Genomic DNA, 72,089 nt, shown 5'->3' with positions numbered 1-72,089 from the left:
GCATTTGTTTTGCATTCACGTTTAATTTTTCAGTTTGCATTTGTTGTTTATTTTCATAAAAATCAAAAATCCAAAAAAATAGAAAATTCCAAAAATTCAAAAAATTTCACGTTTATTTTTGCATTTAGGTTGAGTCGGAACGGTAGATTCCCATGATGATAATGCACTATAACTTGTCAATTTACTTGAGCCTTGCACTTTTATTGATAGTTTTTAGCCTTGTCATACGCATAATCTACGAATTTCTGTTCAAATAATAGCTGACTGTTTAGACTTGACCTATAAACTGGCAAACTACTTAAAAATTCTGAGTTTTAGAGCCATAACTGGTGACATTCATGACCATTTCATTAGGAATTTTGAGAGTAGTACTCCTTGCATAGCATGTTTGTCTCATTTGCACATTTATGACATTCAATTTCTCGTCAAATGCACATATTCGGGTTTGTGGTTGGTGTCACATGCAGGGATGGTCTTGCAATTTCCCCTTTCTTCTTATCTTTCACCCATTTAGCTCCACTTTAGCCAAAACTTGCCTTTTTGACCCATTAGCTACATTCCAAACTATGCCTGCCTAGTCAAGCTAGTTAGTTTGTCCTTTTGTGGTATGTTTTCCACTGCAGTTTGGCCTGTCGTTCCTGTTGGGAGTTGGTGTTTGTATTAAGAAGGAGGAGGAAAGAAAAAAAAAGGAAAAGAAAAGAAGAAAAAAAAAAAAGAAAAACAGAAAAAAAAAAAAAAAAGCTGTGATGAAAAAAAAAAGAAAGAAATAGAGATTGTGAAAAAAGTTGTCCCCTCTTGTCAGAGTTGAGAAGATGTTCGAAGATGTACAATCGACAAGAGGGTTGGTTGTTTCATTAGTTGTTTCGATTTATGTGTTTTAAAAGGAAAGTTTGTGACCGTCGACTCCTCCGTTCTATCCTATATTTTTTTGAGGAGATTGTGCTTTGAGTCTAGTGAGTTTTGTGCCAAGTGAAGGGCACTAGTACTTAGTTTTTCACCCGTCGGTTTGAGATCCTGGATGGTTTATTATGGTCCTGTTAGGAACTAGCTTGACGCTTTTACCTCCACATTTCCATAACTTGTTTTGCCTTTTCTCACCCGAACCTCACTATTCCCATATTATTTGCAAACCCTCGACTGTGACGGACATTATTGGTTGGAGTGTGTGCATTAGTACTTGAATTGCCTTTCATTTTTGTTGCATGCATGCTATGTAGGTCGCAGTTAGGTGAGTGACTGTCTTTTCTTCTCTCTTTTACATATAACATATGCCCTTTGCTTCATGAGAGAAGAGTGACCACGTGAGAGTCCGATTTTGTTGGTCTTGCAAGGTCGATAGGCCAGCTTTATTTCGAATGACTTATAATTCGTTTATGCGTATTGATCGCCTAGCTTTAATCAAGTTGATTTCTTTGCATTAAATCGGTTCAAGTAGACAAGTTGAGCTAGCTCTGAGTTATCATTTCCGTTCCATTAGTTTAGTTTTGAGTTTACTCGAGGGCGAGTAAAGGTTTGGTTTGGGGAGATTTGATACGTGCCTAATGTATAGTCTTTTTGGCCTATTTCAAAGACGTATTTCTATGCATTTCTATCTTTGTTTTTATAGTATTTTGCCCCGAATTGGCTACTTTGGTGTATTTGGTCCTTTTTGTAGGAATGATCGCGGAAGTAGCGGAACCATACTCCTTTTCGTCCTTTTTGCATGCATTTAGAGGAGACGGGATCGTCCCAGAGTAAGATATTGCACTTGGAAGTGTCGTTGCACGCACTACGAGGCATTTGGGTGAAGACGTGAGCTGAATTGAAGATACAAGTGCTCGATCGAGTTGTTTGCTGGTCGATCGAGTGGTTTCTAGGCTCCCTGAGGCTCGATCGAGCTACCCTTCAGTCGATCGAGTAAGCTGCATTTGACCAAGTCCTCGATCGAGTAAGCGGTTGGTCGATCGAGGAGCTTCTCACGAGATATTGGTCGATCGAGTGGTTTAACCCACTCGATCGAGAGGCTTTCGACATCATGGGCTTTAATCAGTCCATGTTTACTTATTTCCGCAAAGACTCTTAGTTGTTTTATCTATTTAACCTATGTTTTACTAGGTTATTAGGTATTCTTTTATCATCTCTTTTATTATCTGTCACATTGGAAAATTACTGCTACTTCCTACGTTACTCTTGCTCCTTCAATCACTTTTTTATTTTGGGATTATTTCACTCGGACTCGGTTGTTCTTTACGCCTAATCGCTTAGATTGTAATCTCCTTTCTTCCCTTAATAATAATTAATCTTCTTGTTGCTTTTAATTCTTGTTTATGTTATCATTCTTTCTTGCCCTAATTTCTGTTATTGCGTTTTATTATTATTTCGTTATGTCTTCTGCTGGAAACTTGTTTGCTGTTAGATTAATTACGAATATGAGTAGCTAAACCCCTTCATGTTGGGATTAGGGGATCTACGGTAGGAATATGACGACGTAGTAAATGAATTAGACGGATTAATCGCGAGACTCTGTCACTATAGCAATTTAACTGTAATTCCCGACCTAGTTGAGTGCACGCTTCTATGTCACCCATTAATCTGGCTAAATTTAATCCTGGATCGAAAGATTGGACTAAACAGGCCTGCTATAAACAGTAGACTACCCTAATGAGGACGAAAGTTAAGTTAGTGGTATTTTAGGATAGAAAGTGGACCGAAAGGACCTTTTAACATCCGTCTCACACCTAGTTCGTCTGAATCATTTACAGTTGAGTTGCAGGACTACCGTAGTGAACCGAATTCCCGACATGTCCCTCTCTTATTGATAGTTTTAAATCATTTTCCTGCTTACTGCTCTCTACTTTATTTCTCTTTCCTTTCAAATCCGTAGTTTAGGAACCAAAATTCAATTCAACACCAATTGTTACCATAGGATTAGAAATAGATAGCTGTAGTTGCATTACCTCCCTGTGGATTCGATACTCGACTGCCTCTGCTACATTTTTAGTTGAGACCGTTAGGTTTTATTTTTGACAGGTACGCGACAGACGTGTCAGTTATTATTGTTAATTCCAAGAACATGAGTAGCTAATTTCCTTTATGTTAGGATTAGGGGATCCATGGTAGAATTGTGACGATGTAGCGAATAGATTAGATAATTGAGAATCCGTCCCAATAGCAATATAACTGTAACACCTATTAAGTTGAGCGCACGCTTCTAAATTACATTAATTTGGTTAACTTTGTTCCTGGATCGGAAGATTGGAATAAACAGACCTGCTATGAACAGTAGACTACCCTAATGAGGACGGAAGTTAAGTTAGTGGAATTCTAGGGTGGATAGCGGACCGGAAGGACCTTTCCCATGCCCTTCTCACAGTAGATTGTCTAGGCTATTTGTAACTGAGTCGATAGACTGCTATGGTGAACCGAAATCCTGACATACTCTCTCTTATTTGATCACTTTTATCACATTTTCTCGCTTTACTGCTCTTACCTTATTTCTCTTGCCCTTAAACCTTCACTAGTTTAGAAAATCAAATACAAAACCCCCCATTTGTGACTTAGATAGACGGACTACAGATAGATATCTTGCCTCCCTCTGGAGATCGACCCTACTTATCACTAGCTTCCGTTAGTATATTTAGGTATTTATTTTTAGTACAGAAACGACCGTATCAAATTTTAGCGCCGCTGCCAGGGAGGCAATAGCCCTGTTTGTCTGTTGTATTTCGTTTATCTCTATCCGTCTCAGGGAATTTTTATTCCTTGAGACAGTTCTCACTTATTTCTTTCAGTGTTGTGTATGCCCAGGTCTAACAGGTTAGAATTAGTTCCTACTAATCCTGAGCCAGAGAGATCCTTTCGGCATAAACTCCGACTGCAAAGAAAGATTCAAAAGGAAGACTTGAGTACTTTTGAACCTGAGCTACAACACTTTCTATTTGCAGAAGATCCGTCTTGTGAAGAAGACAACTCTATTTCTGCTATCAAGCCAGTAAAGATGCCTAATATTGCGAGTCACTCAAAGCCCACAGCTGCCTCGATTCCCAAAGGTTTCAAACTTGCGATAGAGGATGGTAATACTTTCGATATTAGACCGTCCTACATTAATTTAGTCGAACGGAATCTATATCGGGGTGTGGCGGGTGAAGATCCTCGAAAACATATGGAAGTCTTTACTGACTACTGCTCTACCATTCCCGCCACTAAGGGAGTGACCCAGGATAAGATAAATGAAGTCCTGTTTCCTTTCTCTTTGACCGACGGAGCCAGGGAGTGGCTCACTGATCTTGATCGTACTGCAGCCGGTATCACCAACTGGGAGACCCTTGCCCTTGCCATTTATAAAAGGTACTTTCCTCCACAACGTATTAATCAGCTGAGGGGAAAGATTACAAGTTTCAAGCAGGCACCTGATGAGAATTTTTACGAAGCTTGGTGTCGTTTCAAGAAGTTGGTGCAGTCTCTTCCTCACAATGGTTTTGATCAGTGGTTTTTATGCAACCAGTTCTACAATGGGTTGTATGATGACCACCGTGATATACTTGATACCTCATCTAATGGGCGATTCCAGAAGAACAATGATGATGATAAGGGATGTGGTATTATTGAGGAGATGGCTACCCATTGTGCTGAGTATGGGAACCCAAGAGATGGCATTCAGACAGTTCATTCAATTGATAATGCAGTTGTGGCTCAGCTGGAAGCCATGAATGCCCGTTTTGATAAGTTGGAATTGCAAACTGCTGGTGATCAACAAACAGTTCACTTGTTGACTAGACAAGAGGTCGTTACTTGTGAGAGACGTGGGAGTAATGACGGTCACACTACTGTTGACTGTCTGACAGAGAAGGAACAAGTCCTTGCCTTTCAGCAATATAGGCAAGGAGGGGGTTCCTATTACAATAATCAAAGTGGAATCCATCCTAATTTGAGGTGGACCAGTCAGAATGTGCTCAATCCTACTCCTCCGCAGCAACAGCAAGCCTATGTTCCTCCTCATAAGGCTCAACAAGGCTTTTAAAAGCCTCCATCCTTTCCACCGCCACATCAAGGAACTTCCTCTAGTGGAGTTAGCGAGTTAGCTGAGTTGAAGTCGATGATTCAATCATTGACTAAGCAGATGCAGATGAGTGACCAACAAAAAGAAGCATCAATTAAATCACTCGAGACCCAAGTTGCTCGACTCGCTGGTAGCCAATTCACGAGAAAGCCGGGTCATTTACCGTCTCAATCTGAGAAGAATCCACATGAGACGATAAATTTGATTAACTTGCGCAGTGGTCTTTCTTATGAAGGACCCAAATTGTCAACTATTGAGGACATATCAGACCCGAGGAGTGTCGTTACTGATGATGAACAGGCGTTAATTGCTGAAAATATGCTCAATCCGAAGAATATACTCGATCGAGTGATTTCTGGAGGTCGATCGAGTAGAAATGCTGATGATATTACTCGATCGAGTGGTTCTGAGGGTCGATCGAGTAAAGTGGATAATCAGAGTTTCGATCGAGAGGCTGAAACTACTCGATCGAGTGAAATGCCTGAGAAAAGTGTTCGATCGAGCAATATTCTGCCTCGATCGAACAATGCTGATTATGAGGAACTCGATCGAGAGGCTGAGAATGCTCGATCGAGTGAAATGGCTGCTGAAAGACCTCGATCGAGAGGTAAAAAGGATCGATCGAGTAAGAATGACTTTGAACCCGTCGAGACATTGGAAGAAAGGAATAAAGGGCTAGAAATTCCTATCACTGTGCCCTTTCCAAGGCGACTACAGAACAACAAGGCTAACCAACAGTTCGGGAAATTTGCTGACCTCCTGAAAAGCCTTCACGTCAACGTTCTGTTCGCCGAATTGCTCGCCCAGGTACCCTCTTATATGAAATTCATGAAAGAAATTTTATCGCGTAAGAGGCATATAAATGACCACGAGACGATAGCTTTGACTGAAGTAGGGACTGCCTTAGTTCAGAATAAGTTGCCACCCAAACAAACAGACCCGGGTAGCTTTTCAATTCCTTGTCATATAGGAACCCATTTGATTGATAACGCGCTATGCGATCTAGGTGCTAGCGTGAGTGTCTTACCTTTGTCTCTCGCTAAGAGACTCGGTTTGACCAAATTTAACTGCACTAATATGACCGTTCAGATGGCCGCCCGTAGTATATCACGGCCACTAGGAGTTATAGAGGACATACCTGTCAAAATCGGGAGATTCTTTATTCCCGTAGACTTTGTGGTTCTTGACATCCCCGAGGACACTCACACCCCTATCATTTTAGGGCGACCATTTTTATTCACTGCTCGTGTAGTGATTGACGTCGGGGGAAAGACCCTTACATTTCAGGTAGGAGACGAGGAGCTGATATTTCATCAGTCCAAATCTCTTAGGGCTCCCATGCAAGTTCAACCTTGCAATGCCCTATCCTCTGTTGACTCAGATACAGACACTCCAGCTGAGAAGATTGAATATTGTGCTGCAATTATAACCCCTCCGCCTCAGACTGAGAGCGAAAAGGAGGAACATTCTTCTGTTTTCCTTGCTGCAGGTACAGATGGAGTGGATGCTGGAGATGCTATTGATCAAAGTACAGTTAAAGTCAATCAAAGTGATGGAAATGCCAATGTTGATGAGAATGTCAAGAGGAAGAAGCAAGTTCGGGTGTATGTGGATGCCAACTACTCTCCTTCCGTCAGTTCAAATTCAAATTCGTGGCGATCAAAGAGGACGGTCTGAGATGCTGAAGGGACCTCCTCAAGTCAGAAGCCCTCATGTGGGCTACTAAAGTGTTTTGGTCGATAAGCGGGGAATGCCCCGTTGTAATAACTTGTAATTTTGAATTTCCGTTATGACTTTTTAATTGCGTTTTAGACTTTTAGACAATATCTTAGTTAATTTTTAGCAAAAACCGACTATAGACTACATGTTTTTGTGATTTGGTATTTTTGGGAATTGTTTTTGCGTGTTTCTATGCACGTTTGGGGAAGACAGGTCGCATTGGGATGTGTTCCACGAGAAAACAACTCGATCGAGTACTTTTTGAAGTCAATCGAGAGGACTTCCCAGCAAAAGAACTCGATCGAGTGGTTTCAGACACTCGATCGAAATGTCAAAAATGAAGAATACTCGATCAAGAGGAATTTTGTTCGATCAAGCAGATTGGATGCCAAAGTCCTCGATCGAGTTATTTCAAATCACTCAATCGAATGAATATGCTTATTACACGCAGGAAGTTAATCCTTTTAACTTCTAATTTTCATTCTATTTTCATTCTTCATTTGTTCTTCCCTTTTATGCGATATTTTGTGCGACAAAACCCCAATTTCTCCCTTTAATCTTCCCTATTGCCAAATCAAACACCCACACTATTTTACTTGTGCCTATTTCGACATTTGCCCTCACTTTTCCCTCTCTATTTTGTCTTTGTTGCGTTCAATTTGGGGAATTAGGGTTTTTCGGGTTTTTTGCTTGAAATCCGTCTTTTGCTGCGTTTTTTGTCGACTTATTGCTTAGTCTTGTGAGTCAATCATCAAGTAAGTATTTCCCCTCATTCCTTTCTTGTTTAATTGTTGTTTTCAACATTATTGATGGAATAGGGTTTAGGGTTTTTCGATTTTTTTCGAAAATCCGAGTTTAATTAGGGGATTTTGTATTTTTTTTGTTTAAATTGATTAATTTCCCCCTTACTTGATTGATTAGGATGGATAGTAGCACTCTCCCCTCGACTAGTTCGACTGTTGCCCCATTCTTGACTGAGACGGTGGTCCCTGCTGTTACCACCGTCACTTCGACTGTTAGTATTGTTGTCCCTACTGCTGTTTCTGTTAGTACTATTTTTTTTTTTTCTTTGTTAGCTCTTCCGTTCCCGCCGCCATCATCGCTTTGCCTCTCTTGTACGATTCTTTGCTACTTTTGTTACTTCGTACCGTGTTCCTTTACGGTGATTTACCCCTGTTGCGTCGTCACCACCACTGTCATCAAGTTGCTTCCGAGCCGCCTAGTACCTCGCCCGCTCTCGATGGGCTTCTTCTTCGTGTCTCGGAGGGCGTGGACGGGGTCGAGGACGAGGCACACCCGCTGCTGGTCGTGTTACATTCCGTGCCGATGACTCTCTCGACCCGCATCCTGACTACCCCGAGGTACATTTCGTTAATGTTATGCATCGTACCCGTTTTTATGCTTTAGAGCGCTGTGACTTTGCTTCGACTAAATTTTTGTGTCGAAAATCACTTGAGAAGTTGGGTATTGACGAGCCTGTAGTTGAGATATTAAACGAGACGGGGATGTCTGGACTGATTACCATGAGTGCCCTGACCTATAAGGAGCTGACCCTCGAGATTTTCAGCTACTTCACTTTTTCTGCTGGTGCCTACGCCACTGACCAGGGTAGCTCTTGTGTTTCCTTCCGGTTGTTTAACCGGACTACGACCTGGACTCTAGCTGAGTTTGGTAGTAGGTTAGGTCTGTCCTCCCACGGTGACTCGGACCCTCCTAGGAAGGTCCTACGTATCCTTTGGCGGACCTTGGCACAAACTCGTTTTGAGGAGCGCAGACTCGCTCATGTCCACCTTCCCTGGGCCCGTTACTTTTTGCGTCTCATTAGTGGGACAATTTTTGGCCGTAAAGAGCCCAACAATATCAACAATGTCGAGTTGTCTATTCTTGGGGGCTATCTAAACATTGATAGCGAGGGCCCCTTTATGCTTAACATTGCCTATTTGACTGCTCAGTATTTTCATACTGTGGGGCAGAAGACAGCGGGCACCATTGTCTTTGGTGGCATAGCCACCTTTCTCGCCCGTTCTATCTTCCCCGACTTCCCTCGTGACTTAGCACATCTTGACAGGGATAGGTACCTCGACATTTCTACTATGCTGTCTATGTTTTGGCTCGCTTCTGAACAACGGACTTGGAAGATTTGTGGTTCCTTGTCCGAGCCCTTACCTTGCACCACCCTACCCCGTCTTGTCCCTTTGCCTACTGTTAGGGGTAGGATACCTCCACCTTTGCCCTTCTACCACTTGCCACTTGCTCCACCTCCTACCATTTCCGCTTCTAAGAAGCGGAAGAGACCTGAGACCGGAGAGGGATCCACACAGACCATTGAGGCTGGGCGGTCTTCCACGCCTACGCCTCAGCCGATCCCTATTCCCACTCCCGACACTACACAGCCGGTCTATCCGGCTAATTTTATTCCTCCTCCACCTTTTGAGGCGTCTACGGTCCTTGACCAAGGGCGCCGTGACAGTTTGCTTCTTGAGCTTCTTACCAGGCTGGCTCGTATGGGGCGGAACATGGCTCTTGCTATGTTTCCTCTATACGAGTATCATATGAGGAGAGGACATCCTATTCCTGAGGGCTGGCTGCACCCGTCTTTCTACCGGTACCCGACGGAGGGGTACCCACAGCCAGCCAGCGAGGCAGACACCGCTGAGGAAGAGGAGAGAGTACGAGCTGAGGAGGGGAGGAGGAGGGAGCAGGAGCGTGATCCCGACTGCACGGTGGTAGAGGAGGAGGAGGAGACTGCTGACGAGTAGCTACTGGTCTACTCACTTCCCCAATTTTCTGGCTGTTTTGGGGAAGTTCGTCATTTTGTATGTACTTTTTTTGCTCTTTTATTTATTTTCGTCTCCTTATTTATTTATTGTTTTTCATTTATTTATCGGTTGTATTTATCCCTTTCCCATTATATATCTGCTAGTGTATGCTGGAGGACAACGAGGGCGTTGTCCGTTTTGGTTTGGGGAGGGTAATGCATCATTTGAGTCTGCATTTTGCATTATTTTTGCATTCACGTTTACTTTTTTATTTGCATTTGTCTTTTATTTCAATAAATTCATGAAAAATCCAAAAAAAATTAGAAAATTTCAAAAAATTCAAAAATATTCACGTTTCATTTTGCATATAGGTTGAGTCGGAACGGTAGATTTCCATGATGAAACTGCACTTTAACTTGTCATCTTTACTTGAACCTTGCGTCTAATTGACAGTTGATAGTTTAATCTTGTGCATATCTACGAATTAATGTCAAAAATATAGCTGATTGTGTAGACTTGACCTGATAAATTGGCAACCTACTTTACAATTTTTGAGTTTTAGAGCCATATAACTGGTGACATTCATGACCGGTTCATGTAGGAATTGAGAGTAGTACTCCTTGCATAACATGTTTATCACTTTTGCACATTTATGAAATTCGATTTCTTGTCAATTGCATACATTCGGTTTGTGGTCGGTGTCACATGCAGGGAGGTGCTTACAATTTCTCTTTCTTTCATTTTCACCCATTTAGCTCCACTGTAGCCAAATATAGCCTTTTTGTCCCATTAGCTACACCCAAATTTAGCCTACCGGTTAAGCTAGTTTAGTGTGACTTTTGTGGTATTTTTGTCATTATTGCGAGTTTGGCTCGTTTTCATTGTGCGGAGTTGGTAGAAAAAGAAAGAATGAGGAAAAGAAAAGAAAAAAAAAAGAGACGTGAAAAGAAAAAAATGAAAAAAATGAAAGAAAAAAAAAATGGAAAATCACGTGAAAACAGAAGAAGAAAAAGAAAGAAAGAAAAAAGAGTTAGTTGTTTGGAAATAGAAATGAGACCGTATTAAAAAAGGGAAGTTTGTGACGGTCTTACTCCTCTGTCTTTATTCATATCTTTTTGCGGAGATAGTGTTTTGGGTAGTGACATGTGTGCCAATGAAGGGCAATTGAGCTTTATTTTCTGGACAGCTGAGATTCGGATGGTTTCATATGGTCCTGTTTAAGAGCTAGCTTGAAGCTTACCTCCACATTTCCATAATCTATTTTGCCTTTCTCACCTGTAACCTCACTTTCCCATATTATTTGTAAGCCCTCGGCTGTGACGGACATTGTTGGTTGGAATGTATGTATGGTACTTGAATCGTCTATCATTTTTGTTGCATGCATGTTATGTAGGTCGCAGTTTAGGTGAGTGACTGTTTTCTCTTTCTCTCTTACACATTTATATTCACCTTTTGCTTCATGAGAGAAGAGTGACCCGTGAGAGTCCGATTTTGTTGGTCTTGCAAGGTCAATAGGTCAGCTTTATTTGTGGACATCCTACAACTCGTTTGCGTACTTGACTGTTGTAGCTATAATTGTTAATTTTTGATTGCATTAAATTGGTTCAAGTAGACAAGTTATAGCTAGCTCTGAGTTTTCATATCCGTTCCATTAGTTTGCATTTAGTTTACTCGAGGACGAGTAAAGGTTCGGTTTGGGGAGATTTGATACGTGCAATTTATATAGACTTTTTATCCTCTTATTGCACGCATTTCTAAGTCTTTTTGTATCGCTTTGTATTGCAAAATGCCCCGAATTGGCTATTTTGGTTTGTTTTGTCTTAATTGCAGAAATGGACCCGAAAGTAGCAGAATCGACCATTATACGTATATATATATATATATATATATATATATATATATATATATATATATATACGTATCTCTCTATATACTCAAACAAAACACTTTTCCTTTCGTATTTATAACATGCCACATTATAAATCAAACATCATGCTTTCATGCTTTCAATCAATCAACATACAACCACATCATCACCATTTTTCAATTCATACCTCCTATCCTCCACATGCATGCATCCACCGATTCATACCACACATTACTATATAGATACACAAAGCACAAAACAAGCACATAACGATCCCGACACCCCCCCCCTCCCCCCCATAGTGACCGGTTCAAAATTGTAGGGCGAGTTCGCGACTTTAGGACGTCTCCCAAGTCTTTGCATTAGCTCCTACAACTCCCACCCGGGTTCATTTTAATTTGACTCCCTATGTTCATTAGGTTCATTGGTTACAGGTTTCAAGATCGTCGCTCTAATACCACTTTATGACACCCCCATACTCCAAGTGCCTTACCATGACCACTTAAGATATGAGAACGTCACCATCTCGGTTACCCGAGGCAACGATAATCAAATGACAATAAGGAAACATACTTAAATAGTAATAAGTTTAGGTGTTACAAGACAAACTCCAAAACTGATGAAAGTAAAGTACAACTGTTCTCAAAAACCAAAAGTACTAAAACAGCTAATCCAGACACAGCGGAAGACTTTAAGACCGGTGGTGACTCCTTCCCAGCTATCCCTCGCAAACGCCATCATACCTGCTCAATAACTGCTCACCATCTTCCAAATGGATCACCACAGTTTTTAAAACAATTAACGGGGTCAGTACTGATTACATAAAAAGAACAACAGCCACAATGAGACAGAAACACAAACAGCTCAAACGGCTCAAGCAAATCTCCAGTCTCCATCTCCAATCTCCACACAACTCACTACACACTAAAGTGTGTAACCCTGCCAGAGTACCCATCGCAACAAGTACTCCACGCCGCCAGTGGGGGACCGCAGCCGTACCCACCAAATCCCCGCTCATCGAGCGATAAACCCAAGTTCATTAATGTGCACATCCACCTTGTGACGGGAACCGCAAGGGGCGAATCAAGGGCGTGAAGCCACTCCCGCAAGTGACTCCACTTAGCCAGGGACGCACCCCGAAGATCACAGATAGATACACAACCAATCAATAATATATAATTAACAACCACCAAAAATCAAACCAACAACATGATTAACCAACAATCACCACCACGAACACCACACAATATGTAGCCAATACTGAGTAGGGAAACCCTACCTGGAAAGCAAACACCAACAGATGATCAAGCAGCTAAGTCAGAATCTCTCCTCAACAAATCCTCCTCCTATACATACATACATACAATCACAACCATATTCACATAAATCACCCAAAACCCCCAAATCACCCAATTAGGGTTTAACCAACTTTAACAAAACATTATAAAATTTATATAAAAAGCTTACCCTCGACACAAGGATCACAACGGCGTAAAGAACAATGCAATCTGACACTCCAAGCCTTGGGATTTGTTAACAATGCGATGACAATCAAGGTACGTAACTCCCCTTCTTCTCAATTAGGTTCTAGAATTGTTAAAAGAGATTAAGAAAAGTGACGGACATCCTTTTATACTAATATCGCATCATTAACAAAACCCGTCAAACTCAGCCCGTAAACTCACTTACTCGATCGAGTCACTTACTCAATCGAGTACCCTACAGGCAGTCTACTGTTTTGCGTTAAAAACTACTTACTCGACAGAGTAAGCCCCACTCGATAGAGTACCCTTAGACACTTAAAACCGTAGTATTACAGTAAATTCATCGACCGAGAGTTCTAATTGTAGAATCGGTTAAAAGGGTTAACCCACCAAATTGTATTAGTAAAGGTTGTAGAGGGACCGTTGTCCCACAATCGAGCTAGTATGGATTTGGATCTCGGAATCATTTATTATAGTTGGGTAAAAGTCACTATATAAATGCAATACTTGTATTAAAATTTACGAGTATTATAACGATAAATGTTAATTGTTTCCTTCATCGCCATTTTTTTTTTAGTTATTTTTCCGCAATGGATTCATCTAATACTCTTACACCGATCACCATTAATTCATGGCTCCAATCATTCAATGAAAAATGCTCCTTGTATGACAATGATACGACTAGAGAATTATGCTTTGGCACTGGTGAGGATGGAAATCTTTGCTACCTTACCACTTCCACACCTCTCACTCCCATATTCATGCCTACCTCCTTAGTAAGAGAATCTTGTGAAGAAAATATCACTAATTCCAAGGCATCCTTGTTTGTAGAAGCAAGGAGAAATATTATATTGAGTGGGAGTTCTAGCAAGAATGTCCTTGCAACTGAAAGGAGTATTGGTATTATTAAAGGAAAGGCAAAGAAGGGTAAGAAACCCAAACCCGATAGTAAATTGGAAGTAGATAGTGAGACTAACACAACCAAAACCAAGAAGGGTGCCCAATCCTACGATGAATGTCATTATTGTAATGTCATGGGCCATTGGAAGCGAAATTGCCCCAATTATTTGGAAGATATCAATGTTGGACTTGTCACTCCACTTGGGACTTGGAAGTGTGGAAAAGCTAAACAAGGGTGATGTAGATCTCCGACTAGGAAATGGAGCTAGGGTAGCCGCCACTTCAAAAGAGACTTATGTACTTGTCTTAGCTAAGTGATTTTAAGTTGCATCTACATAATTGTTATTATGTACCCACTTTGTCTAAAATATTATTTCCATTTCTATGTTAGACATGGAAGGATTTTTCTTTCGCCATAAAAAACAATCGTTGTATTTTGTTTAAAATTGACTTGGTCGGGAGCCAAGTCACTTCTCTTAATGGTATTCATGTTTTAGACACTTCCATCTCAAGCAAAGATATCTACGTCATATGATCCAAAAGACTCATAACAAGTGATCCAAATGATTTGTACATTTGGCTTTTTCAATTAGGTCACATAAATGAGAAACGCATTAAAAGGCTAGTGTCGACTAGATTTATTGGACCATTTGATTTTCAATCATATGGAATATGCGAATCTTGTCTCCTTCGCAAAATGATTCGTACTCCCTTTAGTGGTAAAGGGACACGAGCAAGTGATTTGTTGGAACTAATACATGCCAATGTATGTGGTCCAATGAGCTTCACCGCAAGAGGAAATTATGACTACTTCGTCACTTTTACCAATGATTTAAGTAGATATGAATATGTTTACTTAATCAAATATAAAGTGAGCATTTGAGAAATTTAAAGAATTTTTAAATGACGAAGAAAACCAATTGAACAAAAGTATTAAAGCTTTACGATCCGATTGTTGTGGCAAAGATCTAAGTAATGAATTTGATTTATTATATATGGATTATGACCTTGTGTCACTACTCATAAGATCAAATAATATGAGTTGGATTGAGTTGTCGAACTCACTTTTGGGGATTTGCAATCCAAAAAGGACACATTATTTTAAATGAAGGGTCAACCTGGAGATACCTAAAATAGCAAGTCTATTTAACATATGACATGGATCAGACACGCATATTACATGAATCAAGCTGCCATAATAGAGCTGGTCTTTTATGAGCTAACACGTCAGTCTAGACAAACTTCTATTACTTCACCATATATGTTTGTAACTCACAAAGCTATCTCTTAAGAAGATAGAAGTATTTCTAAGAGATAGAGTGGGAGTAGATCGTTACAAACATGTCTTATAGTTAATGTGTTACTTTTTGAAAGTAATTGAACTATAATCTATTGAGATAGAGTGGGAGTAAAGAACACATGTCTTATTGTTAATATGTTACTTTTCGAAAGTAAAGGTATTATGACCTATTGAATGATCAATTGCACTTTGTTGCATTAAAGCCATAGTATTACAATCCAAAAATTTTATACTCAAGAGTATATTTACTTTAAGGCGATGGTCTTTTTAAAGTAAATAGAGCTTTAGAGTATCTAAAAAGCATAGATAAACATGAAGATGTTAATCAAGATAAATCATGTTAGGAATTGCCACATATCATTTTGATGAAGAATGGCAAATGATATTAAAAATTCGCTTTTCTAAAATGGGAATTTAGAGAAGGATGTGTATGGAACACAAAACCTTAGATAAAGATCTAAGAATCCTAACATACTATGCAAAGCTTACTTAAGCGATCCTTAAATGGTCTTAAGCAAGCATCAAAGGATTGTAATAATCATACGTTTCGTTCATGTAATAATTGAGAATGATTTCATTCACATTGTTAAAAAATCATGTTTATACATGAAGTTAAGTGGGAGCCAGAATTATTTTTCCATGTCTTATATGTTGATAACATATTACTTATTGAGTATAATGTGCCAATACTCTCCTTTGTTGAACAGTGATTGGGAGACTAGAAAAAGGTGTAATGTATTCTAGATTTCTGAATCTATGTGTTAAATTTGAGAGAATATTGGCATAGAGTCGAGAGCCTTATGATGATAAGTTCTTTCATATCTGTTTAAAATCAACAAGGTCAAATAGGTTGTTCATATCGATGAAAGTGGAATTACTATGATAGAGTCATAGTCATTCACTGAACCTAAATAAGTTGTTGATCACATGAAATCGATTTCTAATTTTTTCGCCATTAGAACGATTATGTATGCCATTAAATGCACACGCCGTGATGAATCATTTGCTTGGAGCATAATAAGTCAATAACAAGTTAATTCGAATGAGGGTCTTTTGAAAGCCTTAAGGAACATCCCTTAAAATTCTTGAGGAGAATTGGGATTCGTTCTTATGTTTGAATGATATACTAAGTTGTGTGTTGAAGGGTTACACAAACTCTAGTTTCCAAACCTATAAGGATTTATCGAAATCCTAGGCTGATTTTATTGACTTAGGAGTAAGAGACTAGAGAAATGTTTTAGTTTCAACCATTGCAAGTTCTACAAACAGAATCTAAGTACATTGTGATATGATAGTCAACATATGGAGTAAGAGTAGATCCCTCTACCAAAGACTTTATCACAAGTTATATGATAACAGTGGGAGTATCTTCCAAGTATAAGAGCCCAAGTCTAGTAAGAAGACTAGACATATACTTAGATAAATTCATGTTATTAGAAATAACATTGAATAAAAGGAAATAGCAATTCATAAAGTTGGAATATATGGATACATACTATATCCACATACCAAGCTTTTATTGCATTTTAACTAGTGTAAAAGGTACACTATAGATTATAAGATATGAAGTAGTAATAGAGTATTGACTATTCATATATGATAATCGCATTTATCGTTTGAGTTTCTTTAAACTCATCCATTACCATGTTATATCCAAATGGGTTGTTGAGACAATATTGAACCCCATTGAAGTGAACTGGATTGACATAGTATGCGCCCCTGGTTACTTATAAGAGGTGACGTCTCGAAGTGACTAGAGTGTGATGCGATTGATGGCAAGTTCAGGTGATATAGGGTCATATGGGATGACTAGTCGATCATATAGACAGACTGTATGAGACACTCTGTTGGGCAGTGACCGCTTATAGAGTTCTGGAAATTCATAAAGCCTGGTCGTGGCGAGAGCTACTATAGTATTCTTATGAGTCGATTCTTTTGACTAGAGACTATTCGCCCAAGTTGGCACAAGTTTCTGATTGGCTTTGATTTATACTCTACGACTGTCGTAACTGAAGTCAAATGAGTATATTTTGGGCTATGATATAAGGGTGGCTATACAAAGCGAATAGTGCGATAAGAATTGTCCACCCCTTTGTCAGGATTGTTTAAAATGCGTGGCCACGCTCGGAAGGTATCTACGGTAGATAATTCCGGTCAGACAGTTACTCTCCAGATCGAGGAAACCACTCAAGATATGATCAAATGCAAGTACAACATGCAAGACACCTTGCGTTGAGTGGGATATTTTAATAGGACAAGAGAATTGGTGACGCACACTTGTCTCGGACAAGTGGGAGATTGTTGGAGTATGTGTCCTCAACAATAGTACGATCACATGTTTAAATCTCAAAATAAGAATACGTAAGGGATGATTCATTTATATTATCAACTGATCAACATTAATTAGTAATGATTGACTGACTAGAGTTTGACGTTACTGTCGTGTTGACGGTGGTTATCAGTTGATCCCTTAAGGTCACACCTATAGGATGAGACCCAAACAAATAATTAATTAATTGTATTCGATACAGATTAATTGATCCCTTATATGTATGAGTTGGATTTTGTATCTTATTGTAATGTGATTAAATAAGATTCGATTTAGTGGATTAATTTATTAATTTACTAAATTATATTGAGGTTTTATAAATATTTCGAGGTAGAGGTAATTAGTTATTTATATTTACAAGAAGTTGTAAATTTAACTAACTAACTACTATGGGACTCATTATATGTTGATATAATGATAAAATATTACTCAATAAGTTGAGTGAATATATGTTTATTAATTTGTCACATAATTGTTGTATGATCAAATTAATATTTAATTATGTAAGATAATTAAACAAAAGACTTATAAGCATTTATGGGACAAATATTATAAGAAAAAAATGGACCATAATAAGAACAAAGGCACCGATTTTTGGAGATGGTAGGACACTTGTCCTAAGTCTTCTATTTTGTCTAAAAAGCTTATGACACAAGCACCACTTGTGAGGTTGCCTCTATGTAATACTACACTACCAATAAAGCATTTGCATGTAAATTTTGAGAAGACCAAAATGCTCTAAATAAGAGCATATGGCCGGAACACTCAAGCGAGTGAGAACACTTTGTTGTTCTAATTTTTCCTCATATTTGTTCTCTCTAAGATGCTCTTCTTTCCTTCACATGCAAAACCTCAAAAACCACTCAAATACTAATATTTGTGATATTTTACTAGTGTAGTAGTATTAATAATATTAGTAATAATTAAGGGTACATTACTACATAATATCTAGTTAATATTAGTAGTAATTTTGGGTTAAATCTTGGGTGCAATCAAAGGAGGATCTCAACATTTGAGATTTTGGAGGATCATCCATTACATTTAAGCTCAAGAACAAATAAGGAAGGTGACCTTATTTGTGCCCTTATTTCGAGCCATATAACAATGTAAGGAACATTGTTTTTCTTATTTCATCTCTACTTTTGTTATGCATGCACTAGATCTAAAGAACTCATATTAATATGTTAATTAGTTCACCATTAGTAAGGTGTAAAAATAGGTATATGAACCCAACACTTTGTTCACGGTGTCTAGGCCTTGTCCTGCTTGTTCTCGGGTTTTTGCTGACGATGTTTATGTCGATCATGTTGTGTCTTGTGCTGGTACTGTGGGCATTAAGCATCGGCATAACCTCGTTCGCGACACCTTATTGGACATCTGCTACAGGTCGAGGATCTCTACTGGTAGGGAGGTTGATATCGGTTTGGTTGATGGGCATGGCTGCTCCCTTTGTCCGTCGGATCTGCTTCTTTATTCCTGGGACAGGGGGCGTGATGTGTGTGTCAATCTGACGGGTCTTCCCCCTTGTCTCAGACTGGGTTGTCCGATTTTGTGCCGGGTTGGGTTGTTGCTGATGCTGCTCAGCGAAAGTGTGCCAAGTACCGGGATTTGTACACGACGGCTGGCTATGGTTTCCTACCCTTCTCTTTTTCTTCGCTGGGAGAGCTAGATACGGATGATGTGGCTTTGCTCAAGCGGATCCAGAAATTCTCTATTTCTCAGGATGCAGGGGCTCGCGCGGCCGCTTACATTTTTACTAGACTTAGCTTTGTTATCGTTAAGGGAGTGGGGGCCCAGATTGTATCTCGGCTGCCCACTAATTTCTTGTAAACTTTTGATTAATTTATAAAAGTTTGCGTTTTTATAAAAAATAATAATAATCCTAAACATTCCCCAAAAACAATCGACACAAAAAAGAGGACACAAGACAAAAAGGGGAAATGGGAAACACGCACAAGCACGCAGCCAAGGTTGCGGTTGCCGGCAGCGAGCCATTTGAAGCAAGAGCAGGGATATGCGTTGGGGAGTGGGAGCCGGTGAGACGGCTACCGGGCAACCGGTAGAGGAGCACAAAATTAATGCGAGAATGTTGAAGTGGTGTTGCGTGCCGGTTGGCCGGCCGCCGGCTAGGGCACCGGCAGCGAGCACTTCACAATTTGGGCATGGTTGTGTTGGTGCCTACCGGTAGGGGAGGCTGGCTGCCGGTTGACCGGCATAGAGCAACATATGTTTTTTAGTTGAGCGTGAGGACGAGAGGAGAGGAGGGAGGTCGTGGCTGCTGCTGTCGTGGCCGCCATGGTGGAGGTCGGCGAGTGGCGGTGCTGGGCGGTGATGCTGGGCTGCTGTGGTGGTCGTAGGTGGTCCATGGTGGTTGCATTGGTGGGTAGCAAATACGGTCTTAAACATGATTCATAGCTTGACTTCTTGTTTGTTTTCCATACTTAGTTTATTTCTCATGCTCTGATATTCCGTCTCACGACCCCGTCTCGCAATTCCGCCTTGCTTCCCCGCCTCACCTACACATAATATTAATAAAGTAATTATAATACTAATATTATATAAAAATACAATTAATTATTAATTATAACTAAGACGACTAATCATTATAAATTAGTAATTAAATGAGCTATTTAGACGTTTAAGCACACAAAATCGAGTTAGAATAAGGTAATAGGACGGGGCTAGATCGTCCTAAATTAGGACGATATCAATCGGATACCGTATATCCGGTTTCGAATTTGGCGATCCGTACCCGATACGATACTGTATCGGATATCAGGAAATTTGTATTAGATACACGAAAATCCGTGTAATTATACGTATAGCGTATCAAATACGTAAAATAAATCCGTATCGTATATTTTTGCTTAGCTCCAATTATAAGTTTGCGAGAACGTCTCTCACAAGTTTTTGTGGACCTAAAATCAATCAATACTATATATTAAATCCAGAAATCAAGGGACTTCAATGTAATTAAAAAGAGTTATACAAATTAATTATACTATATAGTTTTAAACCAATAGCACCGTGTGATGGACCCGATTAAGGGATCTCAATGCAAATACAATATAGTTTGGGTTAAAATTAAATTATATAGAAGCTTGGTAATTTTCCTAAACATGGTCAATTTCCTTAAAATAAAATAATTAATTAAGATGGTCAATTTCAAGGAGAGTAAAAGAAAGAAGATGCCTGGTAATTTTCCTAAATATTTATAGAAGACTAGAAGATGGTCAATTTCCTTAAAATAAAATAATTAATTAGTATAAATATGCACACTTATGGTATTAATTATTATCATCATAAAATTATATATTAAATTTAAAATCTATGAAATTTTATTAAAATTTATAGTTTATTAGATGTATAGAGATGTTAATTATTTAACATACAATAATAAGTAGGTTATAAATAACTAGTATGGGTGCCCGGCTTCGGCCAGGCTACCTCTATTTAGCATTAAAATATATTTTCAATTAACTAAAACTACTTTAAAGTTGCATAACTCATAAATTTATCATTAATATATTTTTCTATGATACGGAGTATATCTTAAAATTACAATAAAATAAATTATGAGACAAATTCACTACTCCCGCTATTAATATTTTACTTAAATCGATTACTTAGCTAATTTTCCATATATACTTCCTTTTGTTCTTAGAATTTTTAACTTTTATTACATTTGTTATTATTACTTTTACTTTCAGTACTCCCGTTGTTACTTCTGTTACTTTCACTACTCCCGCTCGCTGCTAATATTGTTAATTAGTATAATATTACTATATCCAATATTACTACAATTCTTTTCACTACTAACATAATTACTTTTAGTCTTTAAGTATCCAATGAATAATTTACATATATGCATTAAATATATTACATACGTGCATTAAATTAATGAAGTCGAAATAATTATGGAATATTATATTTTTTGGAAATCTAGCTCAATTTATTTACTTTTTAATAGTTTCTAAAATATAATATACTTATATCATATTTGTTTATGTTAAAATAATTAACATCTTTATACTAATTAATACCATAAGTGGGACATGTTTATTTTAAGGAAAATCACCATATTTCGGTGTTCTCTAAATTTATATTTCAACCAAAACTATATAATATTTACATTGAAGTCCCTTGTTCAGGTCCATCGCACAGTGCTATTGATTTAAAACTATATAGTATAATTAATTTGTATAGATTTATTTAATTACATTAAAGTCCCTTGGTTTCTGAAATTAATAAATAGATTTGATTCCATAATATATAATATTGCATAATTCTTTCGATTTGATTTAATGCATATATGTAATATATTTATATAAATATATAATCCTCTTAAAACTGCATGCCTAAGTAGTAAAAGTAATTTCGTCAGTAAAGAAAAGAATTGTAGTAACATTCGATATAGTTATATGATAGTAATCACTCATTTGAATAGTAAAAGTAACAATATTATCAACGAGATTAGTGAGAGTGGTAGAAACAACAACGGGAGTAGTGAAATAATCAATATTAATGCGGCAATAGTGAAAGTAACAATAATTGCGGCGGGAGTAGTGAAATTATCAATATTAATGAGGCAGTAGTGACAGTAACAATAATTACGGCGGGAGTAGTGAAAGTAACAATGATTACAGACAAGTAGTGAAATGTTATTACTATTATTTCATTAATAAGAGTAAAATATTAATAGCGGGATTAGTGAATTTGTTCAAAATTTATTACTATTATTTCATTAATAAGAGTAAAATATTAATAGCGGGAGTAGTAAATTTGTTCAAAATTTATTTCATCGTAATTTTAGGATATGTTATAAAAAATATATTAATGATAAATTTATGGGTTATGCAACTTTAAGTAATTTTATTTGATGAAAAAAAAATTTAATGGTAGATAGAGGTAGCCCGAGCGAAGCCGGGCACCAATACTAGTACTATATATATTCCAGAAACCAAGGGACTTCTATGTAATTAAATAAATCTATACAAATTAATTATACTATATAGCTTTTAATTGATAGCGTTGTGCGATAGACCTGAACAAGAGACTTCAATGTAAATATTATATAATTTTGGTTGAAATATAAATTTAGAGAATACCAGAATATGTTGAATTTCCTTAAAATAAACAGGCTCCACTTATGATATTAATTAGTATAAAGATGTTAATTATTTAACACACATAAATATAATATAAGTATGTTATATTTTGGAAACTATTAAAAGCTAAATAAATCAATCTAGATTTCCAAAAAATATATATTTCATAATTCATTAGATTTGTAATTTAATTAGTAAATAATAATGATTGCTCTTAAATAATATTCTAATCTAATATTTCAGATTTATTTAAATATATAACTCTAATACAACTCGATAATCAATTACTATGATAGTGGGGGTGTTTGGTAAACGGCGGATTGAAAAATTTTCAACATATTCAAGGCTTTTAGCATGTTTGACTTACCAATCTACTATTTTGAGTGTTTGGTAAATGGCATATTGACAGAGTAGATTGGAGCTCAATCTACTGTTTTCCAATATGCTGCTCTACCTAGCATATTCACATTAGTAGATTGTGAAATATGAATCCGTCAACAATTTACACATAAATACAACAATTTATTAACCAAAATCTGCTAATTACCAAACACTTCTACTAAAATCTGCTAATTGAAATATACTAGTCAAACCTGTTAATCCAATCTGTCATTTATAATCTGCTTGACCAACCTGCTTCTGCTAATATCAATCTGCTGATTACCAAACAGGGCCAGTAACTACCAATGTGAGTAATAAAATCAACAATAATAGAAACGAGAGTAGTGAAAGTCATACTAGCCGTAACGAGAGTAATGAAATTAACAATAACAAATGCGGGAGTAGTGAAAGAAAAAATAATGACGGCGGGAGTGGTGAACGTGTCTCATAATTTGTTGATTAATTTTACCACTCATCATAATTTCAAGATATAAATTGTAAATGTATGTATTAACCAAATTTAAGGAATCATATTTCATAGAAAATAAATTTTAAATGATAAATAAAAGTAGCCCGTGCGTAGCAACCGAGCATCAAACCTAGTATCTTAGGTTATTTTTAACACAAGTGTTACTTCCCATAAATGAGAAACAGAATCAAAAGAAAATGAAAAAAAGACCTATAATATTAGTTCCAAAGATTAGCCCAGGCGAATAGAGCAGTAGAGAATTAAAGAAAGTCTATCATCAAAAATATTCTATAAACCAATAGATAAGATTTTCATTAGTGAATATTTGGAAAACCTTGATCATTATTTCATTTATTTAATATTCAAAAGCGGTGGACATAATCTCAACTCACAATTAATTAGCATATACTTAGATACATAGATATTGTGTAGGGTTCTCTCCAAAATCACCTTAATTTGCAGATACCCTCCCTCCATATACTTTTTGTATATAAAAAGTAAGTTTAATAATTCCTCATCATTTGGAATGAATTTGTGAACTTTGGGTCTTATTTTTTGTCGATCATTGTTTTGGTGAGTGTGTGTTCATGATTTTTGTCATTGCAATGTTGGGCTGTGTTTAATTTTGATGTTATCATTGTATAATAACCGTTTTAAAGAACAAAGTTCTGGGCTTTCTTTTGAATTCTGGGTTTTTTTGTCTTTGATGATCATGAATTTTGTTTAAGATATTTAAAAAGTAAGTTTCTTTTCTTGAAATTATAGTTTATTTTTCTTTCTTTTTTAAAGTTTATTATTATTACCTGCTTCAATTCAATTGTTCATTGGATTGGATATTCAATTTAGTTGCTGTTTTCTTAAGTACTATACATGCTTTTTTATAGAAATTTTTTTGCCTCACAAATTATCATTTTAAGCTTGAGACGGGTCAAGTATCGTACCACTTATGATTCAGTCAAAGGAGTTGATGATAGTTTCAATCTTTTTTGTTGATGGAATTGTTATTTAAATTGTGATTTTATTGCTAATCTTGTTCATTTCCTTTCATTGACATTATGTATGTATTGTGCTGCATATAGAGTGGAATCAGGATAACCTAATGGAGGAGAGCTTAATGGAGAGTAGGGGCCAGAAAAGACCTGAAACCTCTGATGAATTACATGTCGATAAGCGAGCTTGTAATTCGGTTGAGTTTAGACCCAGTTCATCAAGTATGACCCCTGATGCAATTGTTACACCAACTAGCTCAGATTTTGATCCACAGGAAGAGGGTATGGAAACTTCTTCATCACCTTCAGCATCAGGGCAGTCTGAGGCTGATGAGGAAAGGGATTCTCCGTATAATTCAGATGATTCTAATGATATGAATGATGCTGATCATCGATATAGCAGCCTTCGGGAGTATCAACGTAGTCAGTCATCTCGTGATAGTTCTAAATTTAATGGGCTTATATCTAGTTTGAGTAATGACGGTGATCCTTCTGTTCAATTAGTAGCTTTGACTGAACTTTGTGAGCTTTTATCATTTGCTGTTGGAGATTCAATTACAACCACATTAACTAATCAGTTAGCTCCTCTTCTTGTAAAGTTGGCAAAACACGAGAGCAATCCAGAAATCATCCTTTTGGCTATTAGGGCTTTAACTTATTTATGTGACGTTTCTCCACGATCAGCCACTTGTCTTGTGAGCCATAATGCTCTTCCTGCTTTGTGCCAGAGGTTGATGATAATAGAGTACCTTGATGTAGCGGAACAAGTATGATGCATTTCTGCTTCACTGAATTTAATTGTGCGACTCTGTGATTAAGTACTCTGAATATTCTTAACTCTAATCAAATGAGTGTCTTTTTATGTGTAGTGCTTGCAAGCATTGGAAAAAATTTCACGTGATCAACCAGTTCCGTGCTTAGAATCTGGGGCAATAATGGCTGTTTTAGGCTATATAGATTTCTTTTCCACGACCGTCCAGGTAAGTTCGAAAGAGTAACGTGAAAATTTTCTTTTGGGCTATGCTAGTGCACCTTGTACCTTATGTGATTTCATGTGATGGTAATTAATTGTTTCGCTTTGACACGTATAATATATGTAGAGAACTGCACTTCGCACCGCTGTTAACATATGTAAGAAGCTACCATCTGAGCGGTCCTCACTTGTCATGGAGGCAGTTCCCCGGTTGTGTAATCTTCTGCAGTATGAAGATCTGCAGGTCTGTAGTTTATCAACTTTGTGCCTCCTTTGTCAGATAATTTAGATATTTCCATTTTTTTTTTTAACTTGATCAACTGGCCGTATTTAATAATTATATGTCTGCTGATGTCCTTTTAATCTGCGGTCTCGTTTTGACATGTGTGTGTGTGACTCCGCAGCTTGTGGAACTCGTTGTCACTTGCTTGATCAAAATAGTGGATCGTGTGAAAGGCTCTCGTGAGATGTTGGGCGAGCTGTATAATCATGGCCTTATAGATCAAGCCACTCATCTTATTAATTTGAATAGTCGGATCACGCTAAGCCAACCAACTTACACTGTAAGCTCCCTATCTTTTATTTGAATATGCACCACACAGCTTTGGCGTTGTCGTCCTTTTGCATTAAATTATCTTTTGATTTCTAACCGTATTTTTACAAAGTGGCCAATGCTTAGTTAGGCATTAGCCAAAATGCCTCGGGTGCCATCACAGGTGCTCCCTTGTGCATATGACAAAGCTATAGAGGCGCACAATATGGGAATTCCATATTTTTTTCTTCTGATTTTTCTGATGCCTTTTACTTTACTACATTATCCTTTTCTTTAACTTCCTACCGCATACATATTAGCCCACTTTAAAATCCAGAAAGGGGTGTTGTGGCGCATATTTTATTTTGAAAATACAAATTGGTTCGCAAAAATAGTGTCTTGTGTACTTACCTGCGCCGTGTGCCTCGTCATTGCCTCGATGCACCTTTTAAAACCATGTCCGTAACAGAAAGGCACTGGGTCATAAGTCTGGTTTTATCTTTGAAAAATAGGGTCTCGTTATGGCAACTGCCCAAATTGCGTCTGGATCAACGGATGCTGTAAGAAGTCTTTTCGAGCTTAACATTGGCAGCATCTTGAAGGATGCATTGTCTAACTCTGATCTTTCTCATGGAATACTGTCTTCTGCTGTGGACAAAAATTGCAATCAGGTATTTGGTTCATTTCTTTTTATCGTTTCCTCGTTACTAAAGTATGTTGATTGTTGTGTACTACTTCACGGATTGAACACCTAATTCAAATGCTTGCACTATAAGTGTTTTGTTGTCATCAGCTGTCTAGTAATAAGCTTGTTAAGCATCAAAACCTAATCTGCTAAAATCAAAGGAAGTGTTGGAAATGGTGTTTTGACTAGAAATTATTAGTGTATGTCCTATCACACAACAAGACTTAAAACATGTACACTTGAGCACATTGTCATGAAAAAACAGATAATGGTTCAACCATTTTGGAAGACTTCTACATGCTTTGGAGTTTAGACTACACACTAATGGTTTGCCCATTTGGAAGATGATAATTGATGGTTTCATTGTTTGGAAGATACCATAATGTTCACTTTTATGAGGAAGAGTCAATATGAGGTGTTGTAGGTCTGTAAAAGGTTGTTTGGTCTTTCTTAGTTTGCTGTTGCAGTGTTGCCTACATATTAATATGTCATTGTTAAAGGTCCAAAATTATGCGCCATCTATTAGAAATTTAGAAGCTTGTGTTGCATTCATATGTTCGAACTATAGTTGTGGTTATCCTCCATTCTAATGGCAAATGGTAAATCTGAAATCCATTTAGATGAATTTCTTGATGTTGCTCTTATATTCTTATGTTCCCCAACAATTGAGAAACTACTTTTGCCATTAGATCTGATGTCCAATAACACTAAAAACATTGCTTCAGCAAAACTTGGATGGTCGGAAAGGAGAAAACTTCTCATTGGAGGGAGATTACTGTTCTTTGAATAAGCTTGTCAAGCATACATCTCTACTTCCTTTCTGTCTTCAGAATCCCGGTTAAGGTTAAAAATTCTATGGAACAATTGATGAGGAATATGAGATAGTGTTGAAGGGGCGGGAAAAGGGATCACCTCGTTAGTTGAGATCGAGTTTGTAAAGCCGAGATAGTAGGGAGGGGGTTTGTTCTATGGTATCTAAGAGAAAGGACGATTTCCTTGGTGGGGAAATGGTTGTGGCGGTTTCCTTTGAACAGCCTTAGAGCTTGACTATAATTAGCAGCATTAGACCTGTCAAAATCTCACCCGACCCTTAAACTTGATCCGACCCGTTTTTTCCAGAGTCAAGACCTGAACATCTCGACTTGTGACATGTTCGACCAGAACCCGAAATGACCCATTAATTTATGGTTGAAACCTGCCCCGATCGGGTTGACCCGTTGGGTCACAGATAAATCAAGAATTTTATTAAAATCTTACTGATACGAGTACGGAAGCGTAAACAAAATAAAAAGTGTTGTGGAAGGGAGTCGAACTCGTGCCTCTCGGTTTGGAGGGACGAGGTCAGTTACTTACCACGATATTTGACTAAAAACCGCCGAGTTTCAAGTCAATAAATGCTTAAAACAGCGACGCCAATCGTTGTTTTAAACGAGATTTGAAAGACCGTTCAAATCTGATTTTGTGATCAAATCTTGATCGTTTTCTGAGATTTCTATATTAAACTTCTGTAATTAATTCCTAATACAACCTAAGCTATTTATACTAATAATAATGAATAGTTCTAATGGAAATAATACTCCTACTGTCCTATGCTTAAGGTAATTCTACTGACGATAGAAATCGTCATTATTTTAATCAAGTACTCCTACGGATGATGGAAATCATCTTTATTTTAATTAACTAACTACCCCTAGCTAACTTGCATCCTAGTCGAACCTGACTACGCGACTCATTTATCTAGTATGATTAGGACTCCTATGCAGAGATTTGCTTGTCTATTGAGTAGACCCGAGTTCGACTCTCCTTCTTGCTATTAACAACCAGAATTGTATCATCCCCTCCCTCTTGAGAAGGAATTGTCCTCAATTCTTGGAGACTCAACCCACCGGGATCAAAGAATACTAATACAACCAGTAAACAGGCAAACACTAGCAATAAATCCGCATACAAGAACGAATCACCCTTGATGCCAAGCCACGCCTCGTTCCTTTTTCTCAATTTCAGAATCCTCTTGTGCCAACCACCCCACCACCCTCCGTGCACAAGCATAGATAATTTATCACGAACTTCATGGTCGATCAAACAAAATGAACATGATGATTCCTCCTTAGTCACGCCCAATCGAACAAATGAGGATGTGAATGTTCTTGAAATTTCTTAGGGTTAACCAGGTATTCATAGCCATAGCCAAGAAGTCCTAACCCGACACCAAGAGTCGTGAGCAACACGGTGCCTTTGAATCCGTCTTCGCCGTTTCCTCAACTCCATAGTCATCAAAGACAAAGTGGTCGATTGAAATCAATTGAGGAATCAATGTAGTCGCTCCATAACTCATCCTTGCCAAGATCCTTTTCAAGCTTGCTTTCCATTGCTAACATGGTGAGACTCGAGTTTTTCTTACAACCAGAACGCATAGTATTTGTAGCCTCGGATGACATAGGCTTTAGAACGATCCTTTTCCCCCTATCCAACAATTCGTAATCATTGCTCCTTCCTCTATGCACCACATCTCGATCATACTGCCAAGGACGGCCCAAAAGAATGTGACAAGCATCCATGGGAACCACATCACATAAGACTTCGTCTTCATAAGGACCCATCGCAAAGCACACACGGACCTGCTTTGAAACTTGCACCTTCTTACCATCGTTTAACCAATGCAATGCATAAGGCTCGGGATGAGCTGTGGTTGGCAAAGCTAGCTTCGAAACCATCTCACTAGAAGCTGCATTTGTACAACTTCCACCATCAACAATCACGCTGCACCATTTATCCCCGACTTGACACTTGGTGTGAAAGAGTTGGTCCCTCTGCTCGGTCACAATAGGCTCGGTTTTGGCCTGCAAAGTCCGACGCAAGACAAGTGTAGTGTCATAAACAGGGGCATTGAAAATAACCTCATTATCCTCCTGGATGCTTTCTTCATTTGTGAAAAATAAACCTTCTTCTTCGATATGCTCATCACTCAATTCATTTCGATAAGAATTAGCCTCCCTTAGCGTGACGATTCTCTTATTCGGACAAGAATGCTTGTAATGACCGAATCCATGGCACTTAAAGCAACGCACTTTGGATAAATTTTGCTCCTGGGCACGGCACTGTTTGTCTTTCGGCGGAGGATTTGGATTAATTGAAGATTTCGAGTTCGTACTGCTGGAACCAGTTGTAATTTCGGGTGCTTCAAGTCTGTTCCATGGAAGAAATTGCGGAGTGTTGCTGGACTGGTTACTGCTGTTCTTTGATTGGGCTTCAACTCTCAAACTTAAATTACAAAGCATATCAAAGGATGAGTAGTTCTGCAAATCGACAACAATAGCAATAGAACGGTTTAAACCTCGACAGAATCGCGCCATCTTCTGTTCTTCTATTTCATCGACTTCACACAACATAGCGAGCTTTTCGAATTACGTAATATACTCCGCAATACTCATACTCCCTTGCATTAATTCTGCGGATTTACGGAATAAATCAATCCTGTAATTGTTTGGGATATACCTCTTGCGTAGTTTGCGCTTGAGTGACTCCCAAGAATTCATCTTTTCTTTGCCTCCCCGAGCACGATCCGCCTTAAGATTCTCGTACCACAAGGATGCGTTTCTACTCGCTTTAGAACCGCATATTTGCACCTCTTTTCGTCATCTATCTCTTTAAATTCGAACATCCGTTCGATTTTTCTTTCCCAGATCGAGATAGTCCTCCTGGATCGTGCTTCCTCCGACGGGCAATTCAGATCTTGAATTCGTCTTGCTGCAACACACGGCGAGGCTGCATTCGTCCAGCACCCTCGGGCAGAGTTCGCAACACTTCTCGAATTCTATTGACTAGATTGTCTTCGTCGTAACCGTCCATAGTGACAGAGGATCAGGAGCCGAAGCTCTGATACCACTAATGATACGAGTACGGAAGCGTAAACAAAATAAAAAGTGTTGTGGAAGGGAGTCGAACTCGTGCCTCTCGGTTTGGAGGGACGAGGTCAGTTACTTACCACGATATTTGACTAAAAACCGCCGAGTTTCAAGTCAATAAATGCTTAAAACAGCGACGCCAATCGTTGTTTTAAACGAGATTTGAAAGACCGTTCAAATCTGATTTTGTGATCAAATCTTGATCGTTTTCTGAGATTTCTATATTAAACTTCTGTAATTAATTCCTAATACAACCTAAGCTATTTATACTAATAATAATGAATAGTTCTAATGGAAATAATACTCCTACTGTCCTATGCTTAAGGTAATTCTACTGACGATAGAAATCGTCATTATTTTAATCAAGTACTCCTACGGATGATGGAAATCATCTTTATTTTAATTAACTAACTACCCCTAGCTAACTTGCATCCTAGTCGAACCTGACTACGCGACTCATTTATCTAGTATGATTAGGACTCCTATGCAGAGATTTGCTTGTCTATTGAGTAGACCCGAGTTCGACTCTCCTTCTTGCTATTAACAACTGCACTTGTATCATCCCCTCCCTCTTGAGAAGGAATTGTCCTCAATTCTTGGAGACTCAACCCACCGGGATCAAAGAATACTAATACAACCAGTAAACAGGCGAACACTAGCAATAAATCCGCATACAAGAACGAATCACCCTTGATGCCAAGCCACGCCTCGTTCCTTTTTCTCAATTTCAGAATCCTCTTGTGCCAACCACCCCACCACCCTCCGTGCACAAGCATAGATAATTTATCACGAACTTCATGGTCGATCAAACAAAATGAACATGATGATTCCTCCTTAGTCACGCCAATCGAACAAATGAGGATGTGAATGTTCTTGAAATTTCTTAGGGTTAACCAGGTATTCATAGCCATAGCCAAGAAGTCCTAACCCGACACCAAGAGCTGGTGAGCAACACGGTGCCTTTGAATCCGTCTTCGCCGTTTCCTCAACTCCATAGTCATCAAAGACAGGCGGTCGATTGAAATCAATTGAGGAATCAATGTAGCTGCTCCATAACTCATCCTTGCCAAGATCCTTTTCAAGCTTGCTTTCCATTGCTAACATGGTGAGACTCGAGTTTTTCTTACAACCAGAACGCATAGTATTTGTAGCCTCGGATGACATAGGCTTTAGAACGATCCTTTTCCCCCTATCCAGCAATTCGTAATCATTGCTCCTTCCTCTATGCACCACATCTCGATCATACTGCCAAGGACGGCCCAAAAGAATGTGACAAGCATCCATGGGAACCACATCACATAAGACTTCGTCTTCATAAGGACCCATCGCAAAGCACACACGGACCTGCTTTGAAACTTGCACCTTCTTACCATCGTTTAACCAATGCAATGCATAAGGCTCGGGATGAGCTGTGGTTGGCAAAGCTAGCTTCGAAACCATCTCACTAGAAGCTGCATTTGTACAACTTCCACCATCAACAATCACGCTGCACCATTTATCCCCGACTTGACACTTGGTGTGAAAGAGTTGGTCCCTCTGCTCGGTCACAATAGGCTCGGTTTTGGCCTGCAAAGTCCGACGCAAGACAAGTGTAGTGTCATAAACAGGGGCATTGAAAATAACCTCATTATCCTCCTGGATGCTTTCTTCATTTGTGAAAAATAAACCTTCTTCTTCGATATGCTCATCACTCAATTCATTTCGATAAGAATTAGCCTCCCTTAGCGTGACGATTCTCTTATTCGGACAAGAATGCTTGAAATGACCGAATCCCTGGCACTTAAAGCAACGCACTTTGGATAAATTTTGCTCCTGGGGCACGGCAGCCTGTTTGTCTTTCGGCGGAGGATTTGGATTAATTGAAGATTTCGAGTTCTTACTGCTGGAACCAGTTGTAATTTCGGGTGCTTCAAGTCTGTTCCATGGAAGAAATTGCGGAGTGTTGCTGGACTGGTTACTGCTGTTCTTTGATTGGGCTTCAACTCTCAAACTTAAATTACAAAGCATATCAAAGGATGAGTAGTTCTGCAAATCGACAACAATAGCAATAGAACGGTTTAAACCTCGACAGAATCGCGCCATCTTCTGTTCTTCTATTTCATCGACTTCACACAACATAGCGAGCTTTTCGAATTCTGTAATATACTCCGCAATACTCATACTCCCTTGCATTAATTCTGCGGATTTACGGAATAAATCAATCCTGTAATTGTTTGGGATATACCTCTTGCGTAGTTTGCGCTTGAGTGACTCCCAAGAATTCATCTTTTCTTTGCCTCCCCGAGCACGATCCGCCTTAAGATTCTCGTACCACAAGGATGCGTTTCTACTCAGTTTTAGAACCGCATATTTGCACCTCTTTTCGTCATCTATCTCTTTAAATTCGAACATCCGTTCGATTTTTCTTTCCCAGTCGAGATAGTCCTCCGGATCTCGTGCTTCCTCCGACCGGGGCAATTCAGATCTTGAATTCGTCTTGCTGCAACACACGGCGAGGCTGCATTCGTCCAGCACCCTCGGGCAGAGTTCGCAACACTTCTCGAATTCTATTGACTAGATTGTCTTCGTCGTAACCGTCCATAGTGACAGAGGATCAGGAGCCGAAGCTCTGATACCACTAATGATACGAGTACGGAAGCGTAAACAAAATAAAAAGTGTTGTGGAAGGGAGTCGAACTCGTGCCTCTCGGTTTGGAGGGACGAGGTCAGTTACTTACCACGATATTTGACTAAAAACCGCCGAGTTTCAAGTCAATAAATGCTTAAAACAGCGACGCCAATCGTTGTTTTAAACGAGATTTGAAAGACCGTTCAAATCTGATTTTGTGATCAAATCTTGATCGTTTTCTGAGATTTCTATATTAAACTTCTGTAATTAATTCCTAATACAACCTAAGCTATTTATACTAATAATAATGAATAGTTCTAATGGAAATAATACTCCTACTGTCCTATGCTTAAGGTAATTCTACTGACGATAGAAATCGTCATTATTTTAATCAAGTACTCCTACGGATGATGGAAATCATCTTTATTTTAATTAACTAACTACCCCTAGCTAACTTGCATCCTAGTCGAACCTGACTACGCGACTCATTTATCTAGTATGATTAGGACTCCTATGCAGAGATTTGCTTGTCTATTGAGTAGACCCGAGTTCGACTCTCCTTCTTGCTATTAACAACCAGAATTGTATCACTTACTCCATCCATTCAACCCCAATTTACCCATTTATCTTTTACAATGCCAATGCGCATTTTGCATCGTCAATATCTTTCAAATATATTCGTAACAATTATAAAAGTTTAATATTCTTAAAAACTAATCAAACAAGATCCGCATCGTCAATGCTTACATTAAAAACGAATTTGAAGTTTTTTTGTACTTATGGATAGTATCAAAAATAGAAATGGGTAAATTGGAGTTCAAGTGAGGGATTATTATTTAATTATGTTTGAAAATATAATTAAAAAAATTAATTTTAGTACGTTAAATTACAAACACATTAAAAAAATCAGTTTTATTTAAATTTTATAACCAATAATATAAAAAATAGTAATTATTAAAATAACTTAATTTCTATAATTATTTCAATATAATTAATGTAAACATTGAATATGATTAGAATATTAATATTAATTACGCTATAATTTTTAAAATAAATATTCTTATTATTTAAAAAATGGTAAAAAAAAAGCGTTAAAAACTATTTTTGAGTCGTATTCTGACCCTAACCCGGGATTCCCTATGGCCCAACCCGTATTTTGAGCCGACCTAGCTGCCTGACCCGTTTGACCGGTCTAAGCAGCATGTATGACCTCCATTGTAATGGTTGGGACAGTCTTGGAGCTTGACTTCTAAACCATCATTCCCTTTGAAGTTTCAAGTTTGTGACTTCAAATTTTTTACTCCTTCCCACTGATATATTCACTCCTTGTCATTGATTTCTTCCACTTCTCCATTTTGGCCCACTTCATTGATCCTTCCACTTTCTCAGTTTTTTCTTTCACTTTCCTCTCATGCAAGTGGCCCACCTACTTTTTCCCGTCACTAATTTTGTATTGGTTTTTTATTTTTCTTAAGTATTGTGCCATTTTTAAATAGGAAGAAATCAAAGAAATAGAGGGAGTCTAGGGTAACAACGTAACAAACAAATCATTTAAGGACAAGATTTTGGAATGATGTTTGGACAAGGGATACGTCTTTTGCTACTATGTTTCCATCAATATAACAACTTCTGGTCGCATCGACGCTCCTGTTGCAATGTTGTACATCAACAACTATTTGGACCTTCATTAATGTAGAAACCCTCACGATCAGGAGGTTAAAGAGCTTTCTTGATCGAGGGAAAACCACATTTTATGCGGAAGATATTAGGGTATTGGCCAGTGATGGCAAGGGCTCCTTCACATATAAATTTTCCTTTGAACATCTCAATATACTTTCATAATTCTGGTTACCAATTTCAGTTGGAATTACAAGGCTCCTTTGTAGGTTCAATCTTTTGTTTGGACAGACTATGGTGTTGGGTAGTATCAATAGTAATTATATGCTGCATAAAAGAAGGCCACCAAGCGACATTTCTCCTAATATATGTCTGATGTGTCAGTGCAACAGTGCGGATATCTTGCACCTGTTTTTGCACTTTCCATTGCTCAGTCTCTATGGGTACAACTTTCCATTGCAACTTGCAAAACACTGTCTGGGCATATGGCTTTTTGTAATCTTCAAAACGCTTTTTGTAATCTTCAAAACGGCTGTGTTTCAGTGCCACAGTCTTGATTTAATATATGAGGAGGACTCAGTTGCTGAAGCAATACTTTTAATATGAAATGAATCTCACGAAGCACCGGTGCTCAGTCTCTTTAGGGTTCATGGCATTTTCAGCCTTGCTTTTGCTTACTTATGTTATGCTTCATGGCATATCTCTGGAACAAGGGGAGAGCGTTCTTTTCCCCCTTTGTTCTGCTATATTGCGTATAGGGTTGAAGTTGTGTACTTGTGTTCATTACTTTTACCACCTCAGCAAGTTGATGGGGTGTTACTTTAGTATCACAATTTGTATGTCTGATGAATTCCATCTAATAAGTCAGTTGTTACTTTTCTCTGTTTTTTTATTTTTTGACATCACAGTTACTTATCCGATAAAGAGAAGAATTAGTTTTGAATAACTTCATTTTATGTGAAACAAAACATTTAGCTAAAGTTACTGCATTATGCAACCATCTATTTTGACCTTGATTTTTTAGGTGCATGAAATTCTGAAGTTGCTACATGAGCTACTTCCTAAAGCAACTAGAGGTAAAAAAACCGTCTTATCCAGCAAGGAAAAGTTGCTGTTGGATCATCCTGATAAATTGCAGAAGTTTGGAACCGATATTTTTCCTACATTGGCGCAGGTTGACCTTTGAATTAAAATAAAGACAGTTTATATCAATTTGTTTTAAGGTTTTCTTCTTTGTTTATTCCTTGTAATAATTATTTATTTGCAGATGGTTAACTCTGGTGCAAACACAAGTGTTTGCTATGGGTGCCTTTCCGTTATCAGCAGACTTGTTCATTTTAGTAAATCAGATTCCCTCTTTGAAATGCTCAAGGAGATTAACGTTGCTAGGTAAGAAATTTGAAAATTTCCACCTTTTGCGCCCAAGGGTTTGGGCTAATACCACTTCGTTGACCCAATTTTTATACAATTTCTCACTTTAATGATCTCATGATTTCTTACTTTGGCTACCCAATCTTTCATGGTAGCCTAACCCTAAATCATTTTGAGGTTAAGGGATTGTTGTTGTTGTTGTTGGTGGTGGTGGTACTGGTTACCCAATCCCGATCATGGTTAATGTTTAAGCATAAGATAACATATCAAGTGATTCTGATGGAAATCTACAGGAAAGAACATTTATACTTGAAAACACTTGTGATTTGGATGAAAATTCGGTTCTAATACAATTTAGGGTCAGTAACATGGAAAACAACTTATAAAACCCCAGGGCACAAAAATTGGAATTAGCTTAAAGGGGAAATTTTTCTTTCTATTATACTATGCAGACCGTAGACAGAATTCGATAGTACCACCACTATTTTTTTTACTGATGTTCCTTTGATCGAATGGCAGCTTTTTGGCGGCGGTTTTCACTCGCAATGATCATCATGTTCTATCACTAGCTCTACAAATTACGGAAATAGTCCTGGATAAGCTTTCAAATATATTGATGCAAGCTTTTATTAAAGAAGGTGTTCTCTTTGCTATTGATGCTCTTCTCATGCCTCAGAGCTGCTCGCAGCAAACTTCTCCCATACTTGATTGTATCCAAAGCGGCAAGAAGACTGGAAAGGGGGCGATGAGGTGCTTGTGCTATGATTATCGTCCCTCACGTCTAGTGTCCACCTCAAAATCTAAAGCATGCAAGCTTGACAAAGAGTCTGTTCATATTATCGCTGAGCGAATTAAAACCAAGTACTTTTCTGTAGAATTACTTAGCTCCCAGGGAATGGTGACTGGTGTACTTCAGGACCTTAGATATTCTTCGGCAGCAATAACTGATCTTCTGACCATATGCACAAACAGTGAAGCAAGTGCTCACATTGAAGAGAAACTTGGTCATATATTGGACAAAGTCATACATCAACTTACTGGAAATGAGCCTATTTCTACATTTGAGCTCATTGAAAGTGGTATAGTAAAGGCATTGTTGAGCTATCTGTCGAATGGTTTGTATTTAAGCAAAAAATATGTTCCTGATGATGATGTTAGGCAAATGTATGATGTTCAGAAAAGATTTCAGGCTTTTGCAAGAATAATTCTGTCAAAAGATTTGCCTATATCTTTGCTAGTGAGGAAATTACAACATGCACTATCGACTGTGGAAACGTTTCCTACTATAGTTGGTTGTACGGCCAGGCAGAGAGGGTCTTATGCAACTGTACCTACTGGACGCCACACAACATATCCGTGTTTCAGAGTCCGTTTTGTGAAACGAGAAGAGGAGCTGTCCTTAAATAATTATGCCACAGAAGTCGTTACTGTTGATCCTTTCTGCAAGGTGGATGAAATTGAACAGCACCTGATTTCCAAAGTGTGCTCAAAAAAGGTCGGAGCAGAAGGTAGTCCTCAGGCTTGTCCCGATCCCAAAAATGCATCCATTGAGGATCCAGTTTATTATGCTTCCATTCCTGGCAAAAGTGAGGAATGTGTGGGGTCCGAGAGATTATATAATCCTTCACCCGATATGCAGGTTAGCCATTGCCTATGTCTTATTGGGAAATTATTATAACTAATGTTTAGGATACAAAGGAAAATGGCAACTGGTATTTGATTTTCATGACTTGTTAAATATCCCTTTATCCTACTGTATAGATATTAGTAATTTAGTGTAACAACAAAGAATTGCACAGGCCCTGTTAAAAGGCTTAAAAAATTAGGAGTTGATGAGATCGTGAGAGGAAAGGGAAGACCCCCCCCCCCCAAAAAAAAAAAAAAAAAAAAACATAGATAATGATGACTGAAAAGATATGCGTTTTCTCCTTTATTGATGAATATCTGGCATTGGAGGTGGTGGTTCTGAGGAAAAGAATTTGGATAGATGATGGAGCTCGATACTTTCTTATATATTTTACTTGGTTTACTTTTAAGGCATTCCGGATCCTTAATTCTATTTCGTTTTAATCTTTTCTCTTGATTTAAACTTTTAAGTTTTTATAAAAAAAATCCGGAATTCGATTTTAAAACCTGTAAGTTTAACTTGACTTTGTATTACATTTTCGCTCTCCCTTTGTTTTTCATTTTCCCTTTTCTATTCGCATTTTGAGGTGTGCGTTCACCCATGGAAGGTTCTCAAGGATGATTCATGTCAGCCGACCCCAAATCATTTTGGGATTAAGGCTCTGATGTTGTTGTTGTTGTAATCACTTCCTCATTATCCTTTTTAAAAGATTGGGATTACATTTTCTTTTGATTATTATTTTTGTTTAAACTTGGTAGTATTCATTTAAATATCAGATCAGTTGTCTTCTAAAAGTTTTCAGTGACTTTCTTAGCCTTAAATGCATAAAATTAAATTGGTAAATGAAATTCTTCCCTCATTTCATTTGAGCAACGTCAATGTACGGTTACTTTTGTGCTTGCACTAGTTGCCGTTAGTCTACTTTAGAACAGCAGGTGGCCTACATTTGTTCTCCTTAGTTGGCTTATGTGCAACCTGTGGCTTCCCGAGCGGAACAGGAAATAGGCGATGCACCATATTAGCCTATCATGAAGTTCATGCAACTGTTGCAATTCTGTTGGTGGAACCTAATGTGGTCTTCTATTTATTTAACTACTGTGGTAGTTCTTTACTGTTTTCCTCAGTAGTGATCAGACTAGGTCATTGACTTGGTGGTGAGATTGTTTGTTCGCAGTATTTACCTAAATATATTGGATGCAAATTTATCCATTGTGTTGTAGAAAACTATGTTCACTGTTCTTCAATGTGAGAATTTTCAATTGTCAAAATTTTTACTCTTCACGCAGGAGGAAGGAGATGGTAAATCACATTGGTCGCCAATGGATACATCTGAGTTAAGGCAGACAACAATTGATGGATCGAAAGTCATGGGTGAAGGTCAATCTGTATGTTTGATTCAATTCCGTTACTTTCTTAGCGTAGCTTTTACTATTTAACCAAGTTGTATATCACACTCTATGGCCCTATGCAGTCCACATTATCAACTTCCATATTTATATCAATTCTCAATTCTCAAGATTGATGATTGAATTTTTTTATAGATACGTAATTAATTTAAAAATTCTCCAAAAGGAAAATGAGATGCACCATTAATGGTACCCACTCACTGCCGCACTGGCTACCTTTTACTTTTACTTGTATTTTGACATCCCCCAAATATGTGGAGTTGAACACCAAGCATGTGAAGGGCTCCAATTTTTAGCTATAACTGCTCTTTTTGTTGAATGCTGCCTGATTATGCTGTTGTAACCTGTACCCGTATCTTGCATATTCAGGGATCCTCTGAAGATGAAATCCATTCATCAGAAGCAAATACTAACCTGATAGGTGAGTGCGCACCAAACTTTGTGCCATTTGGTCAGATTTTTAGTGGAATACAGGGATTACAGTTTTTCACATATATTGTCTAACCTAGAAATGACGAATTTTATTTTGGGTATTAAGAAAAAACACTGCACATTCATGACATCAATTTTGAAATGCTCAAATGATGTGCATAAGTGCTGATTTCTGTGATCTCTGTCAGAAGTGGAAGTGTCATGTGATTATTTAACTTGTTCGTCTGTAGCCATTCACCATTCTTTTCTTCTGGAGTTTGGTGTAAGAAAGCAAAATAGCTGCTTTTTGTAATTTCTTTTGTTGTTGTTGTTGATGCTGCTGCTGCTTCATGCAATTCCCGCGTAATATTCGTTATAGGTCTAGAATTAGTGTAAGCCTTGTTAACATGTAGGTAAGGCTTGCCATTTGTAAGAGTTCTTGAGGCATTGGGGTTATGTTGTTGTATTTGAGATGTAAACCATGTCTTTTATAGATAGATGCTATCTTTCCAGTTAAACCCATATGATGAGTTTCCTGAAAAAGAATCTTCTCCTATTCAGCTGCTGGCCTCATTTCTGGTGACGAGGAACATTGCAAGGAGCAGTGTAAAGCATCGTCTAGCGTTGAGGATGCTCCTTCAAAATTGGTACTTTATCTTGAAGAGGAGCCACTAGAGTACTCATCCACACTATACCAGGAAGTTTTTCAAAGACAAATGAAGCCACAACATGAACTTCGAGATTTTTCTAAATTATGGAGTACTACATACACATTATCTTATAAGAGAGTTAAAGCTACTGAAGCAAGAATTGAGAAGCAACAGAACAACTTGCATGATAATGGTGCATCAGAAAAAGTCTTACCTCTCCTGCCGGTTATGCCACGTCTCTTCAACAGTCATGACCAGAGACTTGGCTCTACAGTGGACCCTAAAAGCCCCGTCAGTGATATACTACATCTGCTTAGAAGTTTAGAAACAATGAACAGATTAGCTAATGATCTTCTCTGTTATGAAAGATTAAATGCGTTTGGTAATGGTAGCATGGATGACTTGGATGGTTTAAAAGCAGTAGTTCATACTGTGTCAAGATATGAGTTTGTGAGTAACAAGTTAACTGAGAAACTAGAGCAGCAAATGCGTGATCCTTCAGCTATGCATATTGGTGCCTTGCCTTTGTGGTGTAGTCATTTGATGTTCTCTTGTCCATTTCTATTCAGCTTTGAGGCTAGATGCAAGTATTTTCAACTTGCTGCTTTTGGTAGACAGTGGGTCCTGCCTAATATAGTAGAAAGGAGATCTTCTTCTAGTAGTGTCCCTCGTAAGAAATTCGCGGTGGTACGAGACCAAATTCTCGAGTCAGCCACTCAAATGATGGAACTTTATGCCCAAAAAAATGTTGTTATTGAGGTGGAATATATTGATGAAGTGGGTACTGGTCTTGGTCCTACTCTGGAATTTTATACATTAGTGTGTCATGATTTTCAGAAGAATGGCTTGGGTATGTGGAGAGGTGATTACATGTCTCCTACTATGAGTTACTGTCAGCAGGGTACTAGTTTGGGGCTTTTCCCACGGCCTTGGTCACCAAAATCTAGCAACATTAATGGGATTGAGTTCGCTGATGTTATAAAGAGGTTTATTCTATTAGGGCAAATTGTGGGAAAGGCTCTTCACGATGGAAGAGTTCTGGATATTCCCTTCTCTAAGGCATTTTATAAACTCGTTCTTGGAAAGGTAATCGTACATTGTTCAACTTCTGTTTTCATATGTTATGCTTTGCATCGTTCATCCAGCCTTCCTTCCTCCAATCCGAGAATTAGCAAGGACTTGGATTTGGGGAGCTAAGCAACATTTATCTCATCAATTGTTTTTTTTTCCTTCTTCTGTTAGGAGCTTTCTATCTGTGATATTCAAACATTTGATCCTGAGCTGGGAAGAACTCTGTTGGAGTTTCAAGCTCTTGTCGACAGAAGGAGATTTCTGGAAGTCGGCTGTACAAAAAATGTACCACACGGTGTCATTTTAGGCTTTCGGGGTTCAAGTGTTGAAGATCTATGTCTTGATTTTACTCTCCCTGGATACCCTGATTACATTCTCGCTTCCGAGACGGATGATAATATGATGGCAAGACTTTATTTGATTTTATTGTTTTTTTTTTTTTGGGTTGGGATTAATATTATTGCATAATAATGTATTGGTTATTTCCATAGGGATATCTTTAACCCTTTTTTTTTCATTAGGTTAGCAGTAGTAACTTGGAAGATTACCTCTGCACGGTGTTAGATGCAACCTTATATTCCGGAATATCCAAACAAGTAGAAGCTTTTAAGTCAGGATTGAATCAGGTTTTATTTCTTTTTTAAGGCACTTTCCGTTTGTTATTGTGTCTACAGTACATGTCTATTCCACTTACCCTAGTAGTTTCGTTTTAGATTCATGGTTCAGTTCTTCTAACATGGACCTAATTTGTGCTGTGCTTTTCTATACTCTTTGGAACTTTTGTAATCGTAGGGAACAATTTTGTGACTTTTGAATAATCGATAAACATGTTCTGACATAGGCAATATTTTCTCTGCACTTTTGAGTTGAATAATCGATAAACATGTTCTGACATAGGCAATATTTTCTCTGCACTTTTGAGTTTTGCCAACCATCTACTGCCTCCTAGAATGTTTAATAACATAGGAGACCACAACTGCCCCTTCCTCTTTATCAAAATCATTGATGTTTGATGATTCGACGATTTCTCGACTTCAGGTACAATTGCTTAAGTGCTTCTGTGCTTGTGGCTGGTTGAATACGTGGATTTTTTGTACTTGCCCACAGTCTGCTTCTTATATTAGTGCCTAGACTAGATATTCAAATAGTTAGCACACCAGTCTTGTGCCAGAAACCAGTGTTGATGTTCGAGTGAGACAATTGGCCTTTATGTTGCCTCAGTTTTCAGGTCTTCGATGTGATTAGTGAATAGTTGACTAGTTTATAGCTCCTTCGCAATAGTATACTTCAGTCTTGTATTTAGCTTTCCTATTTTTCTTTTTTTTTTGGCGCATGATTAACAAAACAGATTTTTGAATATTTTGTCAGTTAAATTACTCTATTTTCAGGTCTTTTCTGATAAACATCTTTATCTTTATACCGAGGATGAGCTTGAGCGTCTACTCTGTGGGGAACACGATTCTTGGGTGGTATGCATGACCATTTCTTTCCCGTTAATTCATTTAAGATACTTTGTACTAAATATTTCTTCTGGTTGTTTTGACAGTCGCTTGACTTGTTTGATCATATCAAATTTGATCATGGTTACACTGCTAGCAGTCCTCAAATTATCAACGTCAGTTTCATACTCTTTATTTTAATTTGGCTTAAAATTGCAGATTTTCATGTTTGAGCTAACATGGATGTTATGGATTTCAGTTATTGGAGGTTGTGAGTGAGTTTGACTACGAGCAAAGACGTGCTTTTCTTCAATTTGTAACTGGTGCACCACGACTTCCTCCCGGTGGTTTGGCTGCCCTTAATCCAAAGATGACAATTGTGCGCAAGGTCATTACGCACTAAATAATTAATTTTTAATTGTTGATTTCTAAAGTTGCTTCATGTTCCGAGTAATTGATTTTACACTTTCTGAATATTAATGCGCATCATGGTCTTCCATAGTAGTTGTATAATAAAATTAAGACGCCAACAGTCTGAAGTTTAAGTTCTTTAATAGATTTGAGGTTACTGTTAATATGTCTATCTCTGGTTGTTTGACCTTTTCAATGCCTATGCACAGCTTTCTAGTAACTCAGTCGATGCAGACCTTCCGAGTGTCATGACTTGTGCTAATTATTTGAAGCTACCCCCATATTCTTCCAAGGTATGTCATTACAGTGGTTTTTTTTAAACGTGAATTTTTTGCTTTACTTCAGCATATTCGACATTTTTTCAGTTGTAACCATTGCAATTGTCCATAGACACCAGCCGGCTAGGTTACGGGATTCGCGTAATTGCTTAACGAATCACGAATCGGTTCGCCCGAATTACGAATTCGAATTACATCGAATTTTGGTGTTTGGTTATAATTTTATCGAATTATGCTCTATTTTGAGCGAACCGTGTATTAGTATTACAAATTCGAATTGGTCGTATGAAATTGCAAATTATCAAATCTTTCTTTTAGTAATACACTACTATATTTTGAAAATTTATAAAATATCTGTGGCATCCGCTAAACCTAGAAAATGGCTTATTTGGGACGTGGTGGGTCATTTGGGTGTGTTATACACTTCGGATTGGGTACTCTTTGGCTTTCGGGTCTGTCTTGGGTGAACTAAGTGAACTGTTCTTGGGTCAATTCATGCGCGTCACTTCAGGGTCTTAGCCTCTTAGGTCAACCTTTTCCGATGGGGTAAGATTTGTTAGGTCTACCAATGATTTTAATAATGAAATTTTGTCATTTTGAGGGGTCTGCTATTGCCCATAATAATTCTTTTTTTGACATTCGGGGGACATATTTATGCAGGAGAAGATGAAAGAGAAGCTCTTATATGCGATTACTGAAGGGCAAGGTTCCTTCCATCTATCATAGTCTGCGCTATAATTAGTCAGTCAGAGTAGGTGCTCCAGTGTACATAATAAGAACGAAGGATGGTTTGTGGTTGGAAAGAGGTTGCCTGAGCACGAGATTGACTTTTGCAACTGCTAAACCAAAACTCGCAACTGGAGTTGGTCTTTTTTGCCACTGCTAATCTGAACTCTGTACATAGCAGGTATTGATATATATAGTTTAATTTAGGAGTTGTACAGATGAGGATAGAAGGGTTTAGGGCTAATCATAGGTACCGTAATCTTTTATCTTCTAAAAGCTAACAGTAGTGTTTTTGTTTGAGGATGATGACTTTATCAATACTGGTACTTGAATGAATCTCGACTTTTGGTAATGTTATATGCCTTTCGCCCTTTCTTTTTCCTTCTGTGTATTCTTTCTTAATAAGTCTTGCTGGAGACAGAGTATTCGTCTTAAATCTTAAAACGGGTCAAATACTAGCACATGGGGTAATAAAGACAGCTTTTGACATTTCCTACGCAACTTGCCATGTGATTTGGTATATATTTAACCCATCTTAAGCTTAAGACGGGCATTATTTGTCTTAAATGAGAATTTGTGTTTCTTCTCTCTATAAAGGGAACAATGAAGGCACTTTTTATGCTAATGGAATTTGAACTTATCTCGCCCCTCAACTATGGTATGTATACTAATGTATGTGTCTTCCCTCTTCAGGAGGTTGTTTCGGATTTTCATGCATACGGTTTTTCTGAAGTTCGACTACAAGTCACCATCACTTGATTTCCTAAACTAACTCAAAAGTGCATGTTTAGCAATGCATCTAGCCTTCTACCTGTCTCGGAGGTTTTTTAGAGTTTGAATTGGATGTCACTAGGCTAAATTATTTTCTGATTTAATCGGCATGTATTGAGGCCTTCCACCACCACTCTTAGCCACCAGTGGCCCTTCTAGTAGGCTAAACTAGCCTTCTACCGAAGGAATGACACTCTGGATATTCACCCAAAATTAAATGGCTGGGATATGGATGACGATTTAAAAAAAAAAAAATTAAGGTAGATTATGGATATGGGTGAATATCCTAAAATTAAAGTTTGTAATTAATTCTTTAAAAAAAATTAATAACTATCTTAATTAAAAAAATTACCTTAAAGTTCCTTTAAAAATACTTTGCAAACTCTGTTGGGGTTTTATTGCCAAAGTAATCTTTAGCCCACTAAGAGTATAACACCACTAGTCCACTCCATTACTTACTACTCCCTCCTATTCATTTTAACTCTTTCCCTTTTCTTTTTCCATCTATTCATATAACTCTCCCCCTTTTCTTATTTAGTAAAGTTTTATACTTATTTTAATCACCTTACCCCACAACAATACCCCACAATACTCATACTTTATCTTATTTTAATCACCTTACCCCACAACAATACTTATTTTAATCATCTTACCCCATAATAATACCTTCCCTCTCTCCAATTACCTTACACCACCACAATACTTTACAATAAAATAACTTAATTTGCGTGTCCTTTTGAAAGGGGAGAGTTAAAATGAATAGGAGTGAGTACTACGTATTTACTAATACACAGATCTCAAATATCAATTTTTATCCCAAAATATTTGTCTCTTTGAGGAATTGATTCAAATACCTAAGACCCTAACCCTAGCAAACAAAAAAAATTGTGTTTTATGATATTTATATTTGATTTGAAATTGGTGTACTTGTATTCCAATATATATTGATTGCCTTTCAATCTTATTGTCTCAATTATTTTTACGATATCTTGTAACAACCTGAATTTTCAGAACCTTGTATAATAAGTCCAAAATATGAAACATCGGATACACTACATATCCGAGTCATTACTATTCTCAACTAACTTAAATATAAAGAATATGAAATACTACAATTATTTCTAAGAAATTACAAGAGCACAAATTGTTGAGTGAGATGATCTCTTTAAAAGCCAATTAAATAAGGGAAAAAAAAAATGACATCCACTACTGTCAAAGTGTGAACCAACTTCATCGACACCAGATTTATATGGTTATTCATTCATTACTCTCAATCTATCTTCTTGTTTGCCTTCCTGCTACCCCAACCAGGCAGCCATTGTCACCACCTCGAATGCCAACCTCAAATCCAGCCTCAGATGCCGACTATCTTCTCCGCCTAACTTCTCCACGCAAAGATTCATCTCAAGGCCATAATTTCTTGTTTAAAACATTCGGTTTTCAAATTGAAATTGTTAGTCTTTATCTAGAAAACTTAGATGACAAAAATAGAGCAATATTCTGAACCTGTGACAGAAAGAAATAAAATAAAATAAAAACTTGACTTTTCTTCATAATAATATGAAGTTTTCAATCTAAAATTGGTAGTTTGGAAGTTAAAACTTTTTTTTTTTTTTGAATTCGAAAGTTAAAACTTTTAGATATTTATGAGCCAGTAAAAATTATGAGTTAGTTATAGAGTAGACTTAATTTGAAATCCATAAAGTTCCTAGTTCTCAACATAAAAACATAAGTATTTAAACTAAACTAATTAGTTTAAGTTTAGCTTGAATACTCATGTTTTTAAAATCTGAAATTAAAATTCAACGCCCGTATGTTGAATTTTAATTTTAAAATGTGAAGCTTTTAAACCTATGTAATTGACGACTTTGCCTTGCGGTGACGAACGACGACGACTATAACACTCTCCATCTTTCTAGTTATTTACTGGACCTCATTGAAGCAGAGAACGATAATCACAAAGGTAACAGATGCAGCAGTGGTGAGGACCTGGGTTGCAGAGGCGGTGGAATTAGAGTTGATAATGGCGTAATTTGGAGTGGTAATGAAGGGTGTGAATTGCAGCCAACAAGCCACAAATGAGTATAGGGGTTCTGATTTTTCCTTAATTTTGTTGTTATATACGAAGTACAGGGTAACCTCTTTTGATTGGCTAGTTTCTCTTATTGGGCCTGTCCTATACTATATGACAGTCCTATAAAAGAGTTACTGTTACAAGAATATCTAATAATGTAGATGTTTTTAAATCCCATCTTCAGCCTTGCCGTCTCGGCTATGGCAGGTCTCCACAAATCTGTCGTTTGTAGATTTAACAAAAGTTTTATAGAAAAAATAAACGTTCAGGTGGGTAAATTAACGAGTAAACCATAGTCCAAGGACCCCAACTATTAAATTTTGGAGGTTTAAGGACCTCAATATGTTTTAGGGAGCTTTGAGGACTTATGATAAACGTCCGTTACTATTTCTGTTTGTAGTCCAACACACTGACATGCATACTCACCCATGCTCTGCATACGTGGAACCAAGTCTAGGAAAAGGAATTAAGTGGCCAAAAAAATTATTTTTTTACTTCACAAATTCTTATTATTTTTTTAGGAACTGGGTACATACGTCATACTTCAAATGGGTACATTCATCTTATGTTTAAGATCAAATAGTATGAATTAATAATTATCCATTGTTAAAACGGATATATGCATATATCTGTCTGATCTTAAGGGAGATAAACGCCATTAGTATACTATAATACTTTATTGATTGATATTACTGTTTGTCTGTTTATTAAAATACACTCACCTATTTGATGAGTTCAACGCGACTTGACCCGATCCGACATATGACTTGACCCGAAAGGTAATTACTCGCTTTTTTTTTTGGGGTGGAACGTAAGATATATTAAGCTAAAAAACCAGCTAACTCGAAAGTTGACCGATCCAAAAGTCGTTCATTTAGTATTTTAAGCGGAAAACTTTGAGTTTTTCTTATTCATTTAGTATATAGGGGGTGTACATGTATTCAGAATGGATGAAGCAAGTGTATTTTAGTCCTAATGAAATGAATTAACATATCTAAAAAGAGTTAAGTGTATTTTAAGGACCCGAAATAAGGAGAAAGATAGAAATGAGGACCTAAAATACTAATGCGTAGCTATGAGGACCTCGTTTGTAGGGTCGGGCTTGGGTCATGAGTACGTTTGGGTCGAGTTCGGGTCGCGTACGAGTTAGGTTAACCGGGTCAAGTCTTAGCTCGGGCTTTGGTTGGATTCGGGCCAGTATCAGGCCGGTTCATTTAGATGGATTTGTCAGGTGGTTCGGGTTTTGGTTGGGTCGGGTCATTATCAAACTCATTCCTGGGTCGGATCATTATCAAAGTAATTTTTGGGTCGAGTTATTATCGGGGTGGGTAATTATGATAGTTTGTCGGGTCTAGACGGATTTGGATCGGGTTTTACTTGGTTGTCTCATCAATTTATTATCCGGTCACTATTTTTCAATAATTTTACAAGTTTAAGTTGAGTTATGATCATTATTTAGTATAGTTATAAGGTTAGTTAATAAGAGTATTAAAATACTTTATAAAAGTCGTTCATAATGACGATTTAATTTTGTTTTTATCGCCTTGACTTTTCGTTTATGTCGTAGATATTTTCGAGTTAATATCGGGTTATCTTTTGGCTCGGCCAACTTTCGAGTTAGCTGGTTTTTTTTTAGTTTAATATATCTTACCTTCCACAAAAAAAAAAAAACTTTCGGGTCAAGTCATATGTCGGATCGGGTCGAGTCGCGTTAGTTGAACTCATCAAATGAGAGAGAGTGTTTAAATAAACAGACAAACAATAATATTAATCAATGGAGTATTATGTATATTAATGGCGTTTGTCTCCCTTAAGATCAGACAGATATATCCTTTTTAACAATGGATAATTATTAATTCATACTATTTGATCTTAAACATAAGATGAATGTACCCATTTTAAGTATGACATATGTACCCATTTCCTAAAAAGAAAAATAAGAATTTGTGAAGTAAATAAAAATAATTTTTTTGGCCACTTAATTCTTTTTTCTAGACTTGGTTCCACTTCCACGCATGTAGAGCATGGGTGAGTATGCATGTCAATGTGTTGGACTACAAACAGAAATAGTAACGGACGTTTACTATAGGTCCTCAAAGCTCCCTAAAACATATTAAGGTCCTTAAACCTCCAAAATTTAATAATTGGGATCCTTGGACTATGGTTTACTCTTAAATTAACATATGTATACAATTATAACATAACATCATCATATCATCATGCATAATATAATCATTTCTTTCACACATAACTTTTGATAAAACCAAATAACTCTTTTAATGCCGTATTGCTTTTTTAAGAGATGTGCTTTTTCACATACGAAAATTACTCTTTCGCTTACACTTTTTACAATTTTACCCTTGTCATTTTTTCCATCTCCCCTCACCCAAAATCCAATACAATTCACCCACCCATCCATTATTGAAATTTTTGAGCAATTAGATTGAATTTTAGAAAAAAAAAGGTAGAAGTAAAGGTTAATTTGATTATGTTTGTGGTTAGAGGGGGGAGGGGTATTAGATGGAAAGATAATGACAAACTGTATGTGAAAAAATAATTCCGTTTTCTTAAACTTCATCACGATATACTGGCCAATTATCGTACACGTTCCAACTATATAACCAATAACCAAAACTTGTATGATAATAAACAAAAGTAAAAAAAAAAAAAAAAATTGACTTCTCTCTAAAAAAACTCTCTCTAAAAAAACCCTAGCCTCCATCATATTATACAAGGGCTCCCATCGATTATCAATCGATCGATGGTAAGCCCCAAAATTATTTCAAATTTCAATCAATAGTATGCATATCTATTTTCTATTCAACAAAAGTCTCCCTTTTGGTGAGAATCGTTTTTCCGTCCCTTATTTCGGGGTTTTTCCATTTATTCGTGGGGTTAGTTTCATCAGTAATATAGTCAAGAGTAGTTCGTTGATGGTTTGCAGCGTGTTCTTTCAAAGGGTAAAAGTAATTTGTCAACGATCTTTGGAACCAGTCAGAGATAAATTTTATCTCATAAATCAAACGAAGGATCCCCTCAAAAGCTACATGAAGATAGTAAAAATAGGACGAGCCGAATTGTCAGATGCTGTTTTGAGATCCCTAGTTTATAAGAAAATTATTTTTCTTTGGTTTTCATTAGATTTGTTATCGATTATAATTATTCTTTGTAAGTGCCGTATGGCGTTCTATTAATGAATTGTTCTTTTCTCTCAAAAAAAAAAAAAAAACTTGTATGATAATTATATATCGTCAATCACACCGATACCAGGGGGCTTACATTATTACCCCTGTTTACCGTGGCATAAGCACATTTAAAAAAAAGGATATTCTACATGATACCCCTTAATCTTTCGACTTTCTACATGGTGTCCCTACACTTTTTAAAACATACATGGTACCCCTAATTGTTGTCATTATCACTAAGTGTACCCCTAAACTTTATTTTCCGTCAATTAAACTCAATTTTAGGCGTTAAGTGATTACTTGGACGCGTAACCAAGCTTGTCATTTATCATCCCATGACATAAGGACTCTATTAGGCTCAATATCCATTTTTGGACGTGACAATTTGGCAAGGAATCAATAAATTTTCTGTCAAAATTTTTTTAGCCCATATATATCAATAAATATTAGGACCAAGATGGATATTGAGCCTAATAAAGTCCTTATGTCATGGAATAATAAATGACAAGTTTGGTTACGCGTCCAAGTCATTACCTAACGCCTAAAACTGAGTTTAATTGATGGAAAATAAAGTTTAGGGGTACATTAGTGATAATGACAATAATTAGGGGTACCATGTATGTTTTAAAAAGTGTAGGGGTACCATGTATAAAGTCAAAAAATTGAGGGGTACCATGTAGAATATCCCCAAAAAAAATTATCCACTCATCTTCAGGGTCGAATACTGGTACGTGGGGTTGATAGACCCGCACCATGAACTATTAAACACCCGGCTAGTTATCCACGAAGTTTAACCACCTATCATCAAGACTTTTAGAAACCATTATAAGTGTTAAAAATTACTTATCATTACAAGCGGCGGGATAAAATAAATTAATTTTTATTTTAATTTAGAAAAATTGTATTTGCCTTTAAATAATTTCACCACTTTACTTGCAGGGGCGGCCCGTTGGATTTGGAGGCCCTGTTCCAAATACTAGGTGGAGGCCCTTACGATAATCGCGTCATATTTTTTTATAGTCATAAAAAAATATGAGACCTTTAATGTATGAGGAGGCGTAATATTTAAAATTTGAAATACTATAAATATAAAATGAATCGAGTCAATTTTTCGATTTAAGTCATATTACTTTAATTATATTATTTTGTTTTTTGTGAACAAATGTTCGCTCTATTTCTTCCAATTAGCGTTTTTATACTTTTATTTCTAGAAGTAAAGTAATTAGAAAAATAAGGCTACAATAAAAAAAAATAGTCAGAAAGTGCATTATTGACAATAACATATTCGTTTCGTTAAATAAGATCACGTTTTTAACACCATTCTTATTTAAGACCGTCTTAACTTATAGATGATTTTCACACCCAATTATATTAGAAGTAGAAGTAAAACAATGGTGTTAGAGGTTTCAAGATAATACGGTCATAAGCAAGATCAACATTTTTTTTTAAAACGGCAAAATTATCAAGTCACTTGCACTTATATGATGGATTTGCTTTTAAATATTGAAGGGGAAATTTCATACGAATGAACTTTTAAAATTTACAAAGACGAAATAAGAGATAAAAAAAAAGAATGAAACTAAAATAATTAATTAAAGCTAACTAATGAAAAAAAAGAAAATAATAGAAATACAACAAAAAAATCCAAAAATAATTGATGTAAAATGACAGCTTCAGGACTCGAGCCTGAGACTTCATTAGGATTTTTTTGTTGTTTGTTATTAGGCCCATTACCACTTGCCATACGAAAAACTGTTAACTTTATAGTTCTTCCAAATGAGGCCCTCAATCCTATTGGGCCCCGGTTCGGTGAACCTAATTGAACCACTTAAAGGCCTCCCCTGTTTACTTGTACTAACACATACCTTCATTCCGAACTCAAAATCGAAGGTTTTCGGATGTCCAAATCCATAGATTGCGAGAGTCATTTAATCGAGTTATAAAGAACGAATTCTAACTTTAATCAATTTTGCTTTGTGCTCTTTTGCTCTAAACTGTAAAGAGAACTCGAACGGTTCCGGATCTCCATAAAATTCGGTGGTGACTCCTATCAAGTTTTTATTTGATTCATTTTAAGCCTCGAGTCGAAAATTAGCACCCAAAAGTCGTGAGAAACCAAAGCGACATGGGTCGGGTCCAAAAAAATATTTTTTATACCACAAAGCTAATGATTTCAATTTTTAAATTCTTATTTTTTTTCCCCACAAAAGTAATAATAGCGATTTACAATTTTGTTTTATACGTTGTATGGGTAAAGTTATTCTCAAATAATAGCAGTAATAAAAGATTAAGCAATTTATATTTTTATATAAATTATTTATATTTTAATTAAGAGATTATAATTTAGAATTTAGTGAAAATAATATAATTTGATGAAATGATTAATTTTAATGAAAAGATAATAATTTAATGAAATAAAACAAAATTATTAGTTTCCTTATTTAGTGAATGCACTTATTTGTAATTACCTGCCTTATTTAAGAAGATGATTATTGGAGAGGAAAAATTGTGAGAATACCTATTCTTTTAGTAGATAGAGGATTTTTAATATATGACGAAAAACCAATACTTTTGCCCATTATTTGTTTGTTTCGATAAATAACCGTATTCTGAACACATTAAACAATAATTTGAAAATATAAATTTAAATTGTGAGTAATAAAACATAATGTTGTCACTTTTAATTATCCAGATAAGATGTAATACCTTGCATTTATAAAGACTTAGACTTGACCGAGTAGACGATCCACTCGGCCGAGTGGAGGACGGAGTACACTTTGGCAGTAGGCTGGAAGCCTGAAAAAGTGGTCACTCGACCGAGTGACCATCCACTCGATCGAGTGGACCGCCCACTCGACCGAGTACCGGTCGAGTTCAGCTTATGCGGGAAGTTTGTTTGGTGAGATGTCACTTTCGTGGCTTATCTTTTCAGATTTCCACCTAAAACCCTTCCCAAACCTTATCCTCACCACTCTCTAAACTTCCCCAAAAATCTCTCTAAAATATCCACCAACCAATTCTCTCAAAAACCCTAGCATCCAAGTGAAGGATTCTTGCGTCCTTGTTCATCCATCTTGTTTGTAAGTTAATTTATACTCCATTTCCTTTAATCTTGTCTTAGTAACCTTAATTATCCTAGTATACTACCCCATAATTAATTAGGTTATGATAATTAAGAGGAATAGTTAAAGAGTTTAATTAGTAGATTTATTATTATAGTTTATAGTAATGAATGTAGTAATGAATGTTTGTAGGGAGCTTCATTGAGTAGCACTTCTAGTGAGTAGCTTGTGCATTTGTGAAGATAAGCTTGAGGTAGGGTGTAACACCCCCATAAGCCGGGATCCTTTCCCTTAGGCATTCCCAATGCATGGAGGCATTACAAGACTTGGTTTCCCAAGTTTGTAGTGCAAACAATCAAGTAAAGAAGTTCTCAACTCAATATAAAGAAATAGATAAGTTGTAGTTAAGTGGTTACAAGTTGGGGGATGCAAATACCATCCCAAATGTTATACAACCAAATCGAAAATAGGAGCTCAAATGTCAAAAACTAAGACAAGGGTGAGTAGTGACAACGATGAAGACCGCTCCCAAGGCCCGCGACTCAATATGCACACCCGTCACATTGCTCCCCATATGTGCGGAAATCACCATATGGTTCACCACAGACGATTCAAAATCCAAATGTTAGCTTAACGATATAAATGTTCAATGCATGCAATACTAAGCTTACCTAATCATATAACAATGCAAGATGAAACCAACAAGGTATGATGAAAGATAGTAAATCACCCTCCAACATACATCTCTACAAACCGGTGACCGGGACACGCCTATGACGTCACTAGCACACAAGGTACTTAGAACACGTCCGTAGTACCGGGCCCGAGTGCGACTCGAGTCCCCTGCCAGACGTCGTGTCTCACAACACGAGTCCCTCCATAACCCAAGTACTAAATGTGTACATCCTCCTTGGAGTGCAAAACTCCAAGGGTGAATTAAGCGGAAGACGGTTTCCCAACCGCCTTCTGTCTCCAAAATAGTAACCAACAATCCTCCATTGTCAACCCAATCACCAACAAGCCAAATACATCCAAACAAGACATATATACAACCATATCAATACAACAACTAAAAATCATGCTCAATGCTTCATTAATCCATTTCTTTTCATTTAATTGTTTTTAACCTGTTATAATGCAAGATAATCAATATTGTGACCACTCTCCATGTAACATCCCCATACTCCAAGTGCCTTACCAGGACCACTTAAGGCATGGAAGTGCTACCATCTCGGTTACCCGAGGCAATGATAATCAAATGGACAATAACGAAACGTACTTAAATAATAATAAAGTTTAAGTGATACAATTCAAAACTAAAATTGATAAAGGAAATACAAATGTTCTCAAAATCCAAACGACTAAAAACAACTAGTTCATGACACAGCGGAAGACTCTACGACATGCGATGACTCCATCCCAGCTATCCCTCGCGTAAGCCATCATACCTGCTCAACAACTGCTCACCACCCCCGAATGGATCACCACAGTTTTTAAAACAATTAAACGGGGTCAGTACTGATTACATAAAACAACAGCTGCAAAGAAACAGTATTACAAACAACTCAATCAGTATAACTCAATATCCACAACTCCAATTCATCTCCACACACCTGACTACACACTGAAGTGTGTAGCCCTGCCAGAGTACCCATCGCAACAAGTACTCCTCGCCGCCAGTGGGAGACCGCAGCCGTTCCCACCTAAGCCCCGCTCATCTCATCCGAGCGATAAACCCATGTTCATTAATGTGCACATCCCTTCTGGTGGTGGGTTCCACAGAAGGCGAATCAAGGGCGTGAAGCCACTCCCGCAAGTGACTCCACTCAGCAGGGACGCACCCCGAAGATCACAGACAGTTATACAACAATCACCTTATACAAACAACAATTACCAAAACCAATGCCAATACGATAAAGAATCAACAACAATCACAACAATCACCAACAATACTATGTAACCAATACTGAGTAGAGAAACTATACCTGAGATAGCAATCACCACAGGCGATCTAGCAGCTAATCAGAAAGTCTCCTCTACGAATCCTCCTCCTATAACATGCATACATATAATTACCACCACAACCATACAAATCACCCAAAACCCCCAACAATACCCCATTAGGGTTTTAAAGAAACTCAACGAAACACAACATAAATTATACAAGGAACTTGCCCCTGACACGATGATCACAACGGTGCAAAGAACTAGATGATCCGACGATCTTAGCTTAAGAATTTGCCAATAATGCGAGAGAAGCAAAGCACGTAACCTCTAATCGTCTCTTGAAATGTTTAGGATGTTGAAAAGATGTTTAAGAAATAATGACAAACCCTTTTATATTAATATCGCATTATTAACAAAACCCGTCAAATTCAGCCCGTAAAATACACTTACTCGATCGAGTAAGTGACTTACTCGATCGAGTGGCCCTTACTCGATCGAGTCCCAAACTTACTCGATCGAGTACCCTACAGGCAGTCTACTATTTTGCGTTAAAAACTACTTACTCGACATAGTAAGCCCCACTCGATAGAGTACCCATAGACACATAAAACCGTAATATTACAGTCTTCCCTCCTTAAAAAGAACTTCGTCCCCAATGTTCAACCCATAGACAAAAATAAAACACACTATCACCACCCCGACACAACAACATAACCAAAACTCAAAACAAAACTCAAAACACATCTCCCAAAACGACACTCAACCCGACACAAGACAACTATTAACTACACTAAACCACCATAAAACATGAAAAAACTCTATGCGACCATCTCCTACCCCCCTAAAAGAAACATGGTTACGTCCCCGTAACCACACATACCTGATCAAAAAGATACGGATACCGCTCTCTCATAGCCTCCTCCGCCTCCCAAGTAGCCTCCTCAACCTCATGGTTAGACCAAAGAACCTTAAGCAACACCGTTTCCCCATGTCTAGTTTTCCTAACCTTGCGATCAAGAATCTGTTTCGGCACCTCAAGATAAGACAAGGACTCATCTAGCTCGATGTTCTCTACATCTAACACATGTGAAGGATCACTCACATACTTCCGCAGCTGAGACACATGAAACACAAAATGCACTCTATCCAAAGCAGCTGCTAAAGCTAACCGGCAAGCGGCCTCACCCACACGATCCAAAATCTCATATGGTCCGATAAACTTCTGGCTCAGCTTCCCTTTCTTCCCAAATCTCATGACCCCACGCATAGGAGACACTTTCAAAAGAACCTTGTCCCCAACCTGAAACTCTATGTCACGACGATGTAAATCTGCATAACTCTTTTGTCGATCCTGGGCCGCTTTCATCTTTTGTCTAATCAGCTTAACCTGTTCAACCATCTCTTGTACCATCTCTGGTCCCAAAACCACTGCCTCAGCTCTATCATCCCAGCAATTCGGACTCCTACATCTCCTCCCATACAAAGCCTCAAATGGTGCCGTACCTATACTCGTGTGATAGCTGTTGTTATAAGAAAACTTAATTAGGTCCAACCTCTGTTCCCAGCTACCACCAAAATCCATAACACAAGCTCACAACATGTCCTCTAAAGTCTTGATGGTCCTCTCTGTCTGGCCATCTGTCGCAGGATGAAACGCAGTACTCGTCTTTAAAGTAGTTCCCATCAACTCCTGCAATTATTTCCAAAACTGTGATATGAACCTCGCATCTCTATCGGACACTATATCCTTAGGCACCCTATGCAAACGAACTACATGCTTCCTATAAGCCAAAGCTAACTGTATCTTGGTCCAAATATCTTTCATTGGCACAAAGTGAGCTGACTTAGTCAGACGGTCAACTATAACCCATATCATGTTATTACCCTGTTGACTCCTCGGCAAACCCACTATAAAATCCATAGAAATGGACTCCCACTTCCACTCAGGTACCTCAAGAGATTGAATCTTACCTTGTGGTCGTTGCTGCTCCCTTTTAACTCGCCGGCATGTCAAATAACGAGCCACAAACTCAGCTGTTTCCTTCTTTATCCCAGACCACTAGAAAGTCTTCTTCAAATCTTTATATAGCTTGTCACCGCCTGGATGTACCGAATATGGTGTGCAATGAGCCTATGTCATGATTATCTTTTTCAACACCTCATCACTCGGAACACACCATCTCCCATCAAATCTCACACTACCATCTGTATGAATAGAGAATCTAGACACCGTCTCTTTCTCTACTCCAGCTCTCCACTCCTCAATCTTAGGATCCAACGTCTGTTTCCTGCGAATTTCATCATAAAGATCTGGCTCCACTGTCAAATGACCAAATCCCCTATAGCATCCCCTTTCTGTATCATATGTATCCCCATCTTACCCACCTCATCTCTCAACCTCATCAAGTACATACCTGTGCAAAGAGAATGCACACTCTTCCTGCTCAAGGCATCTGCAACCACATTAGCTTTTCCTTCATGGTATATAATATCCATGTCATAATCCCCTATCAGCTCCATCCACCTCCTCTCTCTCATGTTCAACTCCTTTTGAGTGAAGATGTACTTGAGACTCTTGTGATTTGAAAACACCTTAAAGGTCACCCCATAAAGATAGTGCCTCCAAATCTTGAGAGCAAACACAACCGCACCCAAATCTAGATCATGTGTCGGGTAGTTCTCCTCATAAGGCTTCAATTGCCTAGAAGCATAGGCAATTACTTTCCCGTTCTGCATCAACACACAACCCAACTCATTCTTTGAAGCATCTGTGTACACTTCAAAGTTCTCACTCACTTCAGGTAATGCTAAGATTAGAGCTGTGGTCAAACGCTCCATACTTACTCTTCCATAATCATCATGAGGTACTATTATGTGATAAACCCTAATTATACAAAACATGTTACAATGCAACTAATATGAAACAAATGCAATTAATGGTAATATATACACAATTAAACACTCATATAATTATGGCTAAGTAGGGAAAACCCTACCTTAAACTTGTCTTGCCCAATCTTCAAGCTAGTCACTAGGAATGCTCCTCAATGAAGCTTCCTACACAATTAATTACTACATTCATTACTACAATCTATTATACATACTAATTAAACCCCTTAGATATCCCCTTCAATTCATAAAACTTAATTAAGTATAGAGTAATTTACTAACTAAATAAGATTGTTAAGACGAGATTAAAGGGAAGAAGGAGTATAGATCAACTTACAACAAAGTTGAAGAATAAAGGAGGCAAGAATCTTCTCTAGAGAATTAGGGTTTTGAGAGGATATGAAGATAGGGGTTTTTAGAGAGATATTTAGGATTGTAGAGAGTGGTGAATAGTGGTTAGGAATGGGTTTTAGGTGGAGAAATCTGAAGGGATTAGGCATGAAAGCTACATGCCACCAACTCAACTTCCCGTATAAGCTATACTCGACCGACACTCGGTCGAGTGGTCGGTCCACTCGGTCGAGTGGGGCTCCACTCGATCGAGTGGACGGTCACGCGGTCGAGTGACCATCCTTACAGGCTTCCAGCCTACTGCCAGATGGCACTCGGTTCTTCACTCGGTCGAGTAGGGCTTCACTCGGCCGAGTGAATCGACTACTCGGTCTCTACTCAGTCTTTATAAATACGAGGTATTACAATCTTCCTCCCTTAAAAAGAACTTCGTCCCCGAAGTTCACACCCGACACTGTGAAAGTCAAAATTCTATATCCCATGAATTCTCAAGGTGGAAAGCGGTGGGTCGGGCATCGTGAAACTAACGCGCTATGACCAACAAAACTATTAAGCTAAGTAAAATAAATAAGAAACTCGTGCTACTTGTACTTGCGTAATACGCCCTACCTCTCTAGAAACATGGTTACGACCTCGTAAACGACTCATACCTAGTCGAAAAGGTGAGGGCATCGTTCTTTCATGTTTTCCTTGGCCTCCCAAGTAGCCTCTTCAACAAGATGGTTGGACCGTAACACTTTCACCATGATCGTCTCTCCATGTCTTGTTTTCCTAAACTTCCGGTCTAGGATTTCTTTGCGTGTTTCCACATACGTTAGGGCATCATCAAGTTCGATCATCTCTGCCTCGAGCACATAAGAGGGGTCACTTATGTATTTACGCAATTGAGACACGTGAAATACATTGTGAACTCGGTCCAAGGCCGGTGAAAGTGCTAAACGGTAGGCCACTTTCCCGACTATCCAATATTTCATAGGGGCCAATGAACTTTTGGCTCAACTTGCCTCCCTTTCCAAATCTCATGACTCCTCTCATGGGTGAAACTTTGAGTAGTACCTTTTCTCCTACCTCAAATTCAATGTCACTTCTACTCAAGTTGGCATAACTCTTTTGTCTATCTTGTGCCGCTCTCATCTTCTCTCGGATTACATGGACTTGATCAGTCATTTCTTGAATCATTTGAGGCCCCAATAGCACGGCTTCGGTGCTATCATCCCAACATATCGGGCTTCGACATTTTCTCCCATATAAAGCTTCAAATGGCGCCATGCCAATGCTAGTATGGTAGCTATTGTTGTAGGAGAACTCAATCAAATGTAGTCTTTCTTCCCAAGAGCCTCCAAATTCCAAGACACAAGCTCTCAACATATCTTCCAATGTTTGGATGGTCCTCTCCGTTTGTCCATCTGTTGCAACGTGAAAGGCCGTACTCATCTTCAGTTGGGTGTCCAAGGAGCTTTGAAGTTCTTGCCAAAATCTTAAAATAAACCGCGAGTCTCGGTCCGATACAATGTCCTTTGGAAACCCATGAAGCTTGACCACATATTTGCAATAAGCATTATCCAACTCTACCTTGCTCCAAGTGTCCTTAATTGCGATGAAATGAGCCGACTTGGTCAATCTATCCACAATGACCCAAATCATGTTGTTCCCTTTTTGGGTTCTTGGTAGTCCAACTATGAAGTCCATAGATATCGACTCCCACTTCCATTCCGGCACATCCAAGGGTTGTACTTTCCTTTGAGGTCTCTTGTGTTCTCCTTTCACTCTTTGGAAAGTCAACCACCTTGCCACAAACTCTGCCACTTCCTTCTTCATGTTTGACCACCAAAAGGTCTTTTTGAGGTTCTTGTACAACTTATCGCCACCCGGATGCACTGAATAAGGTGTGTTATGGGCTTCATTCAAAATCTTCTTCTTAAGTTCATCATCATCATTTAGTATACACCACCTCCCTTTGAACCTAAGACTTCCATCCTCGTGCACTAGTACTCCCTTCCATTCTTGAATGTTTACATCACTTATTTGCCTTCCCCGGATTTCATCATATAACTCGGGCTCCAAGGTCAAATCTCCCATTGTTTCCCCCTTTCGTATCACATGGCGGATACCCATCTTACTCACTTCTTCCTTCAACCTTAGAATGGACAAGGCGATACTCAAGGAGTGCACTGATTTCCTACTCAAGGCATCGGCCACCACATTAGCTTTTCCCCTCATGATAGACTATCTGTATGTCATAATCCCCAATGAGCTCGTTCCACCTCCTTTGCCTCATGTTCAACTCCTTTTGGTTGTAGATATACTTCAAGATTTTGTGGTCGGAAAACACCTTAAAGGTTGCTCCATACAAGTAGTGTCTCCAAATCTTCAAGGCAAAGACAACGGCTCCCAATTCTAGGTCGTGGGTTGGGTAGTTCTCTTCATAGGTCTTCAATTGTCGCGAGGCATAGGCAATGACTCTACCATTTTTCATAAGCACACATCCTAGACCATTCTTTGAAGTGTCGGTGTATACTTCAAAATTTTCACTCCCTTCCGGCAAGGCTAGTACCGGGGCCGTGGTTTGGCGCTCCTTTAGGGTCAAGAAGGCCGTCTCACAACTCCTGTACCATTTGAAACGGTTCTATTTTCTCATCAATGATGTCAAGGGTCTAGCAATCTTGGAGAAGTCTTTCACAAATCGGCGATAATACCCGGCTAGGTCTAGGAAACTTCGAATCTCCGCTACATTTTTGGGTGCCACACCCACTTAGACACGGCCTCAATCTTGGTAGGATCCACGGCAACTCCTTCCTTTTATATTATATGTCCTAGGAAAGCCAACTTCTTCAACCAAAACTCGCACTTACTAAGCTTTGCATAGAGTTGGTGCTCCCTCAAGGTTTGCAAAACAATTCTTAGGTGTTCCTCGTGCTCTTCCTTGGTCTTGGAGTAGACCAAAATTTCGTCTATGAATACCACCATGAACTTGTCCAAGTATGGACTAAACACCCTACTCATGAGGCCCATGAAGGCGGCCGGTGCGTTTGTTAGCCCAAATAGCATCACCAAAAACTCGTAATATCCATACCTTGATCTAAATGCGGTCAGGAATGTCCTCATCCTTGATATTCAATTGGTGATAGCCCGATCTTAGGTTAATCTTTAAAAATATTCCGGCTCCACTAAGTTGGTCAAACAAATCATCAATTCTTGGTAGAGGGTACTTGTTCTTGATGGTGACGTTATTAAACTCCCTATAATTGATGCATAACCTTAACGTCCCGTCCTTCTTCTTTACAAAGAGAACCGGTGCTTCCCAAGGTGAAACACTCGGTCTAATGTAGCCGCCAATTCCCAAATTTGCTTCTTTAACTCTTCCAATTCCTTTGGACCCATCCGGTACGGGGCCTTAGAAATTGGTCCCGTACCTGGTTTCAAGTCCACTCCAAATTCCACCTCTCTAGGTGGAGGTAGTCCGGGTAACTCCTCCGGAAACACATCTTCAAAATCCCTCACCACTGGTATATCTTGTGCTTGCGGTCTTCCCATGATAGTGTCCCATACATGACACAAGAGCATAGGATAACCTTTCTTTAAACATGTCTTCAAGGTCATCACCGAAACTAGCTTTATCTTTGGTTTGACTAAGTAGCCCTTGTATGACACCTTAGTACCCTTGGATCCTCTCAAGGCGATCTTATTTTGATAACAATCTATGTTGGCTTTGTGTTTACTTAGTCAATCCATCCCTAGAATCACTTCAAACCCCTCTAGAGGAAACTCGAAAAGGTTTGCCGGAAAGTTGGTCTCATGCACTATGACCGACACTTCTTTATATACTTTTGAACATAAGATTGACTCCCCCGAAGGTAAGGACACGTCATCATTAGCTAGTTCTACCTTCCCCAATCCTAGGGTCGACGCATGACTCTTAGACACGAAATTATGGGTAGCCTCTAAGTCAAATAAAACGAAACAAGGATGGGAGGTAATAAGGAATATACCAGAGACAACGTGGGCATCCTCCTCGGCACTCTTCTTATCCATGGCAAAGAGCTTCCCATTAGACTTGGGTTAACCTTGCACCGTGCTTGCCGATTGGGTTGGTCTACTTCCTGAAGCATTGCCTCCCGCGAAGCTTGTCGCCCTAGACATACCTCCCCAGTTGAAATTTCCCGATTGTTGCCGCCATTGAAGTTAGAGTTAGCATTCCTTGTGCAGCTCCATGCCTGATATAGGACAAAGTGTTGGTCATCACACATCCAATCAAACACAATTTATAACTTCACAAAAAACTCTACAATTAGTAAAGAGGCAAGTAAAGGTCGGATCCCAAGGGACGGGAATTGAGATGAGATTTCTATTGCAACTAGTGGTGTCTTAGGGGTGTCACAATTTGGGTTGATGTAGAAGGTCACTAAACTAAATAGCAATGAAAATAAACGAGCAAGATGAATTAAAAAGGGTTGTAAACAATTGATAAAAAGCACTAGAGTGTCATGGGGTCATAGGGGAATCATGGGAATTGATCATACAAACATGTTCTCAAATTATAAGCAAGCAATTATTGTTGTGATGGATTGAGTTGGGTTATATCTTACAATCCTAGGAAAGTTTGGGTCCCGGAGCCGAATCGATTAGATTGTACAACACCTACAAGTCGACTTAGTCTTCCCTACTCAACAACATGCATGGTCTAATGAGACTCGAGTTGGTTTATGTCTTACAAGTCTCATTGAAAAGATAGGTGATGGGTAAAAAATGCAAGGATTCATAGGCTCGCATTTCATCAAACATAACATGTGCATGAGTTGAGATCAAAACAAGCAAGCAAATAAATCATGAAAGCATATTAATTTAAGCATGAATCATTCCCCATGTTGGTTTCCCCTAATTACCCATTAACCCTAGCTAGGTGACTCCTCACTCATTATCATGTTGATCATGCTAGCAAGGTTGTCAATCATACCAACAAAGTTAAACATGATGAATAAATGAAAGTAATTAACAATAATTAAAAAGGGATTAAGAGAATTATACCTACTAATGATTCCAATAATAAAGCAAGAATAAAATAAGTACTTGATGCTTGATTGAGAGGTTGTCAATCTCCCAATAATAACCCAAATAGTCTTCAATTACCCAAAATAAAGGATGAACAAAAGAGGGATTAAGGAAATAAAACTTGTATTAAAACTTGATTAATTGTTGATTACAAAACTAAAGAGAGATTTGATTGATATTAACTACACTAAAGATTGCTAAGAAGAACATACTCTTCTAATTAGACTAATGGGGTATTTATAGTGGAAATTAGGTGGATGCATTAGGGTTAACTAAGGCTAAATTAGTAATTACACTTTTTAGATTTGAGCAGGGAAATGCCGGTATTTTTCGAAGGAAGGGCATCTTTCTTTGAAGCTTGAAGAAACGGATTTGTGCTGGACTGGAATCCGTGCGTCTTAGGCACGGGACGTGCGGATTTGTGAGTCTCTGCCCGGGCGTCTTTGAGAGAAGACGCACGTCTTCTGGTAGCTGCTGCCCGGGCGTCTTTGAAGGAAGACGCACGGATTGTGGTGCTGGGGACGGGCGGATTCAGGACAATCCGCACGGATTGCTCCTCAGTCTTGTTTCTTCTTCTTTTCTTCCCTTTTCTTCATAAAATCTTTGCGGATTTCCTTGGGGATGCAAGGATCTTTCCTCACCATTGCTCATCTACCATAATATGTACAAAGGCCTTCTAATCTTGTCTCTCCTTGATGCTTGGTCATTGAATTCAATCAATTTAGTCTCATTTTGCCATGAAAATGCAAGGTTTGCACTCCTTTCCTACCAAGGACACAAAACCTCAAAGAATATGCAAAACAAAGAACTAAAGACAATAAATGACCAAAATATGCACTAGAAAGCATGGGAACAAAGCTAATTCGGGGGCTAAATATGCTCTAATTATGGTCACATCAAATATCCCCAAACCGAACCTTTGCTCGTCCCGAGTAAAGAGGTGACAAAGACTAGGACCATTATTTAAACTAACCTAATAACATAGCCGATATGAGACAATTAGCGGGTCTCACTCCGCCCCTTCAACTCACAACAAGACAACCATGAGGTAGGATGCCTTCTTGTAAGGCAAGGTGGGTCTTGCCAAAATGGCGACACATCCAAACATTAAGCACACAAAATCAAATAATGGATGCATCTACAAAAAGAATAGCCACTTCCTCATCAAGTGGCGGAGTCAACTAAAGAGGAACAAATTTAAGAGCATATAATCCTTCACAAATACTAGTTCAACAAATTACTAAGGCTAAGAGGATGACACTAAATCACCTCCAAATGGAGTTAAACTAGACTACTTTCGTCCTCAATTTCCAAATGCTTTCATCAAGAGCGATCGGATGGTTATGGAATGATGATCCCTATGATGCTAGTAGCATATGACATGACAAGTCTCGAATTCTCTACAAAAGTAAAGGTCCCAAGCTCGACAAAGTGGCTTGACAAAAAGGCTTTTTGGGAATGAAATGCTCAAATCGTTGTAAACAAGGGTGGATATGACTAGTATTCAAAAATTGACCTCATTCAACTTTCACATTTCAAAAATTAGAGATGGGGTTTGTCCCTTCCGGGCTAGTGTCCTTTGCTTTCGCCAATCGCTTATTAGGCAACCGGTTAACCTCTAGACAATAGCTTTTCGGGGTGATAGTCACTCTGTCTCTGGGCGGTTGAATTCACAACTGTGTGGGGGCCCAATTCAATGGATCCCTCTCCAAAGCACATCGAAGTGGTACGCCTCCATCAAAACAACTAAAATTCTCAACATTTCAACATTTCATAACATTTGAGGTTTCCTTAGCAATAAATTGTTTCCACATAACAAAAATCTTCGAAATGAGCACTTCAAACTTATTGATAGAAAGTATTTTTGGGTTGCCTTACCACAAGGTCAATCAAGGTCACCTAGACAAGTTAACCAAGTCCACATCGCATCACGGGGTTGGATAGGTGACTCACATGCAAACCCTTGACTAGGCTTTGGGTCATGGGTCAAAAGACACTAGTATGACACAATCTAGGGTGTTTTACAACCATTCTAGTAGGCGAAGTCTTAAGTTGAAAAAGTATTTGTAATGGCTTAGTTGCTCTTGTCAAAGTTCCCAATTAGGCAATTTTCAAAACATTTTATCTAAATGCAACTATATGCCATGATGCAACTATTATATACATCCTAATGCAAGTGATTCTACCAACTAATATGACATATAAACTAAATACAAGTCCTAAGTTCACATTGTTATACCGCATCAATCAAAATAAAGCCACATAGTCATTAACATAAAGAGGAAAAAGTTGATTGGAAAGATCATACCATGCGGTCTTCAATATTTTCATGTCTCGGATGTGGCGTAGTCGATCAATGTGAACAAGGATAGAACAAACACGATATATACAATAATATATACAAGACTACACTACAAAGGAAATGAACTTGTTTTTGGCTTTTTCAATTTTTCAAATTTTTATGGTTTTTCGAAATTTTTCAATTTTTTTGGATTTTTGAATAAGAAGTTAAGTTAGAATTCCCCATCCCCACACTAATATGGGCATTGTCCTCAATGACCAAAATGATGGGAAATTATGCAAACATGATGCATGATTTCTACACTAAATGCAAGCTACACTACATGATACATGGTTGTTTGTTTATGACGGAGAGGATAATTTAGATTACCTCCCGTTGTGTATGCATTGACTTCCCCAAACCGAGTTAGACATTATTGCTAATGTCCTAAGGTTGGGTGTAGTTCATGCACACACTATGCAATGCATGAAACTAATTTGTCATTTTGGATTTTGAAAGGTGGGAACAATAAAATGAGAACACCTCAATGGGGCCGAGGTGTTAGTCCTCTATGGTGCTAGGACTACTCCAACAATGATCAAGAAAAATAATTAAAACAAGGAAAGAAGTAGAACAAACCTCGAGAGGGTAGGAGCCTCCAAAGCTTGTTAATCTTCCATCATATCATCACTATCATCACCTTCCTCATTAGAAGTGGACTCATCGCCACTTTCCTCTTCACTTGCTTCTTCACCTTGCTCATCATCCTCTTCTCCTTCTTCACTAGCTTCTTCATCAATGTTATCATCATCTTCATCACCAACAACCTCATTGTCACCCGGAAGCTCACCCCTAGATGCACTCGGAAAGAAGACTTCTCTATCCACCCAACTAGGCAAAGGACATGAAGGGTCAAGTAGTCCTTGCCTAGCTAAGTGTAGGAGGGGTGGATATTGAGCTAAGTAAGCATCTTCCCGGTCCTTGAAGGCTTGCTTGTGCATCTCTTGCATAAGAAGGGTCACATAATCCTTGCTTGCTTCGACTCCTTCGGGTTTGAACTCTTGGTACTTGAAAGGATAGGGTGGTGTGACAATGGAAGAGGAGGGCATTTCAATTTCACCCTTTTGTTGTCGGATAATATACTCGGTCTCTTTTGAAAGGGGAAGGAGATAATTGGTCCGGTGGACACTTAAACGACAAATCTTCGAAGGCAAAGTAAAAGATCTAGCCTCATTTGTGAGCCATCCATACTTGGTGTCAAGAGGGTTATGAGAGACCCACTTGTATTTGATTATCATAGTATCAATATCAATGAGATGACCACCGTTCTTCGCCTCATACTTGTTATCCTTGTTGAAGTTAGGATCAAAGTATTTAGCTAGAATAGTGACTAGACCGCCATTCACAATAACGGTAGTGCCTTGCTTCCCATAATCAATGTTTAGCCATCTATCCACCAAAAGCCTTAGAGAGTTGAAAGGCTTGGTGTGTTCCCTTTCAATGTTCAAAGCCGACTCAAGAAGAACAAAATCGAGTTTGGTGAAATGGTTGGTGTCTTTTCTTGCAATGATGGTGTTTCCTATGACCTTGTGCCATACTCTAATGCCCGGATGGTGGACTAAAAGAGCGCGACTAGCATGAAAGCTCTCAAATTTTCTTCCGGAAATCGCCTCCCAAAGAGGAGCGGGGTCATACTTGCCAACATTCTTGAAATAACTCGGTGAATCATCAAGACCCAAAGCTTCACCCATTTCCTTAAAGGAGATGCGCCTACTAACATTAGCTAGGCGGAACTCGATGTTTTCCATAGTCTCAACCTTGTTAACTTTTAAAGAACTCAAAAATTCTAAAGTAAGGGAGGGGTATGTCAACTCTTTTGATTCAAACAATTTTTCCAACCCCATGGCTTTAAAGAAGGCTCTAGTTTGCTCAAGGACACCCAAATTATCTAAGGCATCTTCACAAATAAACTTGGTGGATAAAAATGCTTTTCTAGCATACTTGGCAAAAGTGTCCCTATGGGATTTGGAAATGAAAATTACCTCCGGATAGTTCGAAAGTTGATCAATTTCCGGAGTAGTAGATGTTGTTGCTCCCATGGGAGGTTGTTGTTGTTGCACTTCCAAGTTTGGGTTAGCTACCACCATAGCCAATGCTTTCTTTGCTTGAAGACTCTTTTGCCTTGATGAGAGTGTCTTTGCCTTTGGTGCCTTTGCCTTTGTTGCTCCCTTTGTCCTTGCCATTGATCATTAAACCAAGAAAAGAGTGAAAAATCTTCAATTTGTAGTGTACCCAAATCGATTTAAAGATGAAAGGCTTTGCCTTTATGAATTCAAAAATCGACTCAAAAGTTGAAGATTTTGTGCTTGGTTTTGATTTTTATTGAAAGAGGAGTGATTAATTTGTTGTTAAAAGGATGTTTTGATTTGATTTTGGTGAATGTTGTTGAGGAATCTTGTTTTTGTGATGGAGAGGATGAGGGTTTTGGAGTTATGGGGTTTATGAGTAGTGTTTTGAATGAGGAAATGGAGAAATGAATGTGGGAGGGGGTTTATAAAAAACCCGAAAAATTTGAAATACAGGGGGAAGACAGGCGGCTTTCCATCGGGACGGCCGGATTCTTCCTGTTCTGGGTTGGGAAATTCTCGCCTAAAGACGGGCGTCTTCGAACAAAGACGGGCGGATTTGAAAACGCGGGACGGGCGTCTTTCAGTGAAGACGGGCGGATTCCTTTACAGGGATTTTTCTTGTTTTCTCAGCAAAAAGACGGGCGTCTTTCCTTTCAGGACGGGCGTCTTTCTGAAGACGGGCGGATTCTCTTGAAGGACGCCCGGATTTGCTGACAGTTAGAAATTTCAAAAATTCAGCTCATGATGGACGGGCGTCTTCTACCCAATATGCCCGGATTGCCTGAAGACGGGCGGATTCTCCTGAACCCGCTCGGATTCTGCCCCTTTTACCCGGATTCAGTTCCATCCGTGTACTTTGCATATCCCTTGTCATTTTTCCATTCTTCAAAATCTCGTGTTCTCCATTGTGGGGGCACTACTAAGGCATGAATAGCCTAGGCAATTGCTATCCCCACACTATGCTAAAGCACTACACATTAATTGAAATCATTAGTCCCTCCCTCACTTCTCTCAAACATGACAATTATCTTGATCAAAGTATAAAAATCCAAAAATAACAAAAATGCAATACAAGAATTGAAATGCGAGTTAGGGAGTTAGAAATATTTACAAATGGTGGTTTAGGGAGGACTCCACCAAACTCTCTTACTTAGAGAGATTGTCATGGGGGCATGTCCAAGGTGTTGTTGATGTTGCTCAACACCTTGAAGAAATAATCAAAAGCTTGTTCATTATCGTGATAAAGATCTTCAATAGACCTTTGCCCTTGTTGCCGGTCTTGATCGATAGCATTGCCAATGTAGGGATTAAAAATCCCTTCAAACTCGTCGTCCCAAAGACCACAAACTTCATCCACTTGATCACTAAAGATCTCTTGAGTTGATAGAGACATCTCTCCTAATTTCTTGTCTTGGCCAATGAGGCCATCCTCTTCTTCTTTGCTTGATTTTGATGAGCTTTGCAAGCTCTCTTTGTTACAATTCACTTGCTCTTTGAATGGAGCATCTTCAATTTTCTTCTTCCATTGGAGTTCCGACTTCTTCCTATCATCCTTCTGGCTATAATGATCAATCATGAAACATGGTTCATGTAAACGCGGGGCTCGCATAGTCTTGTCAAGATTAAAGGTTATACTCTCATCTCCCACTTCTAGAGTGAGCTCTCCATGTTTCATATCAATCACCGCACCCGCGGTGTGTAAGAAAGGTCTTCCTAGGATGATTGGAATGTTGGAGTCTTCTTCCATGTCAACAATGACAAAGTCCACCGGGATGAAAAATTTCCCAACTCGTACGGGAACATCTTCCCATATCCCTAATGGTGTCTTCGTCGATCTATCGGCCATTTGGAGTGTGATATTGGTGCATTTAAGTTCTCCCATCCCCAACCTTTTACCCACCGAGTACGGCATAACACTCACACTAGCCCCTAGATCACATTAGGCTTTGTTGATCGTGGTGTCGCCAATGGTACACGGTATTGAGAAGCTTCCCGGATCCTTGAGTTTTGGAGGTGAACTCCCTTGAAGTATTGCACTACTCACCTTAGTGAAGGCGATAGTCTCAAGTTTCCGGATCGACTTCTTCTTTGTGAGGATGTCTTTCATGTATTTTGCATAGGCCGGCACGTGATTGATTAATTCCGTGAAAGGAATTGAGACTTCCAAATTCTTCACAATTTCCATAAATTTTCCAAGTTGATCATCAAATTTGGGCTTGGCTTGACGACTTGGAAAAGGAAGTTTAATCACAATGGGCTCCTTCTCCTTGAATTTGTCTTCATTTTTCCTTGAAACTTCTTCTTTTGATGGTCCTCCATCCTTGGAGTTTTGCACGATTTCTTCCTTATCACTAGCTTCCACAACTTCATCCTCAACTTGCTTCTTCGGTGCTTCATACCTTGTACCACTTCTCAAGTGAATGACACTAACCGTTTTATGTCTTGGGGGATTACTTTGAGGTGGTAATTACCCCTTTTGTCTTTGTGAGCTTGAAGATGCTAGTTGAGTCAATTGGGTTTCCAACATTTTGGTGTGAGCTAGGGTGTTGTTGATGGTGATTTCCTTTGCTTGACTATCTTTTTGCATTTAGTGAAAAATTCTTGTTGATTCTTTTGCATTTGGAGGACCGCTTTTTGAACATCAAAACCTTGGTCATTTTGTTGATTGTATGGAGTTTGATTTTGGTAACCTTGGTTTTGGTTGTAAAAGGGTCTTTGATTTTGGTTTCTCATGGGTGGTGGGGTGTATGTTGTTTGAGGGTTTTGAACATTTTGGCTTTTGTATGAGAGATTTGGATGGAATTTGGTGTTTTCATTGTAATAGTTGGAATAAGGGGTACCACTCTTGTATGCTTGGAAAGCATTCACTTGTTCATTTGTTCCCCTACATTCACTTTGGTCATGTCCCAAAGTTCCACAATTCTCACATACCCCACTTGGGATTGATGAAGATGCCGTCATGGCATTAACATGATGCTTTGGTGATTTTGAGGCTTCTTCAAGTCTAGCCATAGCTTTTTCAAACTTCAAATTGATTGTGTCAATGTGAGCACTAAGTTGAGCACCCAATTGAGTAATGGAGTCCACTTCATGCTTTCCTCCTCTAGTAGCCTTGCGAGGTCTATTATATTGTGAGTTATGGACCGCCATTTCCTCAATCTTGTTCCATGTTTGATTGTCATCAACTTCGGTGAACATTCCATTTGATCCTATGTTGAGAATGTTCCTTGAATCTTCATATAGACCGTTCCAAAATTGTTGTACCAAGAACCACTCACTAAGTCCATGGTGAGGACATGAGCGACAAATTCCCTTGAACCGCTCCCAAGCTTCATACAAAGATTCTTCATCCCTTTGCTTAAAACCCGTAATTTGAGCTCTTAGCATGTTAGTCTTTTCCGGTGGGTAGAACTTTTTGTAGAAAGCTATAGCCAACTTCTTCCAAGAATCAATTCCGAGAGTAGCCTTATCAAGGCCTTTCAACCATTGTTTCGCGATACCAATTAGAGAAAAAGGAAATAAGACCCATCGAATTTGGTCTTGAGTTACACCGGTTTGAGAAATCGCATCACAATAGTCACAAAAGGTTTCCATATGAGAATGAGGGTCTTCACTAGGTATCCCCCCAAATTGGCTTCTTTCGACTAATTGGATAAATGCGGATTTGGCAATAAAATTTCCGGTTAGATGTTGTGGTGTGGGAGTACCATTGGGTAGGTTCTCCTCGGTGGGTACGGAATGTGATGAAGACTTAGGCATTGTGGGTTGATTTTGTGTTGTATTTTGTGTTGGGTTCTCCTCACCTTCTCTTGCAAAAGGGTTGATGAACTCAATAGTTGGTTGAATAACTACAACCTCACCAATACCTCTCAAATTTCTCCTAGCAAGTCTTCTATTGGTTGTCAAAGTTCTTTCAATTTCACGATCAAAAGGTAACAAATCACCTTGTGACCTTCTAGACATGCAAAATATCAAACAACTCGAAAACAATTAGAACAAACCTTGAGGAGTTTTACTTCCCCAAGGCAAAGAAAGACACAACTAATAACAATATAAGGAAATCTAAATCAAGTTAACACCGTCCCCGGCAACGGCGCCATTTTGATATAGGACAAAGTGTTGGTCGTCACACATCCAATCAAACACAATTTATAACTTCACAAACAACTCTACAATTAGTAAAGAGGCAAGTAAAGGTCGGATCCCAAGAGACGGGAATTGAGATGAGATTTCTATTGCAACTAGTGGTGTCTTAGGGGTGTCACAATTTGGGTTGATGTAGAAGGTCACTAAACTAA

The 72,089-nt window shown here is 38.3% G+C and overlaps 1 protein-coding gene and 1 non-coding gene across 5 annotated transcripts; both read left to right on the top strand.

Annotated features, from left to right (window-relative positions):
• The first annotated feature begins 23,523 nt into the window (after window positions 1–23,523).
• Window positions 23,524–44,434, top strand: LOC141647694 (E3 ubiquitin-protein ligase UPL4). Of its 4 annotated transcripts, none has more exons than XM_074455986.1 (19): window positions 23,524–23,851; window positions 24,434–25,110; window positions 25,213–25,323; window positions 25,444–25,560; window positions 25,721–25,879; window positions 26,361–26,519; window positions 35,688–35,837; window positions 35,931–36,052; window positions 36,554–37,673; window positions 38,948–39,046; window positions 39,437–39,488; window positions 40,040–41,214; window positions 41,371–41,604; window positions 41,721–41,825; window positions 42,588–42,668; window positions 42,746–42,814; window positions 42,898–43,026; window positions 43,259–43,342; window positions 43,988–44,434. In XM_074455986.1, the coding sequence occupies exons 2-19, from the start codon at window positions 24,454–24,456 to the stop codon at window positions 44,051–44,053; spliced, it is 4,689 nt and encodes a 1,562-aa protein (XP_074312087.1). In that variant the 5' UTR covers window positions 23,524–23,851; window positions 24,434–24,453; the 3' UTR covers window positions 44,054–44,434. The 4 variants fall into 4 exon arrangements, with proteins under 4 accessions (XP_074312087.1, XP_074312089.1, XP_074312090.1 ...); XM_074455988.1 differs by having other exon boundaries at window positions 23,525–23,851; window positions 42,588–42,665; XM_074455989.1 differs by having other exon boundaries at window positions 23,838–23,927; window positions 42,588–42,665.
• Window positions 44,435–71,071: 26,637 nt separating this feature from the next.
• On the top strand, window positions 71,072–71,178 carry LOC141650529 (small nucleolar RNA R71). The gene has a single exon (XR_012546555.1). It is a non-coding gene; the product is annotated as a small nucleolar RNA R71 (small nucleolar RNA).
• Window positions 71,179–72,089: the final 911 nt, after the last annotated feature.

This window comes from Silene latifolia, chromosome 3 (genome assembly GCF_048544455.1).
Source record: "Silene latifolia isolate original U9 population chromosome 3, ASM4854445v1, whole genome shotgun sequence".
Taxonomy (NCBI): domain Eukaryota; kingdom Viridiplantae; phylum Streptophyta; class Magnoliopsida; order Caryophyllales; family Caryophyllaceae; genus Silene; species Silene latifolia.
This window is presented reverse-complemented; position numbering and strand designations above follow the sequence as displayed.

Coding starts and splice junctions, on each gene's coding strand:
- LOC141647694 (XM_074455986.1), top strand. CDS start 24,454: ATGGAGGAGAGCTTAATGGAGAGTAGGGGCCAGAAAAGACCTGAAACC. Junction 39,489..40,039: donor AGCAAATACTAACCTGATAG/GTGAGTGCGCAC, acceptor TCTCCTATTCAG/CTGCTGGCCTCATTTCTGGT. Junction 43,027..43,258: donor AGATGACAATTGTGCGCAAG/GTCATTACGCAC, acceptor GCCTATGCACAG/CTTTCTAGTAACTCAGTCGA.